Genomic DNA, 72089 nt, shown 5'->3' on the forward strand with positions numbered 1-72089 from the left:
ACTATATCTAGACTGCCATCAATACTACTAGACAGAAAGAAAAAAAAAGAAACTGCCTCTAAATAAATAATTCATGTGAAACAAAAAGACAAAAGGTAATTGAAATTGATGTTTAGTTGTCTGGGTGATGAAGTGTAACAAGTTCCTCTTCAGTGCTATCACCGAGAGGAACCTTAGCACTTTGTGGTTAACCAGCCATCCTGCGCACACGCTAGGCGCACTTAGCTCCCTCACGGAGTCTCTAAGGTATAGCGGGTGTCATCCAGGACACGGCTCTGTCTCCGATTGCATTATGGGTGACATTTGTGGTCTGGGAGCCTTGAAAAAGGCTTTTATTTTATATCTTTATAAGTTTAAACCATACTAGGAAGATCAATAGTACTGTTTTTGCAATAGCTGGTTCAAATCTTTACTGTTGAACACATGTAGGGTTTAGTTTTGGAGAATTTTTCAATAGTGGTTAATGTTCTATCCAATAGATACAATTTGTTTGCTTGACCGATGACAGCATTGTCAAGTTCTTGTAAGCAAAGTTGTTAGGTTTTGTAAGATTTGATATAAGCACATTTTGTAGCAGTACTTTTCTAATTGTGCTCTTGCCTAAGTATCTGTGAAAGATGTAAATATCTGTGATTGTTTCTGCAAGCAAAACATGCATAAATAATAACTGTGAGCAATAGAGGGATGATAACGTAGCTGCTGTTTCTTTAATAACCTGCAGGGCACAAACAAAAAAATATTTTTGTTCCTGGGTACAACTGCTTAGTTGAATTATGGGACATTTCTTCATTGTAAGGCAAAATTAAGAGTTGTGTGGTGTTTATTCCCAAGTGGTGAGTGCAAGAGCCTCTTGTGAGAGACAGTGAGAAGAGGGAGATGTGGACAGAGGGGCAGGGGTTTGGAGTCCTCAAACAATATCAAAAAAGGAAATAGCAAAGCTTTCATAAAATAAAAGCTGCTTTGAGACTGTTTTGAAAAACTTTACTGCCATCTCAATGGAATTCAAATAGTGTGGAAATAGAATTTTTAGGGGTTTTAATATTTCATGTAGAGTTTCCTCTGTACTTCATTGTGAAGTACAGACTATAGAACCATAGAAATAGTGAAAAACGTACATCTAGATTTAAAGTTTTCAAAGAAAAATATTTTGGCCTGTATCAGCAAAGGTGTGGCCAGCTGGAGCAGGGAGATGATCATGCCCCTATACTCGGCAGTGGTGAGGCTGCACCTCAAATGCTGTGTGCAGTTTTGGGCCCCTCACTACAAGAAGGACATTGAGGTGCTGGAGCGTGTCCAGAGAAGGGCCACGAAGCTGGTGAGGGGTCTGGAGAACAGGTCTGATGAGGAGCAGCTGAGGGACCTAAAGAAGAGGAGGCTGAGGGGAGACCTTATCGCTCTCTACAACTACCTGAAAGGAGGTTGCAGAGGGATGGGGATCGGTCTCTTCTCGCAAGTAACAAGCGACAGGACAAGAGGAAATGGCCTCAAGTTCCACCAGGGGAAGTTTGGATTGGACATTAGGAAAAATTTCTTTACTGAATGGGTTGTCAGACATTGGAACAGGCTGCCCAGGGAAGTGGTAGAGTCACCATCACTAGAGGTGTTCAAAAAATGTGTTGATGTGGCGCTTCAAGACATGGTTTAGTGGGCATGGTGTATTAGGTCAACGATTGGATCTTAGAGGTCTATTCCAACTTAATGATTCTATGAAATTAATTTTAGGTCAGATGAAAACTTGCATATGCATAAGTAAATAGCATTAGGGAACTTTATATTGATTTTTTTTTTTTCTGTAGGTCTACTGTTCCCTCCAATATATATGATTAAATGTATAATCAATTATATTTTTGCCAAGTGAATGTGTGTTTTACATGCATTCTTCCAGGCGATTTAGGCAATAGTTAACATTTCTTGTTCACTTCATTACAGGAAAAATGGGCTAAATCACTAATCTAAAAATGATAAGCGATATGTTGGAATGAAAGATGATTTTTAAACAGATATTTAATGAACTAGCAAGATTAGGTAGTAGCAACAACAGTTTTTGTTAACAGTGGTGCTTTCCCAGGGGTTGCAGTACCTGTTTAGGTCACTGAGTGAATATAGTAGTGCGTTAACGCACAGCACTGTTACCACATACCCATGGTAGCTCAGCTCATTCTGCCTCTGAATGACTTGTGCATGCAACAGTCTGACACTTGCCAGTTCAACAGGGATTGTGGTTTGCAACAAAATAAAGGATTAGACTTTGGTGGGAAAAACGTTTGATAAGAAAAAGCAAAGGATTGCTTTGAGTAGCAATAAATAATAAGATAAATGATGAAATGTAGTTTAGCATCATTTTTGTTTTGAGCAGGACACTAGTGGCCATCTTAGATGGCCAGCCTGGCCAGTATATGTCACTGGTGTACATGATACTACCTGTCTTGTATACCATATTCAACACAGGATAATGCCTTTTAGAAGGAATGCTACTGTTCTGAATTCTTCAAACTGTCAGCCACTGCTAGCTATCTCAAAGTAATTATCACAGTCCCACAGAGAGCACATGGGATCTGTGATGCAGCAGTAGAAATTGGGAGATAAGATGATGATGTGCACTTGATTCGATAAACTAACCTTATAGAATTTCTAAGAGAAGGGTCAAACAGCTGTTTCTTTATAGATTGTCATATTCTATCAAGTGCTGTAGCAATAACTTTTACAAATTTTTACCCTTCACTTCTCCTAGTACTGCTTACAGGAAATTCCAGAAAAACAGAACCCAACTGCTTCTCACTGGCTATACACTTATTATAAATCCTTATTGCACAGTGAGGTTTTGTAATAATAATTATTCACTGTGAGATATTTTCCTCATCTATTTCTCAGTTTTCTGCATTAGACTAAACTGTGACATTACATGTCGCAAGTGACTGGATTTGCTGATAATTTATCTTTGAAAGCAGAATAATGGGAGTCGCAAATGAACTGAACAATGACATAGTTAAAGGGAGGAACAAAGTATTTTATAGAATAATTTGAGATTAAAATTCTGGAACAGAAAGTGTTACACTGTAAATTAAAAAACTTATCAGGGTAGGATCTGATATTAAGTGAAGCAATTCAGCTTGCCCCCCCCTCCTTTTTTTTTATCATGGAGAACGTAATCTGAAACATGATTTGAAGACAGCTGTTAAGAAATTTCCCTTACATGACAGAATGTCCCATCTTCAACTCAGAACCACCCAAATGCATTTACTTACTGTAAATTTAATATAATAGAAAACAGTGATTAAAGGAAGGTAGTATGTGCTAATGCACGGTCATTAAGATTTATGAAAACTGAAGTAGCTGGCTTCAGATTAGACAGAAGTTCTATTTCATGAAATGTTTTTTACAGTTGTTTTTACTGTGGCAATTCACCTGATATATCAGAGCTCTGCAGTCTGTCTGAAGGGAGAAATGCACAGACAGAACAATAGTTTTGAGTTTCACCTAAATGATATTCAGGTTTGACAGTGTCCTTCTGTTATCAAACATTGTACAAGGAAGCTTAAAAAAACCCCTGAAGTTGCTGACTATTAATGACCCTCATTTCTGAGTTCCCATGTTAAATTCTCTTAAATTGTGTTAAACACACAAAACAAAACAAAAACCCGCCAAATAAAAGTAGCTCAGATATGTTTAAATTCCTCAGGAAACCTTTTCAATTTAGAGGTTTTACATTAGTATATCTTTATATGCCATAAAGATAGATGGGCCGTACTAATATATTCCTTACTTGTTAGTGTATTCTGTCATAGTGTATTGACCACCTGCTGTCTCAGGTCAGGCCGCCATTGGGGACTTCAGTAATCTTTATTGGTTGAGAGTGTTTGTATCCCCAAGAGGCTAGTTTTGAGGTCAGAATTTATAAGGAAAGACTGCTGAGGGAGGAGTAAAAATAATCATTTTTTCATCAAACCAAAACTCTAGTGAGTGTGAATAAATAGTGGCTGAACATTGTTCTACAGCTCATTAGGAGAAGGGGAAAATAGGTGAATGAAAGAATTTGAGAGTTCTGAACTGTAGACTGTCAATTTACTATTTCATCTACCTTTCAAATCTAGATGAAAGGAAATTAGATAATAACTGGGAATGGTTCTTTCTGTCCATCTTGGGAATTCCTGTCAATGCTGCAAAGAGTGCAGTCATTCAAATAAAACTGCATGTAATGGGTTTAATCTATTCTGTGTGAACCTCACTTTAAACAGATTCTCCTCTTCAAAATATTTAAATAATATTCAGGGTATTAATCTGTGTCCCTGATTAGGAAGAACCTTTTCTTTTCTGTGTAAATAGTCTTCATAACAGTGTTAGAGAAAACTATATGTTTCACTAAATACCTACTAAAATGTATTGCATCTCTAGTTACTTTCTCAGGGTTATACGTTATCTAATAATTCCTAAAAAAAGGTGAACAGCATCCTTTTTTTTTTCTTCTCTACCACTGTGTGAAGTTCAGTGTTAGATGTCACAAATGCTGATGATGACTAAGAAAACAGCAGAAAGTTTATAATGAAGTGTAAGTCTGAGGTGTCAAATGAGACTGAAGGAACAAAAAGTCATAGTTATTAGCAATTGGAGATGAACTACAAAAGAATAAATTAAAAAAATATATAATCATATTTGATAGGGGAAACAATTCGTATTACAGATTTATTGATGTAGAATCAATTTATTTAAAATAATTTTAGAATTAAAGGGCAAATTTGAAGTAAAACTGTAGTCTGAAGTATTTGAGAACTCAAAACATGAATCTCAAACATGACTCCGGATGGTTGGGAAATAAGTACACATCTAATGTGTACGTATGGAAAAAGGGTCTATTTTAATAAATTGTCAAAGAATGCAGCATGGTCATTGGAAGAAAAGGAAATTATGACGTGTTAAGAAAAACAAACATAGAAATTAAATGCCTTTGATTAAGTTTTCTTCTCAATTGTTTCACTATAGTTCTTAATGCCTTTTTTTTTTCAGACAACACAAAATTTGCAAATAAAACTGCCTTGTGAAATTAAGAACTTAAGTAAAATGCATCCTATATTGATGACGGAGATGTAAAAAGTGAAGGGCTTCCAGGCCAGACCCCCAACTGTAAAGATCTCTGTCCTTAAGATTCATGAATCTTCTGTACCACTGTTGCAGCTGTTTCACAACTGATTCCAACCTGTGCTCCCCAAAAGTAACAAATAGGAACTACTGCAAGGTAGCCTTGCTTGCTGCCTGGGCTGAAATGTGAGATTTGTTGCTGGAAGCACAGGCCCTGACATGTAAAGCAATTCCATTTTACACTGCAGGTAGCTAGCCGGTAACGGGGGGGTTGGGTCTCCTACAGCAAATTATTTCATGGCTTAAAATATGTAAAATCTTAGTCTCATCACTTCCACATCTCATACTCAAAACCTAAACCTACCCAAAGCAAGCCTACCACTTTTTTTTTTTTTTCACTGCATAAAGCAGTAACCAATCTTTAACTTGTTTCTAGTTCTAGATGAGCCCTTGTGTTGTGACTAGCAACAAAATGAAGAGAACTCTGGATCTAAAGGCACAGTATTTCCAAAAATGAAATCAGTATGGTATTCTGATAAAATCTCTGTTTATCCATCAGAATTACTGGTGGAAGAAATGCTGCTGTTCAGTGGTGAATTTAGTTTGTTAACCTTAGTCTTTGTCTCTTCTGTAATTGCAAGTACACTTGTTTGGGCTAGAACTGAGGAGGAGTTGCCAATTGCTTTTTGGCTGAACTTTCTGAAGTTACAAGTATTTTTGTAAAAGACTGTCCATTACATAGTAGAAGACATTGCAGTGGATGAGAAACTGAAGCATAATTCTATGGCTCTGGAGTAAGCTTTTAGTCAGTTTGGAGTCAAATCCCGATAAGTCTTTCAGATTACCTTGCTTGCTAGAAGTGAAACCAAAAAGAAATGCATGTAGTATTTTCATTTGCTGAAGTGCAAAACAAGCAAGAGTTGGCCTGTCTATTTAAAAAAATAATGATTATTTCCAAGAAATATGAAAATGTTGTGCAAACAGTATATTTTATTGTGTAATGTTATTGGCAGTAAATAAAAATACTGTATAATTATGCTAAGCTGAAAGGACAGCAGTAACAGATCTCTGATGAAAACATTAGTGGTGCAGATTGCCCAAATAGGTATTTGATTTTGCTAAAATAAAACTTCTGGTAAGACCTGCAGGTGATGAAAAGAATATTTGTTCTCAGGTTAAAAATAGTACTGGTGCGTATGTATCATGTATCCATGATAAGCTAGGAAGGGCTTTTACTCTGTAGTATGCTATGTCTGTTTGCGTTCACCATTTGTTTCTACAGGAATATAGGCTATGGTTCAAAATTCTTTTGAACAGATAACATTCTATAAAATATTTAAATGTTGATAAGCAGAACTTTGAAAAAGTAGGAAATAAATATTTTGTGAAATTTTGTTTTAAGATGAGCTTAGAGTTCTTTGTAGCTGGATTTTTCTTAAATGGATGATTGTCTCTATGATCTTTTCAAATGAATCGTAGCAGTTTGCATCTGGATACACCAGTTCTATAAGCTTTTGATTTTGTGAATATTCTCAGCCTATCCAAGCAGATACTGCCACTGCAGTATTTGGTTAAACACGTGATGCTTTAAAAGGAAAGATATTTTCTTTCTTCACCTGTAAAACGATGCCTGTTTCTGTTCAGATGCGTCATCTCAGTTATGCTATGCTTAGAGACAGTACAGGCAGTTTGAAGTTTATACTTACCAAATGCCCAATATTTTTCCTTTTTCATTAGCAAGAAAAAGTCAGGAGCACAAAATAAGGTCAGTCTGCATTTGACAAAAGGAAATGTATTACAGAACGTTGGTTTCATTGTTTGGCTCCTTTTGCTTGTCGAGTTCTGGTTTGCTGAGAGTTTGTAGAATGCTATTATCTATTAGCATTGTTATCACCAGTGATGATCTCTGCTTTCCTAAATATTTCCTAGGTCCTGGTATAATTTTGTTTGTGTTTCTGGAGAACCTTTGTAAAATGGTTCAAGCAAGCTAGCGGTCTCTCAAGAAGTTTATATTTGATGTTTCCAATTTTATTTTTTGCTATTCACATCTTACTTTTTAAAAGAACGAGATGCTGAGACGCAGTCTTGTATTATGCTGTCAAACTTCAATTTACTGTTGAATAAATGAGTACAGAATTGACTGCTGCGAATGTATTAAAATTAGCTGAGCTTTATCATGTAGAGATCTAAATTTGTAGGTCTAGAGATGGGGAGAAGCATCATATACACCTCACTATGTTTTGACATTCTTTCCAAGGCATCTGCTTTTACCTGTTCTTTATATAGGATGTTGGTTGGATTGATCTTATGGCTGATCTTGTATATAGTTATTATGTTTCTATATTTAAAAATATTTAAAATAGTGACCAAAAACCTACTGTCTTTCATAGTCTTCTCTTTGGCAATAACTATCAGTGTAAACCAAATGTGTATGTATTGCATACACATAAGCCCCTAGAAGAAATACATTATTACGGTACTCCAGTAACTGGAAGCCAACTTTGAGATATGAGAAGAAATCTCTGTTACTGATGTACAGTTGTTCTCTGAAATGTAGAAAGAAAGGAAATGATCTCCTTTGGCTCTACACAAAAAAGGATTAAATAAAGTAGGAATCTTCATTGTGGAAAAGAACTGACTATGTAAAGACTCACAGCATGTAATTGAGATGTGGAACACTTTTGCACAAGACATTAGAGATGCTGGAAGTTCCACAGCATGATGGTGGCTGGGAAAGTGCTAGATGCTGGCCGCTGTTCATACGCTGTTGATCATTGCTAGAGACAAAATAATGGTCTAGAAGGATCTTAGGGAATCACTAAAATAAATCTCATGTTTGTAAAATAGAATCACTAATGCAAAAAAATTGCTGTCCCCAAAATCATACACCACCAAAAAAAAAAGAGAAAAAGTCCCCAAAACCCAGCAGCAGAAAGGTTTTACACTCTTTTGGAGGTATTGCAAAATTAAGTAATATGTGGGCATTATGACCAGCTTGATTTATATATTCTAGGAAACATTGGACTGAAAGGTCACATAGACAAATGCGTTACTCTAAAAAAAAATCTGACCATTCAAAGCCTTAAGATACTGAAATACAAGAAATCTGAAGTACATTGTTGACTTTTACAGGTTTTACCCATCTGTGCCCCTAAGCCACTCCCTTCGCTATATCAATATAATCTTAGGAAAATCAATGTATCTGAAAACAACCCATTCGATTAATATTACAAATCCCCAAAGATATCACTGCTGTCTGCATTATTCTAATTTTCTCTAAATATAATGTTCACATGATTAACATTTTCAAGGTTGAGGTTTAATCTCATGTACACTCATTGGATACGTGGACGTGACCACCTGCAACGCGTTGTGGAGAGTAATGAGGAAGTTCTTGCTAAGAAGGATGTTGTTGAGAATATGATACTCTTGTGTATCAAGTATCAATGAGGCTAATGACATAGTCCAAAGAATTCACTCATGTAAGTGTTTCTTGTTCTTGCTGTGATCTTTAAAAGGCAGAATTAGTGTACTTTAGAAGAGACATTTTTCCCCACTGGGAAATGTTGATAGGTAGTCACAAGTAAACAAGTAAGGATTGCAGTAAAACACTGAAAAAAACCCTACTGACCAGACAAATATCACATATTTATCAACAAGCTGCTAAACAGTTGGAGACAGTTAAAGCTGTCAAGTTTTACTGCATCTATTTGCTCATTGAGCTAAATTCAGTGAAATCAATGTGATAAAGTTTCTGCCTTTAAAGAAGTAACATGATTCTACATTGCTGAGGTTTTTTTGAAATCATGTCCAGTTTTTCCAATGTTTTAGTTAGTGACAATAAATAATGATGATTTTGGTTATATTCATTAACATAAATACACAGTTACTCTACTGAAGCAATAATTTGTATAGATTTAAATGTACAATAAAATGAAAATTCAATAAAAATTCTGACAGCAGAAAAAAGTGACAAACATGCATACAAATCCAAGAAAATTCAAAGCCTACAGTAGTATCAAGTACCATGGAATTCTTGAAACGAATAAACAGTTCCATAAAATAATGAATTGTGATCAATGTGCAATGAGAAGTTAGACTTTTTTTTTTTTTTTTAACTGATTTTCAGTCTTTTCAACAATACTTATTTCTGGCTTGGAAACAGAAGTTGTATTATGAGCAACTGAAAGGTAACATCTGTCTTGTAAGCAGGTCCTGAACCTGGAGGCTGGTCTGTTACTTGGAGAAAATGATGCACTGCCACAAGAGAGAGTGGGAATTGTTTTATATTCACCCATTTTACTCCCACAATGGCAAATTGAGGTCTTCAGGTGGAAAAGCATGCAGAGCATTTCATAGCCCACAGCTAACAAGTACCTCTATTGTCACTTTAATAATTCCAGTAACATTTGTATATATGAATATGCATTTCAATTATTTTTGTGATCATATTTAAGAGCGAAGATACATTATTCTCAAGATTATTGTAAAGGTATTCAGCACTTTGGAACAATGGGAATGGATTAAATTGCCTATATGTTAAACAAGAATTATAAGATACTTTAGACAAATGTGAGTAATAAAATATGAAGTAGAACTATTCATTCCTACATGCTCTGAAAACTTAATTGTGAAGTCTACAAGTTATGACTTCTGTATTTTATTCCTCGCTTTGCTATCAAACTGATACATAGTGCCAATAGCTCTAGAGTCTAATTCAGGAAAATGCCTAAAAGCATTTCTGCATTTAATGACACACTAAAGCGCAGTGTTGTGCTGAAGTAAAATCAAAACTTCTTTTATGCCTGTTATACGGGATTTTCCTATGCATGTTTGGTAAGAAAGGTACCTTGAAAACATATAGTCTGAAATTCAGCAAAAAAATGGAGTTTTGCCTCTCTAAAACTTATTCAAGTTCCTTAAGAAAATGGATGTCTACTACCACTCAGCACCAAAGTCTATTTCTAATGGTCATCCTAGTAATTACACAACATGAAAACTAATGGAAAAACATTGACGTCTGGATAAAAGTAATTAAAAAACATTTGTCTAACTTCGGCTCCTCCATCTAGTAACTTCCTTACTTCATCTGGGAGCTGAATAATGTGTTATAGCCAAGAAGTGCTTAAATAATCCGATATAGAAAAGGTTGCAATAAGGCACATGGAAACTTCATGGAGTTTCAGTGCAACAGGCTAAAAACCATGTGATCCTTCCTGCTTCCCAGCTGAGGTCAGTGGCTTACCAAAACAGTATAATGTGTTCACAGGTGAACATCTGGTGCTGCCCTTGGAACAGTTACCAGCTAAATGTCTGCTGGCCAGCAATGAATTATATGGCCCACTGATTATATGACAAAATAGGAGGTAATGTCCTGTCTGGGAGGAACATCTCTCTCTGAAAGTACATACTCTTGGCTGTAGTGAGGTAGGTAAGTCAAAGTGGAGAATATTTCTCCACTTAAAGATACTGAAATAGAAAGGCAGAGTTTGGAGGAGAGTCATTGGGCTCAGGCAAGACTCAAGAGAAAAAGAAAGTGTGGTGAGCATATTCCTTGTGAAGATGCTTATTTTTGTCATCCAGCATGGGGGGCAGATTCCTTTTTCAAGCTCAAACTCCTTTATTGGCTGTCAGTATCTCAGGAATGGAAACAGCTGAAATATAATTCATCCTACAAATTAAATAATTATTCCTTTTCTTGTAGCTTAAGACTTTTGTATACTGAGGGTTCAGCTTTGGTGCCCAGTGAATGTATGAGTTATGTCCCTTTGTAAACAAGGTTTGTCAAGATAGCCTATCTAAGTAATAGACAATATACAGCACAGAAGAGTGTACTGTTTTTATTGTGTTCAGAGTATTCTTGAGTGTACTATTTGGTGTAACTCTTTCCATTCTGCTCACCATTGAGATGACCCCGCATCTCCATAACACCTCCAAAATCTTCGGTTACATAAAATATTCCAGCCCTTAAAAACAGTGATCCCTGTTTAAGTTAAAGAGAAGAGAAACTAAGCTTTCATTAATTTATAGATCCTCTGGAATGACAGTAAATTGTTTGGGCAAGAAATGTAGGTAGTCAAATCGTGATACATAGAAAAACAAACCCGTTCTGCAGCTGAGCTACTTCGACCTGGGGAAGGTTCCTTTTAAGTTCAGACCTAGTCATTGTGAGATCTTTAGCATACAAGCCAATTCCAGCCAGGTGGTGAGAGAACCTGCCTTAGCAGTTCTTATTTACTTGCTTAAAGCTTCTCATAGAAACACATAATTATATAGTTTAACTTTTCATGGTTGCGCTGAAATTCTTGGCCTAAATCTTAGGCCTAAAGACAAAGAAGAAAGAAATCTCACCTGTATTATTTTAAAACTAGTCTTATGATAAAAATATTTGCGGTTTTGGAAAGCTTTGGGGAAGCTGACTTGTCACTTTTGGCTGTCACATCTTGGAAACCTCTAAATACACACTTGTGACTTTCATTGTTGTGAATGGTCTGCACATCTCACCAATATAGCAATGAAACATGTATTTACAGCTTAGTGCAGTATGTCTAATAAGAGAAAAAAAATCTTAATATCATAGGGATTTATTCAGGAGTTTTCTTACAAGGACCTGGGTTTTTCAGTAAAAGGTCCAGCTGTCTGGTCACTTATGCTTAAGCCTAATTGATGTATTGACCTAGCAGCCAAGTATCTTAGACATGTCCTAATTACAAAGTAGATGATGGAGGCATCATCAGTTACTTGTAATAGACTTTGTGTAATAGACTCCAAGCTTCGTTTATCAAAATGTAGCATATATCAGACTATAATAAGGATAATTTTCAAAATGAATTGTCTGTGTATAAGACTATAGAGTACACACAGGCCAACTTACTAAAAACTGAAGAAAATATTCATTTATTTATCTGGGGAGCAATAAGTAACCTGCTATCTAGTAACTACATTGATATGGTAGTGTGACCCCAAAAGAATTCTTGCCTTCCTTCGTCTGAAGAAGGAAATTATGAAGTTAATTAAAAAAATCCTAATAATGAATTCCAGCACCATTTTTCTTGTGTTCTCATAACTAAGCGCCCCCAATGCTGATTTTTGTAATACAGAAAATCTGTCAATAACTGCAAAACATTAGCAGAATTGAGTGCAGACAGTTATAGGCAAACGAATTTCAAACTGCCTTGTATTTGTGAGACAGATCATGACAAAAGAACCGTGTGTGCATTTCTTTTTCTACTTGCTTATGTATCCTTTCACTGGGAGTCAAAAAATACTGTAGTTCATGCTGTATTAGCAGTTGCAGATTAGTTCTTGTATATTTTCTCTCCTTTCACCGCTTTTTAAAATGAATGACTTTACATTATTTGAATAAAGAATACAAAGAACTTTGCAATTTAAGCAAAACAGACAAGAAAATTTATGAATACCTGGTAATCAAAAAGTCATTTTGATGTGAAATGGTAATGGCTACTTCTTTGGAATGCTACTAGATCGGCTGTCTTTAACAGTGTACTTAGAGGTTTTAGAAATTAAATTATTTAAAATTAGTAATGATATTTAATTAACTGTATTGCAGGCATGAAAATCAGGCAGCACGTTATTTCTCAAAAAACCCCAAAATTTTCAGCTATTCAGTGTCTTAATGTTCACATAATGTGCTAAACCCCTGTTACCTTCATTTTATTATCTTGTAGAAACATTGAATTGGAACATCCAGTCATAATCATTTTTCAGTCAAATTGATTGAATTTTCAGCTTGGAAATTTGTACTATGAAAGTAATCACATCACAAGAAAGAAAGAAAAAAAAATAGGGCATTTGAATTAAAGGGAAATTATCATACAACTAGAACACATTCCTATCTCTTGCATGCAGCCTTTCAGGGAAAGTTGCACACATAGCATTTTTGTATTCACTTGAATGTTTTAAGTTTTAATGAATTATAAATGAACTTATAGCTCCTATTGCCTTACACAGCACTCTGAAAAATGTTTCTAATTACAGTGACCTGTGGTAGTTCTCATGAATTTGTCATTCTGAGTACTCTCTTGAAATTAGAAAAGTGACAGGGTTCGAATAAATATTAGTAATTCATAATAAAAAGTTTTTGTTGACATAATGACATAAAATAATCTTTTATAAGAGAATAATTTATTTCTGATAAAAGCACAGGAAGATCTTCCTACTTTTCTGAAAATCAAATCTCCAAAATTATGACATTACACAGCAGGGAGCTAATAATAGAAACGCTTAGGTCCAATCAGACTTTGCCTGTAGGAGCCCCTAGGAGGAGTGCATAGAAAAAGAGTGATGTCAAAAGAAACTACATCCCTCATTCTCTGTGATGCTTTCTCTCCAGAGCTGGCATGAAGGAGAGCTCCTCTCTACAGCCCCAGTTAAATCAAGGGTGAGATCCCAACAGCCTGGTCCCCCAGTAAAATGTGATGACAAGAAAAAGTCAATGATGAAAGTGCAAAGCAATTTATATCTATCCAGATGTGGTAAGAAGAGTAGCTTTACTCCCAGAGAGGTTTCAAAACTTTACTTTTTGCTAGCTATTTTTGTAACATAAAAAATAGACATAATTATAAGCCATTTTGTTGTACTGTCTCACTGTGGAGCATCCTAAGTTGTGTGCACTATATTTCTGGAGGCTTCTGGGCACGTGCTCTGAAAAATAGATGCTAACTTTTCACAGGTTCCCATCAAAACATTTACAGTTTTTCTCCAGCAACAAGTTATGTTAAGGCTCTAAACATCATATACACATATAACGTGAAAGCTTATTAAAAAAAAAAAAAAGTAATAATTTAAAGGTAGCCAGGTAAAAAGAAAAAAGAAACCCCCCAAAATGAAAAAAAAAAAACCCAGCACAACAGCCCAAGCCCTCTCCCCAAATCCTCAACTGTAACTAGTTCTCTGTAAAGTGTAAAAGGGAAGGGCAAATCTAGCAAAATTTTAAATTTGCAAAAATCTTTCTTTCAAACATTTATCTGAGAATACATTTTAAGGGGAAAAATCCTCCACAGCAGAGGGAAGATTCATAATGAAGTTTTGCAGTTGTTTGTTCTTCCATTCATTGTATACCTGTGATGGTGGATCCTTTTCAGCTCTTTCTTGTTGGTAAATCATCACTAGAAGCAGAGCTTCTGTTTAGGAACAAAGATGCTTACTTTGGGGTCTTTTTAATATATGTACAGTGAACTGCTCTGATTTGCTAAGCATTCTGGTTTAGGGTTGAGCTCAAACAAATTTTGATTTTTCCCAGTGAATTATACAGGAAGTTTGAAGGCTAATCAAGAATATTTTTCTTCATTCTGATAAAACAGAGGCTTTGTACTTCTGTTTCTGCTTAGTAAGAGCTCTTTAACATTATTGCAAATTGTGAGCACCACATTTTATCCTGAGTATTTGGAATTAATATAGGGAAAAGTATAAGAACTGTCAGTGAAAACATGACTTCTGAGGACAGATTTGGAGAACTAAGTTTTGAGGAGCAGGAAAGCATGGTAACAGTCACGGATAACCTGAGAGTTTATCATAAGATCTATTGTAACATTATTTTTGACAATGTTATTTATATCATGAGTTCATTATACTGGCCTGAGAACTGACTTCTCAAGCAATGAGGAAAACCACCAAGACCCAGCATATTTACAGCCCTTTTTTGAGGGTCGAGAGATGCAAAGAACACGAAGTACCAACCCGGGGAAAAAAAATAGCCAAACTGCTGTTACAAAGGATAAGAGCTGAGGGAAATGCCCAAGAGGTGGGAGAAGAGTGGAAAGAGCGGTACGCTCTTGCATGTCCTTGACTGGCTCCTATTGCCTTAAGAGCCCCTGCTGCCAGCCTCCTTAGCAGTAAGTGGCTCCTCCAGGGCTGGGCTGAGTAGGAGTAACCTCCAGACATGACATTGCATATTGTATGGTTGTCTTTTCTTACCTGATGCTTCTTTTATTTTACTTTCTAGACTATTTTTAAATGCTTTTAATCCAGTAGAAAGCCTTTGATTATCACCTTGCTCAGAAGTGTGAGACTGAAAAATGGACTAATATAAACTCCATAGATTTATAAATCTAGTACAAAAGTAACCATTTAAACTGTGTGGCACACAGTTTAAAAAAGCATGAAAGTAATGGTGTCTGTTTGGAAGAAAACCCAATCCAATTCCCTTGTTTATGTGCTAGTCCTAAGCAAATTTAATTTTCTGTCTGCAACTCACCTTTTCATTTAAAGAGTAATAACACTACTGTGGTAAGGGACTTTGAGCTCTAGGCGGTCACCTGTAGCTTCTCATAATTGCACACTATTCACTGCAGTCTATACCTTGACTGGGTAGAAGCTGCCATACCTTCCCTGAAGTCAGAGGATTTATACTCATGCGTGTTACTACTTGAAGTTTCTGTCTATCAAAAATCAAACGACGCTGGTAAGAGCTGATAAGCATTGCATTCATTCAATGTAGTCTCACCCAACTACTGAATTTTAAGATAATGAAGAGGATATGAACAAGGCATCTGTGAAACTTCAGTAGGAGATCAAGGCACTCTATGGTAGAATAATATCAACCCTTTATGTTAATTTATGTTTTTTAAAAAAAACCACCGGTTTCTAGATTATCATTCACATTTAATTTTAAGTATGCTTTATTATTTAATATTACTTTAACTTAAAAGAATCATCTGAAGGTAGTCCAAAACAAAATTAAATGGAAGTGTTGCAGACGTTTTGTATTATCAATGCATAATTCATCTGTATCCAAATGTATAGTGCCATTCCTCCTGCTTTCCCGTCGTCATCTTCTCTGGTTAGACAGAAAAAAAATCTGAGGATGAAATGTACTGGTGCTCCAAGTATTCCCCACTGCATGCTTGCTGAGCTGTCTCATAAGATGACTGTCTAAAGGGAGGGTGAGATCTTCAATTAAGACAACACTATGAAAAGCTATCATGAAGGGTAAAGTTAAACTTTAAAACTGAATTTAAAATAGTAGTCAAGTCCTCATACTGAAAAGTTAAGCCATTCATAAATTTCACTCACGAAGATAAATGTATTAGCATGTTATTTGAAGCTGCTTTGGTTTATCCCATTGAAGGAATCAGAATAAGTGTAAAACAGCGTGAACTACCTGAGGAAGCTTGACTGCTATGCTTTGAAGCGGATTAGGTCTTTTCTTCAGGACATCATTTCCTGGTTGCAACAAAACTTACTGGCATTCTCAAAATTCTCCTTCTGCCATATTTATTATTGTTTTTCATTTTAGCAGCTCTTCTGTTAATTAAGTTGTACCTGTATGGCCAAACAAAACGGGCTAGGAACCAGTCATGGGCTTTAAGGCTAAGTAGCATGGAGATACCTACACCCAGCTGGCCTGCAGCCACCTTCTTTTACTGAATATTTCTCTTTGCTCTCATTAGAATATGCTAAAGCAGAGACAGGGGCTGTGCTAGCAGTTTAGCAGTGCCACTAATAAGAGGCCCAGAACCTGGACTTTTTTACTGGCCTTCTTTTATTTAGCTGTGCCCTTGTGGACTTAGTTACCCTTTACCTCCAGATTAGCTCATGTTGCTACCAATAATCACTTGAAAACTTTTCAGCTGTGTCCATGTTTCCTTTCCACTAAATACAACTCCCATTCTTGAAAAGATCTCTGCCCAGAGCAGGACTATTTCTCAGAAAGGCATATCTTTTTTACTAGGGTCAAAAAATAGTAGAATGGATTTTTTTCACAGTCGGTTTGAGAGTCTGGAGTTTTTTTTCATTTTTATTGTTTAGTGTATGCTAACTTCTCATCATTAAACAGGTTGATAAAATTCAGAAATGGGGAGGTAAGATTTTGTCTCAATAGTTTAGATTAATAGGATGTTTATCTGTCTGTTTTCCACTTCAGGTTCTTACTGTAAGAATATTTTATATCTACAGACCTTAAAAGGTCCTTGGGGTTATTATATTTTTCCAGAACAGAAGCCTAATAGTATTATTCCGTCCATCAGTGCTGCCAAAATATACAAATTCAAAATCTTCCTACTTGTCTCCTGTGACAGTGCCAGCTCAGGGTGATAAGAATCAGACTAGAAATGAGCCCTACTGTCATCAGTATTTGAAGCAAGATTGTCATCAGTATTTGATTTTTTGTCACTCTATACTGTCCCATTTCCCACACCAAAATACCAGGACTATTAAGTGTGTATTAATTATGTGGGAAATGCGTAATGCCATGTTGCCTTTCCATGACATACCTTTACTTCAAACTGTGTAAAAATTATGGTACATTTCGATATGGTGGGACGGTACGTCTGTTGCACCAAAGAGCTGTAGGCTTCTCTCTACTAACTCAGCACTGTCTGCATAAACACGGAAATCCTTGCCATGTGGGAACATGCTGGGAGATCTCACCTTGAAGATGTTTCCACTATATAAATCATGTGCAGCTTGGCTTGTGTTTCAGTTCAGCCATCTAGAGAATAACATCGTTTTATTTTTCAGTCTTCCACTTCAAGAAATGCAATGACAAAGAGATCAAGTGCACGTGACTCTTAGCTTCCTCATGTTCCTTCCTCTCAAATCCCAAAAGCCTTTTTTCTTGCTTTCAGAACACAAAGGAAATAGCTTTATTTTACTTAATCCCCTGTGTACATAAAGTAGCCAAGAGTAATTCACCTGAAAAATTATGCATGGGCTATTTGTGTTAGAAAAGAAAGCTACAGAGATAGAAGGGGTATCTTGCTTAACTTCCTGCCGAGGCCAGCTTTTAGACTACAACTTTGTGGTTGCAGGTGAAAATAATACTCTGTTCTGAAAAGTGTTTTGCTTGTGCAGTAATGACGATTGCTTTTTACAGGTCCAACCTGAGGACAAGTTGACATCTGTAACTCAGAACAGAAATCAGTTTTGCAGATTATTATCACGATTAATAAATTATAACCTTCCTTTTATCGTCCTACCTCCTTGCACTTCAGATGAAGTGTGCAGAAATCACCCTTGGCAAACTTAAGCCACTGGTGTATGCTACATAGATCTGAAGCAAGCCACCTTTTGCTAGGAGCCTTTTAGAAATAAATTAGGAAGTAAAATAGAAATAAAATGCTCTTCTGAGAAAAGCATCTCTCATCTAGAAATATAAATAAGAATCAGATCCCTGATATGCACTCCGTGTCATGGATTTGCCACTAAACAGATGGTGAACAAGCTTTTCCTAGCAGGAGACACTTTCTTGGAGCCTTGTAATAAAAATAAAATATTTCTTAACAAAATAATAATAAAAAGACAGAAGCATTCTTTCTCTTTAATAATGAAAAAGAATTATTTTCAAAAAATATTTGAAGAAACCTCTCGCTTAATCTGTGTTCTGTTGCACAGTGTAACTAACTAGTGTGTTTTCTATTTCTTTTTGCTTTACGGCAGGATGTCTGCTACTGTATATTGGTTATTCCTGTTTCTTCACTAATAAATTGCATTTCTATACATTCTACATCCTTATCAGAAGATGTATGTGTGTGTAGGGTGGAATTATTTTTTTTTTTCCCCTACTGGATCTTCTAGAACCACCAGTCTCTGTACCACATAAACCACTGTGTTTGCAAATGTGTTTGCTGAGAGGGGAAGAGGAGGTGTGGGCTTACAGTGCTTTGGGAGAAGACAGGGATACTTTGAGAAATGTCTGTACAAGATCAAGATATTAGAGGTCTCCAGCTGTTTGATATTGTTTCCCTGCTCAAAATTGCTGATCCTACAGCTGAATTAGCAGTAACAAATTATGTGAGGACTCCCCATCTACTTCAATGAAAAGTGAGGCAGCCTAATCCACCAACAAATATTATTTAAGGCTTTCTGTCTCTGTGTGTCCAGGAACAGGAAATACCACTTGTTGCTCTTCCAACAGGAGAATTAAAGATGAGTAAAAGAAAAGCAGGTATTTTATTTTAAGAGAGCTTGTTTTGTTTCCTTTTACCCCATTTCAGAGGGGCTGAATGCATAACTAATTTTAAGTAACCAAATTATGAATTTCCAGGCCACTGACATATAATTGGTTTGCTTTCTGAACATTGTACTATCAAGGATTAACATGCGTGACTGGAAATATATTTTCATTCTCTGAAGAGTAATCAATGATCCTCATCTTTTTCCTGAAATCAGAAAACCTGTGTGAATTCCAAACACAGTGCATGGAAGTGCTGGTCAGCATTTGCATTCTGTGAACTTGATAAATAAACATAAATCAGTAAGAATGTGTAAAATCAATTAACTAAACAAACCATGCATAGCACTCTGCAGATGTAATTCTAAGTGCTGCAAATGCAGTCATCTGCATCTCCAGTTATGTTTACCAAGATAAGGGAAGTTATTTATATGTTTTAACATGCAAGGTATTTGCCAAAGAGTAAATTTAAGTTTCTGTTGAAATTAATGAGAGAATTCTGGTTCATAATCACTCATGTATGTTTTGATTAGTGGGAAGTCCAACATTTCCTCGTACTAACATCTACAGTAATGCATAGTTCAAACTTTCAAATGCAATTAGAGAAATTTAATTACGGAAACAAGACAACATTAATTGAATTTTCTGTATGTGTTATCTGGTTTCCATAAATGGAAACAGTAAAACTATCTGTTCAAGGAGCATTTTAAATTTTTGCATGCATTCAGTAGCAATATTTATTCAAAACCTATACAAATGGAGGGAAAGGAAAGTTAAAAAATAGGAAGGCTTGCAAAGCAGTAAATACTTCATTGTGGTTTTCTGATTTGCTGAAAAGAACAGGCATGAGACGTTGATTTCAAAGCATGATGCCCTCTTACTGCATCTGGTGGCATTCTTTGTACTTGATTCACCCTTGTCCTGCATCTTAAATGAAAATTGGTGGTGTAACTGCATGTAAATGGTACTTTAAGTCTGTTTAATGCCAAGGTTAAACAAACAACTAGTTAAACACAGATTGCAGATACTCTGTTCACCTGGAGTCGAGGACCTGAGGAGACGATCATCTTTTGATTTGGCACTGGAATTGCTAGTGATTGTGACCAATGCTTCTGTTGACCTGAGAGGGGAAAAAGCAACATGTTTGTCTCATCAGGCTTCAGATCCTGGTGACGTTCTTTTGTTCGATCCCGCCTTTGTGAGCTGGTGATTAACTGCTGTGAGAAAGCAGCCGTTGTCTGTGTGTGTGCCTTCCATCCGTACCTGCCACAGAAATTACTCCGCGGCTGGGGCAGGCCCTAGGCTAACCACGCTTCAGGGCAACGGTGCCATCAGACCGCAGCTGAGGTTGCCCACCAGGTTGCTGCAGTGTACCACAGTGGTGACCGACAGCCGAGAAGAGACACGTGCTCCCGGGCTGCCTCACGGCTCATCGTCTGTCGCAGGGGAACCAGAGAGAAGCTGCAGTCCTGTGCAGCACCTGGGGAACCCAGCTGAGGAAGCCCACCTAGCCTGCCCTCAGGAGGTCTGAGCCTCATGGCACTATACAGAAACAAAGTAATAGTTGTTTAGGCTGGTTAAACTTCCTTTTTTGAAGATTCTTGTCTGTAGCTCATGGTAGTGTTACAAAAGGAATGACTTCTCAAAGTCTAGAGGGTGTGGTTTCACTGAACCCTCTATGCACACCCAGGCTGTACTTTAGGTTAGCTCTGTCAGGGATAAAGCCGAGGACATGTGGAGATTCAAAGACCTTTGGGCATTTCACAAAGGAGGTTACTGTGAACAAGACAAAGACGTTAAATGGCTATCTTTATAATTTTAAGGTTTTCCTTCCCTTAAAAAATTCCTAACTCCTTCTCAGAAAATAGTCATTACAATAGGACTTCTAGGATCTTTCATGTTTTTCTTGTTTGACTGTTTACTGTCTACCAGAGACGTGGACACAAGTAGATGCTATAGAGCGTATCTTTGTTTTTTAAGTATTAAAAGTATGCAAGGGTGTAGTGGCAGGGAGAACTCTATTCCTTAGATGATTCAGTGTATTTTAGGAACTGTTCATTACCAACGTCATTTTCAGCCAGTATTTTCAAATATTTTAGTATAATTCTTTCAAAAGTGGTCTAATTATGTTTACATCAAAAGTTTGTGCAGGTTGAGATGTCAGAAATTATTTGAATATACTTCTTAAGACTGCTTTCAAAATCAGATCTCTAACAGCTAATAGTCTTCTTATGTTGGTGAAGCAGGGTACAGATGATGTGAACCCTGTCTGAATAACTGTAAAACAGTGAGAATGACCATTTAATTCGCAAGGGGACACAGCACATTTCTGAACTAATAGCAGTATAAATATTCAAACTTCCAGCAGCAGAACAGAAATATACATGTCAATGTAATCTTAATTTCCCTAGACATAAGGGTTTAAAATTATTTAGAGCCTCGAGAAAAATCAATTTTGAGAATTACCTTAGAATCCTTCTTGCATGTGTTCAAACCAATATTACTTTGATTGAAATTTTTGTTTATTTTTATAGGCACACTGAAAAAATCTTTGTTTCTATAAATGCTATGTTTTACAGGCCACGGAGATAGGCCGTGCAAGAGAAGTCTTAATATGTACAGTACAAGTAACTTAACATAAAATGTTTCAACACAGGGGCATAAAAATAAAGGCTTGACTTAAAAAATTTTTTTTAAAGTCACAAGCTTAACTTGTAAGAGTAGTTACGGCTAATAGATTTTAAGATTAGAAAGGTACATCTCTATCATCTACTCACAATCCCCACTATTGATCTGGTTAAAATTTCTTGTCCATATAGATGGCAGTCTTCAAGTACGCACTTGTGTGGGATTTTTTTGTGTTATGACTAGATAATATATGATGCCCATAACAGAGTGATACTGCAAGAGAATAGGGTAGGCAAAGGTATAAGAAAATCTTCATTCACTGATTTTTGTTAGATTTGGGATTTTTTTAAATACTAAATCTGCAGTAAGCTAAGGCCTAGCACTAGCGTTATGATCTCTTTGCTGTTTTGACTTGCAGTTTGGAAATCCAAGTAAAGGAGCATCTTAATTAGCGTAGTAGCCTGTACTTAAACACAGTAATTATCATTGTTGTTGTCAGCCTTCATTACAGCCCTTGTGACAGTGCAGGCAAGGCCTGTGGAACAAAGAGTAATGTCCCAGTCTTCTTGACAATTGAATGTCTCGTGCATTAGAAATAAAGGACCTTTCAATACCTGGTAAGGAACCAGTGTTGGGGAAAGTCTACAAGAAAAATACATCAGTTTTTTTTTTTCCTAGGGAAAGGTGTGTTAAGTGTTTACATCTCCTTTTGTATTGCTTATGGTTTGTTCATACACCTCTCTGAAGGAAGCTAGCAAAGTGTGCCACGCGTACTTTATCAAGAAATGTTTTAAAAACAGGTTTCTAATATATGTAGGACATTTCACTGGGCTTTGGGGGGAGTTGATTTAAGAGAGGGGTTGTGGCTTGTCTGGAAAGGGGGGTGTTTCACATAATGACATTTCTCTTTAAAGTATTATGATTTTTTACTTGAGTCACTAGGCACTTTTCCTTAATATGAAAGGGATTTCTAATACGATAAAAAGAATGTCTTGACTTGGAACATTCTGCACAAAGATATTTAGACAAGGGAAGGGGGCTGCACAACAGAAAATAAAACGTGCTTTAAAAGAAAATTAAGTCAGTCAGTCAACAGAGCACAAGTGAAACAGCAAACAGATTATATATATGAAAGAATTGTGCCTTTTTTTTTTTTTTTTTTTTTTTATGGGCGCCTTTTTAAAGGATTGACTCGTGTTCTTGTGGACTAGTTTACTATTGCTTTGAATAATTTTAATCATATGCATGGATGAAAAGCATGCATGAACCACAACTTTCCTGGTTTGGTTGATGTGAAGTCTCCAGTAGTTATGCTTGTTGGAGGTTATTTTAAACATTTTCTTGAACTGTTTATTTTTTTTGTATCAGACATCCTGCTGTTCTGTATCAGGCACCACTTCTCATTTCAGATAAATAACTGCATGACAGAATGCAGTATAAGGCTCATCCAATTTGACCAGGCATTGCAGTTCTTTCCTCTCATCTGTTGCTACGTATCTAAAGCTCAGAATGCTAGTAGCATTAATCAGCCATAGTGTTAGATCATTTATTAATAAATAGCTACGTATTGGTAAATAATTACTTCAGTAAGAAAGAGTTGAATCAATGAAGATTTTTTCATGTATTTATTTAAAAAAAATAATCTTAATTGTTTCATAAATGGAAACTTTCTAGAGCAATCTTGCTTACTTGATTACCATATATAAATGGTTTAGGTGGCTATTTCAAAAGCACTGTAAATGCCAAGTGTATTACCCTTAATCTATGGAGTTAATCCACATAATTCTGGCATCTCATTAAAGTCTTGATCTTGAAAAGACCCCAGTCAGACAGGTTGCTTGTGTCTCTCAAATCTGAGCAAGCTGTTTAACCAAATATGGGTTTAATTTGCTGATTCACACCGAGATGAGCAAGCCTATGGATCCAAAGACTGTAGGCCCCTGATGTAACACTAAACCACTCCTTATGCTCACTGTTATTATGCATGGGGCATGAGAGTTGTAAAGCGGTTTGTACCCTCTTTCTGCGTAACTCTGTAGGTATGACTGAAAAGGTTTGTAACAAATTGAGTCTTTTCCTTCTCACATTAGATCAGGAGAAAGTTCATGTGGAATCTCTTATGTATTAAAATTGCTCTTTTGTGATCAGTCATACTATTCAGGAAAAATCTGACTGTGCGGAATCTATCAGAGGTGTTAAGGTAGGTGTGACTAAGCACTATTAACCCCTGATTCCTTCAACTTGCTGTATGTGACAGATCTGTATTATTTCTGGAACTCATGCAAGCATCTTATATGCGTGCTGAGGGCAATTGACGTCCTCATATTAAAGGAAGAACACAATCTGCTGGTTGCATCTTGCCCTCTCCTTAAGAGGTCTGAAACAGTCATTCCCTAGTTACTCAGTAGTCCCACTGATGCCAGCTAGAATTACTATTCTTTGTCTCACATATGTATCACGTGATTACAGTACACAGCAAATGATCACAATTTGCTGGCAGTAACAATGTAGTCAGTCCAGATACCCTTTATGAATGTGCTGCATCTTACAAACAGTGAATATCCTTGTATCACTTTCTCTCCATTAATATCCTCTGTAAAAAAATCATCTCTTGCCCTGTTTCAAATCATAATTATTAGGAAATAATTGGCCTGAATAATGCATGAACTTATGAGCTATGAATGGTAAAAGACACAGGATGCATAGTTACAGTTTTCCAGAAATATGTTTAACCTAAGGCTTATATAGAAATGATGTTTCTTGTTTTGTTTTGATTCTGGCATCAAAAATTCATTTACTATTGAGCTTTGTTTGACATTCCTTCAGGTTCAAATTTCTTGGGATTCTGAATATAATCACAGCAGATATATGTACATCTCTTATTGCCTGGCTGAGCACAGAAGACTTAGAAGCAACCCTAGAGGAAAAAATCCACTCCCTTGATGCATTCTTTAAAATCATTAATGCTTTCTGGCTGCAGCATCGAAGCGGGTCGTGCTAGCAGAGCAATGTAATTAACCTTCTTTATAAATTAAATGTGCAAATGTGTTATGTAGTGCACAGAATTTGGATAGAATTATTTCTACTTCAGTGTAGGTTTAGATGGGAAAAAATAATTTTCTAACAGCTGCTCTGTGGCTTGGGAATTTGAAACAGCTTTTATTCTCCTTAAACCAGCTATCAAGTACCTGGGGCTAAGAATGGCTAAATGTGAAATGTAGTCATATATTATTATATACAGGATCAATATTTCAAAAGGCCATCTAAGCTCTTTGAGAAAAGAAGGATTTGCCATTTTTTCTGTAAACCACAAAAGAAGCATAGCTGGAAATACTTATTTTTTTCGTCACTTAGAGTTTAGCTTCAGTCTAATGCAAAGATGGCAAAAGAATAAATAAATTATTCAAGTAGCCATCATTAATTGGGAAGGCCCTTTAGCACTTGTGGAAGGGGAAAAAATCTTCTATAATCCATAAAGGTAAAATATGCCATAAAAATAAATTAAAATTAATAGCTTATATGAAAGGTGAGAGTTTGCTAACCATTTGTGCATAAATTCATGAAAAGCGTTCCTTTTTCTTCCTTTTCTTAAGGACAAGGATGAGCATACTCCATATCTTTTGGAGAGAAAAGAGGTATTCCCTTTATTAAAGAAGTGTGGTTGTTCCTTTGTCTTATCTATTTAAAGCACAGAAACACGATGGAAAGGCAACTAAGGTACAACATGACGAGAAAGAGTAAGGCACAGTGCCAGTGCTAGATGCCATTAGACTGCTCTTGTACCAGGAGGCTGCTCCGTGTCCTGAAGGCATGCTAAAACTCCTAAAGCAATGAACTCAGGAAAGATCCCCACAGCTTCTGTAGGTGGTTTTATCTGAAGGGATACACAGGACCCAAAAGATGGGGAGGAGCTCCTGGGAAACGGAAGCTCATTTATGACATGCCAAAAACGACTCCAAAATAACGATATGCTTGTTGTCACTTACGTTGTCCTGAGGTGGGGCCTGGCCAGGCTCCCGTAGGGGTCCATTGGTACTTCAGCGTGTAAGTTGCATGGAAGGTTTCTTGCTTGCTGTTGGGGAAGCAAAAGGAGAGCGGGAAGTGCGACAACATAAATAGTTGTATGAGAAACTTAATCAGCAACAGCTAACCAAGTAGGAAAGGCTTGTAGCTGTCAGTGTGAAACTTCATATGGCAGCATTTTGACTGAATTCTATAGAAATCAACTATATGACATGAAAAATTATTAATTATTGTTTCATAGAAACATAGAATGGTTTGTGTTGAAAAGGATCTTAAAGATCATCTAGTCCAACCTCCCTGTTTCTATTATAATGAGAGAGAAACACCATTTTCTTGAAAAATCCATCCACCAGGCTTGTTTAATTTAATATATTAAATGGAAATTGTTGTGGGCTTTTATGAAAGAAACAAGTAAAGTGCACACTTAAAGGGAAATCATATAAATACTTCCATCATTGAATGTAGAGGTAAAAATTTCCCCTAAAAGGGTCACGTAGTAATATGTGGGGCAGTGTGTGTGTTGCTTTTTAGAAGTCAATGATTTTTCTCATCTATGCTTGTATACATTTTACAAAGTAATTATCTATGTTGTGGGACATGGAATTTACTGTTTCTTGAGTTTATGACAAAGACCAGAAAACATATGCAGCTTGCCAAATCAGAGCATGAATCGAAAGTTAAGTTATGAATTGAAAGTTGATTGGTACTGACAGCAAGTTTAGGAATAAATACTCAGGTTTGTTGTTTTTACACAATGACAGTCTTAGCTTTTTGTAAAAGATTAAATTAACTAAAAAACAATTCCAAAGAGGACCAATTAGCTTGCTGTATATTTAAAATAAATCCTAATACTACACTAATCTGTACTGCTGTATTATTTCTTATGGAATTTGTCTTAGTAGTTTCTGAAATGAAGAAATAAGGAAAAAATAGAAAACCTCAGTTCTCTTGACCTTGTGAATCAGCAAATCAATATCTTGGAATGAATCATTTTGTAAGAATCCAACATAAAATACTACTCTCAAAATGGAAAAGTTATCCTATTTCATGTTACAAACACCTAATTCATAACTGATGTGGAGGCACAACTTTTATCTGTATGTCCTCTATGTAGTCATTCATGGCAGGGTGTGGGGTTGGTATTTACATGCCTGAATTTTTCTCCAGCATACGTATGACAAATAAGATGTAATGAAGTGTTTTCAGTGTAAAATATTCTCCTCCCCATCTGCTTAGGCAAACTTCTTTCCCTAGAACTTCAGTTTCTAGGTTTAATGCTTTAGTTAGAATGTGTTCACTGTGGATTCAAATATAAGAATCTTGGCTAGTTTTTATAGAAAGCCTGGACAACGCGGATAGTGTCTGATCATCCGTACAGGAGAATTAAAAGGGGTCAAGTATGATGGTATGCATTGGCTACAGAAACTGGCTTGCTTAAATATTGACTTACTATCCCAATAATTTTTTCATTACATGGTGAACAGCATTGCGAAGTGAAGAATGATGTTTTGGTCACTGTATGTATGTGCAAGCAGGATGTTATCACTGCTGAATGTTACAGGCAAAAAACAGATCAAGAAAAATCAAGGGACTGCATGCTTATTGCTTTTATCCTTGGAGGGAAGCAAGTCAGACCTGATAAAGTATATTTGGCTTCTGAGAAGGGCTGTTTACACAGGCAGAACACCTGTGTCTAGTTGCATCTGCTATCTGACACATAAACCTGTATTTGTCTGTGTGCATTTATACTACTTTGATACTGTTGGGCTAGCTACAGTATCTTTAACAGCACTTCATTGTGCTGTCAGGGTAGGAAATACAACCAAACTAACCACGATTAAGATGTGTCAGTTTTGAATGATAAATGTTGTAGGAATTACAAATTATTACCCCCCGAGGTATTCATCTACCATCTCAGCATGATTTCAGGGAGCTCTGAGCCTCTGTTTTTGCTGTCTTTTGGATCAGCTAGTCTATATCAATTCAAAAGGTCTGTATCAACTGTGATCCCATGATACCTTTTGTAAATAGGATCACTAACCCCAATATGCTGCCCAAATAACAAGTTCTAGTAAGTGTCAGTCAAGCCAAATTCCCCCTGTATTCCAATGTCAGTTATAACATTTTTCAGTTCCTCCTCTGCTGTTTTCATCTTAAACCTCATGAAAGTGAAAGCATTCGGGACTCTAACAAGTCAAACCTTATTCCAAGCATATTTTTCTCTGCTTTTCCCTGTTCTTCCAAGAGGTGTTGCAGAAGCTAACTTGAAGCTCACTGCAGGCTGATTTGCTGTATGCCTAGACTGAGATTTCAAAGTCATTAAGTTACTTAGCCCTCTTATCCGTCACAATTAGACACCCAAATGTCTTCACGTCTAGACATATTGATGGAAGATAGAGTCGCTATTGTCTCATGGAAGATTATATTTAATAATTAGGATTAAGATATTGGCATGCATACTAGAAATCACTATAGCCAAAGAACTCCTTTATTATCTGAACCAGCAGTATGTGCATAGGCAACTCATCAGTAGCTCTGTTTGCTTCATAAACTGCTTCCTTTTCTTAAAATGAGGCATGTAGGACACAGCAGCTAATAACAAATGTCACTCTCACAGCAGAGCAGCAGAAATCCGTTCCAGTTCTGACAGTAAAGGTGGAAAGGAGCTGAAAACAATAGCTTACTGAGGCTAAATGGAAAATTAGCAGGTCCAGTTCTGAATATTGAGCATACCTGGATGCTGTAATACCAGTTCTGCATTTATACATTAGTACGTGTATTAACATAAGGGCGTCTCTCTCCTTCCCAGAGTCTCGGATGCATTACTTTCTTTCTACTTTCCCGTCTGTACAGCTTTGCATCATAGATCTGTATAAAATCACACAGTTTAAGGCCCAAGATCCAGATCAGTTCTTACTCACTTGGAAAGCCTGTGGTCTGAGACCATTTAGAAATCTGTCACAGGAAAAACAGCCTTCTTTGAAAAGCAACAGCTGAGACTTACGTTTCTGAGCTCCTCTGGAGGCAGAAATTCTGTGAGGGAGTTGACAAGAAAAAGGAATGGGGCAGTTTAGATGTTGCAGGGCTTCCATCGCTCCACAGGCTCTTTAGAACAGACCAAAGACTGCAGGCAAGGAGAAGAGCAGGCTGAGAAAAATGGCCCATGATATAAGTAGATAAAGAGCCACTAGTAAAGAACAGACGTCAACATACTGTGAGAATGAGCAGGACTCCTTGTTGCACAGTGTAAGGTAAGAAATGATCCTGTGCGTGTGTGACATGAAGCAGGCCGTGGGGTGATTAAAATGGTAATCAGAACTTGTAAGCAGGCGTGTAGATCTCTTTAGAAAAGGAAATCAGTTTACAGTGAGTTTGTAGAATTTTCAGTCTTCTTAATGTTAGTTAAAAATGGGTTTCAAATATAGCAAGTTTTATTGTAAATATCTGGTAGGATTTTTCTGGAGCGTTCTACTCCTCCCTGAGTTAAATATATATTAAATTTTCAGTGTTGGCTGCCGCTGTATGGCATAATAGCTGCTTTGAAAGGTATAATTAATTGCCATATGTACATTATGAACCGACAAGATGTACACAGAATTTTCTTTTCTTTTTTTTTTTTTTTTTTTTTTTAAGCAAACAAACAAACAAACCCACAACAAAGGTTTCTGGTGTTGGTGGGATTTAACCTTTCCAGCCAGGTCTTTAGTACAATATAACCAAGTGTTTCTGCATGTATTGTGGCTCATGCTGTAATTCATTCCTGCGTGAAGGACTTTCAGCAATCGTAGTTCTTCATGACTTGCTTCTCCTTCATTCTTATCAGGATGACACGTTCTTATTTTGTTTTGCCTGGGTTCTGTCTTTGATAGTGATGCGATTCTAAATTAGTCTTTGACCTGGTCTAGAAGGACGTCTTTCCGAGTTCTTCAGTTTTTATTTAATGCACGCTGAATGAAATACTGAACTATAATAGTGGTAGTATAATGGTATATTACGGGCTTTTCTTAAACCTTACACAGTTACATTTTATATCTGTACTTTCTCTGTAAATGGAAGCTGAATTCCAGCAGAATATGTTGTATCAAACTTCACCTTTGCTCTTTCAACATTCCTTTTTATTATCCATTTTAATCTCCAACCTTCATGTTCTTGGTTTGATTACCACAAATATCAAAACCACTTTTAAAATTCTGCCATGTCTGTAATGGAAATGGCATTCTTGAATAAATATTCATAAAATGTTTGTTGCTTAAAACAGTCTGAAGTGTCAAAAAATGGACTACATAAAGGGGTTTATTTTGAGAAGAATCCAGGCCATCCAGTGATTCGGATATTAACAGCTCCAACAGTAAACAAGCAGTACCATGTTTCTTGTCTTTGTAAAATTGCAAAACTCGTTAGATTAAAAACTGGTGTTATCTGTGAAACTCTTAAATGTTTACTAAAACACAGCCTTTATGGATATTGCACATCTGTGTTAAAAAAAAAGAAAACAAACACTAGTATCATTATGCCAGAATAGGTAACTGGGAAACAAAAATACCAAGCAGTGCTCTGTTTTTAGCTATGCGCTTATTCACAGCTACCACGTTTAGCAATCTATAAAAGATTTAAATCATAGTGATGCCCTAAACACTTTTGTTATACTCTGTCATGTTTTCCTAGAAAAAGCTGTTTTATCCCTCTCATATATCACCCCCTAAATTTCAATGAAAACCATCTATAACAAAAGATCTTCAAGCATAATAGAGGCAAAATAAAATTTAATAGAAGTGTGTATTACAAACACAAATAATGAAAAAGTTATGATCTTTGTTTATGTTTGGGCACCTTAAAATAATCTGTGTTTTATATATAAAACTTTTTAAAATATTGCAATGGGCATTTAGGGGGAAAACATCTTGCTATCATCAGCTGTTCTTTAAAGAAAAAATATTCCTCTAGACGCATGATTTGTGTCAATGAGTACCTTGAAATCGGCAGGAGGTGGGTGTATTTATTAGAATAACAATGAAACTCCTGATTTTCTTCTGTGCTTTGAAAAACTGGCAAGCAATATGGTAATAGGGAGTACAAAGTTCTTACTTTGTGCTTGTTTGCAGCTATAACTCTTTTGTGAGATATAATGAGGCAGAATAAAAAGAAAAACAACTGCTGATACTTTAATAACCTGTCCTGCAGGACAGCTGGAATTTCAGAGCTTTAGGTCTGTATATTATGCAAAGTGTAAAATTTATGAAGAATTTGCTTTTCTGCCCTATTCTTTTATTTCTGAGGTGGGTTTTTTTTTTGTTTGGTTGGTTTTGGGGTGTGGTTTGTTTTTTTTTTTCTTATATTATCTTCCTATACCTTTTCAATCGGGCACAGTCCATGTGAAAGACTGGAAATTATCCTCCCTCCCTTAAATAGAATATTATATAGTATGCTGTTGTGCTAGTCATAAAGTCCTTTGCTTAACTTGCCATCTACAGAGGTTTGTGTAGCTTTTGAAGTTCTCTTAGATGTTGAAATGCTTCACGTATCCTGCATACTTAAGCTAAAAGCGTGAGATTTCCACTTCCATCTCAGCATTTATTGTCATTTCATACTTGCAGGTTAAATAGCTCCACAATCTACCAGGCAAGCTCAAGCTGCAGATATGTCAGTCAAAACCAAGAAAATAAAAACTGTAATAGAAAAGGTTTGTTTAACTATATTGGCATTCCTTTGATACTCTTCAGGACCTTTAATATGTGGCCAAATTAGGATCAACAGAAGTGGCGCTTGAGTACATTCTGCATTTTCTCTGTTAGTGTGACATGGATGTCATGTGAACTCAAAATAATGAAATTATTTTGTATTCTTGTATTTCTGTAAGAAGTAAAATCAGTCTAATGAAAAAATAAAAGGCAGAGGAGTCATTACAAACAACTTATTTGGGGTTGTCCTTTGAAACAAGAATTTGGAAAGCAGACTGGCACAGAGCACAAATACATTAGTCCTAATGTGATTTTTGAGGTAGACTTTCCGTTGTTTGTAAAGAGATGCCTTGTTTGATAGCATGAGTAAAGACACAGTATTGCTTTTGGCAGACAGTTTGCTTCTATAAAGCCCATCAGTACAAATAGCCACAAGGACCAGTGCTGTAGAGAGCCAAATGGGAGGGGGGGGGGGGGGGGAAAAGGAAGTAGAACAGAGAAGAAAATGTGTCATTGCTTACCTGGGGTTGCCAAGTAAGATTGACCTGGACACATCCTTTTACAGCACAACTCCCAACAACCAAGCTCCACAGTTTCCCCCTCAGTTCACCACAGCTCTCAGAGCGCCGTGTTGCAGGGAAGATCTAATGTTATCATTTCCACCATCTGCTATAGTAAACCCAGTTCGATAAATCTTAAGGGCTTCGTTCTGGTTTTGATGTAAAGCACCAATCCAGGGAATTCACAATGCACTAGTGAGTCTTTAGAATGTTGAATCAAGTTTTAGTGAAGAAAGGAAAGTTTTGAAAAAATGTGAAACAAAAAAGAATGAAAACTTTTAATTTCAGTTGACTTTTGTGTTGTATGTATTACCTCATTTTGCATCTGCATAGCGAGGTAGTTATTAGGTTGTTATAGCGCAATACATTAATGAATGAGATCATATTAAAGATGCAAAAATTAAAGGTACAAAGAAAGATCCCATGCAGGTTCCATCTGCAAGGGAAGAACAGTGTAAGTAGGACCTGTATAACTAGAAGTGAGGGGAAAGCTCCAGTAAAAGTTTACATCTGACAAAATATGAACATCACAAATGAAGAAAGGAAAAACTAAATAATGAGATAATTGTAGTCAAATGTATGAAAAATTACAAAAGAAGTTGAGAGAGTAGCCTAGTTTGGGTACTTGGATGTACAGAGTTGGCAGATTTCCTCATGTGATTTCTTTCTCTACTATTGTATCTCCTGTTTGAACTTCTGCGTATCCTTGGGCTTTCAAAGGTTGAGTTTATTCAATGAAATAAATAATATGGTGCGCTTCTAACTAGGACCATTGCAAGGATGTAAGCATATATTTACAGCAGTAAAGAGAGAGATATTAAAGGGGCAAAGTAGGAGAAGTTTCAGGAGCTTTATAACAAAATTGGCATGTGCTAGTTGCAGTCCTGAGGTTATCTTGCCTTTTCAAATTCAAGTAGAGACAGCAACTGTAAGAAAATTTGAGAATAAGTTCATTCTTACACACAGATGACATTGTTTTCCTGTAGTAAATATGAACTTACTAAACAAGGTAATTTAAAAATTAATATGAGATGATGTAGCAGATATAATCTTTAATAGAATAAAAAGAGATTAAATTCTTTGCTGAGAGCTATTTTTCATTTTGTAAACAATACATTAGATCTTGCATCATTTAAGAAAAAGTACATTGTAAAGTAATGCTGTAAATATTGTGTGGTGTTATTCTGATCCAGTGTGACAATGTAGATGCTATAAAAAGGAACAAGAAAAATTGCCTTTTTAAACACTATTAATCTGCCTGCTTTTGAAATTTTTAATATTTAAAGGCATATAAAGTCATTTTCTCATCCTTTAAACAACTTTCTAGCTTTGAATATTTGTTTTTGGTTTTTTTTTTTCCACATTTGCACTTCTATTTTACTATTATTTTAGGTTGTCCACTGATTTTGCAGCTACTTCTGCAATAATAGAAAAGAGATTTAAAAAAAAAAAAAAAAAAAAATCCTTCATCTGAATCCGAGATTGTTTCTTTAGGTGATATTTCATTCCTTCTGCTCTCATGAACATCCATCGAGACAGATTATAAAAAATGCCTTGCTACAGTAGTAAGACTTTTTATAATTAAGGTAATTCTATTCTTAACGAGAAGAGAAAGACTCTGTTTAATACATCTAATATTTTTGGTCAAAGATCAGGCTTAAAATATCTATCAGCTTTTAACCTCTCTCTGATGTTAAAAATCTCTATTAAATTCTGCAACATAATCAAGCTTATTGTACGAAATCACAGACATTCAACAGATACAAACGTTGATATTCCATTGTCAGTTTATAAATGCTGAGACTCTCTGGTCATCTATTAAGAATGTACTTGTAAGTGTGCGGCTCACACTCACTTTTGTCTCTAACCAGGTACTTACATATCTGGGCATGGTCTCATTTACAGTACAAGTATCTTTTTTAATACTTTGCTGTGGGGCACGTAGATATATGAGGTGATATGAACATTTTTGCATTAAATTTTTCTTCTATTCTTCGCCACATAAGTCTGTGTGCATGTGCACACACATCACATGTATCTTTTCTCACAAGGAATTAGACAACATATTGTTGTTTTGAAGTTGTACTTGTGATTTATAATCAATCGAGAAAGAGTAGTCCAGTAGTCCATGTTAAACCATGGATGTTAGATCATTACATCAACAACAGTTTTTCTATTTTTAACAGCAGATACTCGAGCAGGCTTGAACATTTTTTCATTTCCTTTTTTCCCTGAGTTAATGAAATATTTTGCCCACAGTCTACTAATTTAACAAAAAAAACCCTAGCTATAGAATAATTTCATACACATATCTTTTTAGAGACTACCAAGACTTTTATAATAAATTCAACATAATGTATAAATCACTTTCACATGAAAGATTTCCAGAATTTTATTCTTACGCCCAAAAATATTTTGTGCCCTCTAATAGCTGTTTTGGTTTTTTTTGTGCTTTTTAACATAAAATTGTATTGTAGATTGACAGAAAACCTCTAATCAATTTTGTATGTAACCAGCCATTCTTTTTATTGTGTTGTGTATACTATAAAGCTGAATTTAACTGATAGTCAAGACTAGCATCAGGTGATAATGATGTCTGCTCATCCTTAGTTATTACTTTACTTTCAGAGACAAAGGAGAAATGGATGCTTGGATTTCTGGTATTGACTCGTTTAATTGGAAAATTGGAAAAGTACCTTAGAGTTCACAAGTTTTCTGTACATAAAATAGCTTTAAAATGTCATCATAAAATGCCAAATGATCCTGAACCTCTTCTTGTTTCTATGACAACCTGACTGCGATATAGTAGTAGGCTAGAGAACCTCTGAAGCTACCACCAACTTTATTAAATATTTTGTTTTAAGCAGGGAGGATGACACACAGGCATTCCCGGACCATTGTTTTAGTCTTTAGTTTTAAATATGCTGCTTTGTGGCATCTTGGCTATTTCACTATCAAACATCAAGAAACAGAAAATAGAAAATTATTAAGACTCAGCTCGTCATACTCTGTGCATAGAAAAAGTAGTATTTTTGACTGTTTTTAACTAACAGGAAATCAGTTGCCAAGACATTGTACGTTGTGCATCTCACATCAGCAAAATACTTATCTAGAGGCTACAGCTACTTTTAATGAAACTTCATTTTGTGAGGAATATGTACTGATTCTTCAAAGAGAGCAATTATCTGCAGACAAATTTGGCAATAACAGGCTTTTTACTTGTTTTAGTAAGGCTTTACTCTGAAACATTTTTATTTTCTGTCTTTTTTTTTTTATCCTGCTTTTATGAACACTCTACCTCAGTCAAAGAAGTTAATATTACTGTGCAAGAGGGAATCTGCAGTCTTTAAGAAGAGGCAGTGGAAGAAAAGAGATACTGGGAAGTCACATAGCTGCCAGGCCTCTGATGAGATAGCATTTTTTCTGTCAGAAGCGTAGTTTGAAGACTCAGGACAGGTGAATGACAGCATAGCACCATGTCAGCTAAACATTTGTTCTTTACATTAAATGTTGCAAAATGGAAAAAAGAGTGAACTGATGGATAGTTCCATCAGAATTTACTGTCACTTCCACTCATTTTGAATTGGGCTCCAACAGTAAATCATCCCCATTACATTTTTTCCCCCCACTCTGTCAGTGCAGAAGTGAACAGACTGAGGAGTGTTCGTGATTCAGTCCATCTATCGATGCATTTTTGAGGCATAGTAGTAATACTAATAATATACTCCAACTTAAATGCAGAGGGAGAATCAGATGCACAGTAGGTGAAAAATGAGAAACTTTATTGCGTTTACAGCTGAATTTTTCAAGGACAAAAGACCTGAAAAGTAGCATTTTTTTCCCAAATTATAAGAACCTCAAAAGCCTAGCTTCTTTACCAGGAACAGAAGAATATATATTCACACTAGCTCATTACAAGCTGGACCTCATTTCAGTAATATGAAAATAAAATGCTCAAAAAATACTGGAGATTTCTGTTACTAGTTCAGCAGGTCTGGTTCTGATGGATGGCAGTTCTATTTTAGAAGGCAGATTAAGGCTTAGCCCTAAACAGGATACTTGTACGTATCCTAAATAATTAAAATGTACCAAAGTTTGCTGTTAGGAATATCATATGGATGATGCAGGGCTATAATCTGATATACAGGCTACTCTAATCACAAAAAGTTTTAAACAAGCCATTTTAAAAAGCAGTTGGTATTATGTGTAGTTTCATGACCCATATTCATTTCCTTGAATGCAGCTACTCAACATAATTTTTGTTGTTCGATGTTAAAATACACCTGCAGTTACATTGGCAAAGGGTGCAAGTAAATGTTCCTATTAGTAAGGGTGTCAGTCACTGTTTTCAGTCTCTCAATGCATTGAGAAAGGGTGGTTTTAACTATGACAATGGATTGCAAAGGGTACCTAATTCACTCTCTAACTCGCACTGAATTATGGGAGCAGAGACAAGGAAATAATGTTTTGGTAAGACAATAAATGTAGGCAGTGGCAGAAGTTAAATATTTAGAGCTCTGGCCTAGTCCCAAACAGCATCTCCACGTTACTAATGGCTAGCTAATTCAGTGGTTTGTCTGTACTGCCAAAGAATGACAACTGAAGGGAAAATTAAAATTAAAAAATGAACAAGCTCATCCACTTATGTAAAGATGATTTTGCCAAAGAGAAATGTTTTCCTAATTTATTAGAAATAAGAGTCAAAGTGTCTGATGGAGATGGAATCCCCATACTATCTGTGTAATATCAAGAAAACAGGATTAAATAGTTCAGACCATGGATTTTGAAATCTAACAGTCCTTCAGATTAGTCAGAAATTTATACAATCAGAGGCCCAAATTTCTACAGGATAGTTTCGTTTTCATTCTCCAGACCAGTCCTACCCTCTGTCTTTAACTTCACAAATGTATCAGGGAGCTCTTAAGAGCTGAAGAAAACTGGAGCAGTGCTATTGTTCCAGACAGAGCGTTCATTGCTGACTGGTAGCAGCTTTACAGGGTTTGAGATGCTCTTCCCAAAGGAGGATACAGCAGCTTTGTTCCTTCGGGGTACAGCCTAAGCATATTTGTGTGTTGTTTTTACTTATTGTCAGTAAAACAAAGGTGTCAAAGCAGTGCACAGTTCAGTAAAAAATTCTCTGTTTTCAGGGAGTGATTTTGTCTCTGGAATTAATTAATCAGAGATTGCTTAAGTAGGAAATTTTCTTCCTTCCCAAAGTGCTGATCTTTTATTAAAGAAATGCTGGCAGCTATCTCTTCTAGAAACAGAAACTCAGATGTTAAGGAAAATAACTTGATTTGCCTTAAATAGTGCCATCTTTTGAAACATACCACAACAATATAAACTGACATCGTGATTGTTGATAATTCAGAGTGGCATCAGGGAAGAACAAGTGCAAGTCTGCAGTAAAAATGTCAACCAAAATGTTAATATTAAATGATGAAAGCAAAGTTACTCAGCTGTTGATCCTGCAAAAGCTATAAGCTTCATAATATGCACAGTGAGGTATGCATACACAAACATTGGAGGTTTTGGGCTTGCCAGGTGTAAATCAAGGCAGTCAGCATTGGGTATTGCCAGGTTATAGGTATAATTCACCATATAGTGAACCATATTAATTGTCAAAATGAAAGTTCTCTGAGATAATAATACTAATAAAAGATTTTCCATTGCATTTTCAAATATAACATGCAGATCGCTACTTTTTCTCAAACACGTAGATAAAGTCAAAGATAGGAGGCAAAAAAAAAAAAAAACAAAACAAACATACCATTCCTCTAATTTTTCTCAATGTTCCAAAGAGTTCAGGTCAATTCAAGTCCTCTTTCTCAGGAACAGAGCAAACGTCTCTTGCCAAACTGAATTTAGATTCATCATATTAAACAAGATTAGGTATATAAGAAGAAATTTTCTCGTGACTTCAAACGTAGTAAGCAACCCATATAGTCAAGCTTACCACAGCCTAGAACACTTCATGATGATAAAACTAGGAAAAAAAGAAGACAAGGAAAGAAGTAATACAAGAATTAGTCCAGGAACTAGTAATGGAAATTGACATGCATGCATAAAATTGTTCAAGGATCAATTTGGATTTGTAGAAATGGGGATACATCTTTTGGAGAATAACATTTTTCCTTATTTCTTTAACAATCCTGTTGCTCTGGAGTGAGCTGTCTCTCAGGACTTTGCTTTCTGGCTCTGCTGACATCAAAGATAATGCCAAATGATTAAGTTGCATGAACACTGAAAGGGGAGAGCAGTGTGTAGGATATTCAGCATGGTAGGGAAATGTGAATTTTGGAAATATTTTAAGTGAATCTTGGCTTACTGAAGTCAATGGCAGAGTTTTCAGTGGTTTCAGCTAAAGTACAATTTTGCCTTTGACTTTTCTACAGCCTTAACTGAAAAAAAAAAAAACAACCCACCCAAAATCCATTATCCTTTTTTTTGTCTCTTAAACAAACCAGCAGAATGCCTTCCCGTGTTTTCTCAAGAGGCAGAATGGAAAATTCAATTGTACTTGAAAAGTGGGTTTTTTTTCTGTGGAAGGAGAAAGAAGGGATAAATATTTTCCAAGAACAGTGGGGAGCAATGGACGTCCCCATACTACATAAAATGTGGGGGCTTTTTGTTTTGTTTGTGGCTTTGGGTTTTGGTTTGGTTTTTTTTGTTGTTGGTGGTGGTTTGTTTTTTTTTTTCTTTTTTCTATTGGCTTTTTATTAAGGTACTCTTTTCAGCAGGATCAGAGAAGAGGAGCAAGATAGAACTCCTTTATTCACAGATTAAAAACACAGCTGCAAAACCCTGATAGTTTTAAATTGGCATTTAAAATATCAGACACATAAGAATTAAATTCTGTGGTTATGCTGAAATTCATGGAAAGGACTTTCTTTAATTGTCTGAGATGATGAAATAGGGATTGCTGAAAGTGACAATAGATTATATTTTCCTCCAGATATAAACATGGCTCATTTCTGCCTATTTGGCTTTTGTTCAATCTCTATTGCAGAAGAACTCTGTCATTTTAGAAACACTGAAGTGCTTGTTGAATTAATCTGAACCATCTGAATGTTGTTTTGTTGGACCAGGGTTCTAAGCATGCAAGTACCATCTTTGAGGACGAGGCAGTGTAGTCTTTTGAGCTTATTCCTGCTAAATTTATTGACAGTTCATTTCAAGAAAAACAATGTTTTTGTGTGATAGGGACATAAGTCATCTCATGTCATGTGGAAACTGCTATTGGGTGGCCTTTACTTTCAGTTATTTATTTGTTGTCTACTTGTTCTGAATTTGTTACAGGGCCCTAAAGACAGGGGAATATATAAAGAGGAGTTTTAGAGCTCTCAGCAGAGTAAGCAAAGTTATTATAACAGATAGTATAAGTGGGTTGTATTGTAATAGTTATAACTGCCCTATTAGCCATCACTGTTCCTCACATCCCGAGTCCGTCCTTGGTGGCAGCTACAGCAGCAGGGCCAGGTGTGCATGAGGCTGTGCGGATGAGATCAGCTGCTTGGACATCACCTTTCTTGAACAGCGGGTGTGCGTTGCCACTGGGAGAAGACATCATCAAAGTGTGTAGCAGGGCCATAGTTGTCCTTTATTGAGACAGTTTTCCTGCCTGATTTTTCTGTTCCAAAAGCCTGTTCCTACCATAATGATTGCATGTTGTTCCAAGAACTGCTAACACCACGCATTGGCAAACATTAAGTGTAATATTAGTATGTGAATATTTTTAGTAATGCATTTTTAAAGCCATCCTTCAAACTTTTATATTCTTAGGAACACATCGTTCTGTAAGGTACGTGTGTGTTTAGTGATATCTAAGGTGACTTTATGGTTTTGGGAGTTTGATTCATTGTTTTTGTCATGTGGGAGCACACAAGAGTGAGTGAACCTAGTCATGCATGTTTTCATCAGCCACAAAGCTCAGCTAAAGAATGCAATTGCGGTAGCATTGGCATAAGTCTACTAAAGTGGAGGTAGGTAGCATGGTTAATAGCAGTAGTAAAGGTGTTACTGATCAAGCCTCAGGCTGGTGGCTTGGCATGCTTGGTTTTGCCTAGGTTGTATGGGATGTATCTAGTTGGCTTTATTGTTACCAGTGCTAGCTAAACGAATGCTAGCATGAGTGTGACTGCTTGCCCTGTATTTGTTCTATGATTATAGCTCGAGATACAGAAACTCGTTTAGAGTTCTAGAAAGGCAAAACTCAAACATGCAATAAAGTAAAAGATGAAAATTGAAACCTACAAAAAGCAAAGATACACAGAAGCTATTTTGCAAGTTAGTTACAAGAAGCAATACCTGTTGTTACAGACCAACAAATGTCTTATTTTAGCTTTTTTCCACCTATTCATTTGGCATTTACTCTAGTTTCACTTTCACTTGCTACACTGGCGATGTCTGGGCTCAGTGTTCCAAGGCTGCCTTTTCACTTCGTTTTCTCAAATGAGCCAATTGTAAGTCTTCTTTTCACGGCTTTTAAACTTTTCTTAATGAGAGGAAAAAAAAAAAAAAAAAAAAAAAAAAAGAAAGAAATCCTTAAAAAAATCTGAGCAGGCTGTGTTGAGTAACATAGTGGTACAAAAATGTTTACAAAAATCTGTGTGTTATAAAATGAGCATTCTTGAGCTCCTGTTCAAACCACAGCAATTTTATGTTGTGAACATACATCATGGAGAGGCAGTTAGAATAAAAAAATACTGCATGAAGTATTTAACAGAACGCTTGGGCAAAGATCTTGCAGACACTTACAGGATGCCTAGATTTAAGGAAGTGAATGATCCAATTGGTTTCAAAATGTGATGAAACTGTACCTGCAGAGCCTGATATAAGTGCTTTTGAAGTCAATATAAGTGAAAAAAAGGCCAAGAAGGGGCAATCCAGCTTTCAGAGAAGCCACAGAATCTAGCATTTAACCTTTCCAAGTTTTTATTAGCATGTGAAAATAAATTATAAAGTTGGTGGATTTTCCTACAGGCAGCTACCAACAAACCCTGTCTCTAGGTCTGGTCTAAAGTCATCAACATTGTCCCTATTTCACTTAGATCTGGTAAGGAACTTGCTTCTTAATGGACACGTGTCTAATAGTTAATAACTTTTTACCTATGACTGCTGTTTATACATATACCTATGTGTACCATATATTATTTTAAAGTATACATTACCTAAATATTTATACTCTTCTCTAGATAGTACATGTGTTTTACCAGCAGCGTTGTACTATCTGGCCTTTGCTGAATCTCCAGAGGATTTTGTAATATTCCCAGCTGTCAGATTTTTAGGCTAGCTAGTATTTTACAGTGTATAATCACCATTTAACACATACTTTAAAACAACAGTTAAAGCTTTGAGGTTTTGCTTTTCAGATAAACAGCAGCTGTATTTTTAATTAACATGAGCCATTATCTCCTGAATTGCAGGGAAAAGCACCTATATTACATGGCATATAACTAGACTGCAAGGTGAATTTAAATGGTACCCTCTCTAAAGAAATACCTTTGATGTCACACATTTGACATGATATAATCATATAAGATATCTGACACCAGGGCAAGTCTTAATTCTAAAATGTAAACCTACAAAGTTTAGGGTGAAACTCTCCTGCTAGTCTTTATTCCAAAGAAAGCACAGCAAAATAAAATAAGACATGTGAATTACTTTCTTTTTTAATACCACACATAATTCATATTTGAGAAAGATTGCTGAATAACATAATTGAATTGGAGAGCTCTAGAGGATTCTTAAAAGAAACGCATAAGAGCATCCACAGTTACATTAGATTTATAACACTTGCATAAACCTGCACACTCAAGATCATGCACTGCTTGAAATTAAGAATACCTTTCTCATTTGCTGGTTATTTCATAGCTGATAGTTCAGAAGTAAAAGTATGTTTTGTTTTCAAGAGTTGGCTTTTCAAATGTCCTAAAGTGATTGGTTTGCTAATATATCTACTACAAACCTTCCTATTATTCAGCCAAAAATAAGTTTACAGGAATGACTAAGATGTAGGGGAGCTCTGAAACTGAAGGCTGTGAAGCTAAACCCCCCTTATCTTGGATCTGAATACAACAGTTGGTGAAATTCTGATTCTTTGACATAAATTGCAGAATTCTTTTATTTCAGTAGGATGAGGAGATTTAAATGAACTCTTGTGTTCATCATAATTTTATGATGAACTCGTAATTTTGCAAACCGTTTCAATTCTTCCATCTTTATTATAATATTTGTATTACAAATAATATAAGTACTAAAAAACCCAAACTCCTGACCCTGTAACTGAGACTAAAGGCTGTAGCGAATTATGTTAGGATTGGAAGTGTGATACCACGACAAAAACCACCAAGATACTGATGTACTGGGTGTGTTGTGTATGGAGCTATAGCTTTATGAAACTCTAGTAATTTTGTAAGAATTGTCTACTTCATTGATTTAAAACAGGTGAGAATGTAGTTTGCCCATCAAAATGGGGATCCAGCTAGCCTGTTGTCCTCAGTGAGAAACCCATGATACCTTGCTTTTTAAAACAGGTGAACAACAGTATGAAATCTTATAAAACAAATGGTTTAAGGAAAATTTTCTATGTATGAATGTTTTCATATAACACCATTTCTTAAATTATGTTCCATATATTAGCATTCTATAAACACGCAGCTTTTTATAAACAGCCTTAGCTTGTAGAACCAAAATCTAAACACTCGGCTCAACACACTTTCTCCTACAATTAAGCCATTATGAGTTGAACTTCTGCATTTATTGTTGCATTTTCAGTTCAAAGGTGATTATTTCTTTGGTAATTGAGTTTCACTGGTTTTGCATAATTTGCATTAATTACAGTAATTAATGATAATATTACTCTGAAAAGCATATCTTCTCTGTCACATACCCAAAAGCTGAGCTAGTGACAGTTCATTGCGAGTATTGGAGAGGACAGATAATATAATATGAATAGCTTATAAAAACTGCTCTTAAGTTTGTCAGTGATAAATTTTAATGGGGATAAATAATTGGAGCTATTATTGCAGCAATAAGGGCTTTACAATTCCATTTGCTTCTCCTTTCCACATTGAAAAACAGTTTAAATTTTTCATAAACCATAATACTTTGGCTGCCCAAGATCTCTATTGAATACTGATAGACAGAACTAGGATTGGAGAGATATAATGTGTTTTCCATATATTTTTTCTCCATAGTGTGTTCACGGAAGCTTAAGAAAGTAGTAGGTAATACAGATATAATCATGGCTTACCCAGCATTTTGTCAGATTAGCATGTAGCAAAAAAGGTGACATGTATGCATTGACATGTCTTCATCCTTATTTACATGTACCAAGCCTACCATACCTAAGTATTTCCAAAGTAATAAACCCTCTGACAGTACAGTCTTATCACAACACTCTTGTAAGCAGTCAGATGGAAGTTATTTCTTAAAATCCAGCAAATCTTCTGAACATATCCACATAGCAGAGTTGCCACTTCAAAATAATCATATTCACCCCTAAACAGATATTTCTGCTTTTTACTGTCTAAGGCATCTTTTAATCCCCTCCATTTGCAGTTCCATAACATGAAAAGAGAGAGACTGATTTGAATATTTGGGTGTTGATGGTTTGTACTAGGATCCTGAGAGGGCAGAGGAATGTTGAAAAAAATGTCAGAATTGAACATATGTAGATAATGTCCAGAGGAGGCCATGAAAATCATCAGAGGGCTGGAGCACCTCCCCTATGAGGACAGGCTTGAGAGAGTTGGAGTTGTTCAGCCTGGAGAAGAGAAAGCTCTGGGGGGACCTTATAGCGGCCTTCCAGTACCTGAAAGGGGCCTATAAGAAGGCCAGGAAAGAACTCTTCACAAGGGTTCGTAGCAATAGGACAAGGGGTAATGGTTTTAAGCTAGAAAAGTGTAGATTTAAGTTAGACATTAGTAAGAAGTTCTTTAGTATGAGGGTGGTAGATCACTGGAACAGATTGCCCAGAGAGGTAGTGGAAGCCCCATCCCTGGAGACATTCAAGGTCAGGCTTGATGGGGCTCTGAGCAACCTGACCTAGATAGAGATGTCCCTGCTCACTGCAGGGGGGTTGGACTAGATGGCCTTTGGGGATCCCTTCCATCTCAGTACATTCTATGATTCTATAATGAAGAAAAACGTAAAGTAAATGAAGTGACTGAGGAGATAGTGAAAGAGTAGCTGGTCCAAGTGACTAATAGTAATTAAAGGAGACAGGTAGTGAGGTACATCAGAGGCTTGTAGACAAATAGTCAAGATTTTAAGCAAGTAATGAAAGTTGTATTGAAGTCATCCATACTGTCCAGAGCCTTATTTTCTTTTTTAAATTCAGTTAGTATTTTTCGACTATGTTTCTGGGGAGCAGGTTATACTGCCCATGGATCCAGAGAGGATATGAGATGCCATTAACTCAAAGAATTCTTTTCTAAGTCTTTTCCACAGCTTCTCTAAAATTTGCTAAGCTGCTACATGATAGACTGCACCAGGAGAATTTAGGTCTCTTGATTATATTTTTCTGTTATTCTGTTATAAAGTCATGATAGTGTCTTGTTAGCTGTGTTTCGTTTTCTTGATTTTTCCTATGGATTCCTTCTTCTACTTTAAACATTTAAAATAAACACACTATCTTGGACATATTTTATGTGATTGTTTTATTCCTTTCAGGAGAAAAACTGTTGTGTGTAAAACTGTTGTGAAGATGGGTCTGGCAGCTAGAGCCAAGCATGATGGGAGCAGGTGCTCTACAAGCTTTTCCATACAGCTCTGCCAACAGAGCTCGCTTTGGTCCAGCCAAGCTCTTGTCATCTCATTACTGACTGTCTCCTGGGCAGGCTGACAATTGGGCCGGATTTCTTTTATGTTGATAAAGAGCAAATTGGACTGGATTGCAACTATTTAACTCATTTAACTTCTGAAATACATTCATCTGGACTTTCAAAGGGTATTGTCATGGCCCTGAGGGCAGCAGTAGGCCTTAAATGCCCTGACCAGCCCCACCTGGCCCCCGCTTCCATACACCCTGCCTTTCATCTAGGGTATCCATTTGAGCTCGGGTCTGGGGCCCTGGTCCTTCCCTACTCTGTGTCACAAGTGTGCCTGTCTCTGTCTTCTCTGTGGACTGCAGACCTAAATGGTAACCATGTCTCTAGCCCTGCCTCCTCCTGCTTCTGACTGGCCCCCGAACAGTCCTGCTCTATCCCCTCGCTGTGTCTGGGACAGCCTGCCATGCTCAGGCTCTGTGGGACGGTGCACAGCCTGTGCTGCACTCACCCTTGGCTCCTGCTTATCCTCCTTCATGGAGCTGCCCAGCTTCTGATACTCCTTGAGAGGTGTGTCTTTACAGAGTCTCCAAAATTTTGCTGTAGTATACAGAAAGCTCAGAAATGCTAGAGAATTTATACAGTCATAATTGTGATCTAGAAAAGTAGAAGAAACTTTCTACAGATAGATAATTGCAGCATTTAATTTAATTTGTAATCCCTTAGGTAATTTTGAATACATAAGCTTAAGTGACCAACTCAGCATCACAAAAGAGCCCTGTGGCTCAAGGCAGAAATTCAACCCTAATCCCTTTGTTCCCCATCTGCTCAATTTGTGAAGCGGGTTCTTATGAGAAAACAGGCAATTAGAAGTTGTTAGTGTTGATTTTATAGATGGTACTGAGAACTCATGCAATATCTGTCTAGTTCAAGTTGTCTGTATTCACGTCTGTTGAAAAAGCAGGTATTGTAATGTAGAAAGGAGAAACATTTCTGTCGTAGTTGGTCATATGTTTCAGTGCCTTTAATGTAAAATAAACTCTCGTAGTCTTTTCTCCTCAAAACTTTGAGAAATCTAAAAAAAGCAACTGTTAGAAGAAAAATATCCTAAGTATTTACCATTAAGATAAGACTGCATTTGTGTTTTGGCTGCAAAAGGACACAGGCTCTAGCTGATATACATTCACACTCTCCTCTTCCTCCAGCAGTACTTGCTTCCTGCAGCATGGTTCCTTTAAACTTTGTCTATTTTGTGCTTGGCTATTAATTATACCCTCAAGAAATTAAAAACCTTGGATTCTAAATATGCAGGTTTGGCTCAGTCTTGCAGAAGTTCACGTGCTCAAGAAAGTACATTAGGGCGGTACTTCACAGCTAATAGTTCTGGCATTTCTAGATAATGTCTACTTAGTCTCACCTTTCAATATGCTTGGTCCTTGCAACAAAAAGAAAATGATGAAATAAAACTAATCTCTGTCTTTACATGGCCTCCCTACGTTCCTTCTCTCAACATCACGGGAGAGACTGTGCTTCATATACTGAATTCACTTTCATTCTCTGTAAAGTTGTGAGTTATTTAACAAAACGCAACTGAAAAATCTCAAATGGCAGCAGTTTCACACCTGCTACCCCAGACCAAAGTTTGTTAATTAGCACGAAAACAATGTTTCCAAACTCAAGTGTTCAGAAGAGCATTGTGCAGTCTCTAGCAGGTGTTCATCACAGGAGGTGCCTTAATGATATTTCTTAACTAGATTATTTTAAACCATTATATTTTGAAATCTCTTACCTTTATTAATTTTGTTTCTGACAGTACAGTCTACTGTAGTGCATATGAACCAGTGCCAAAATAGATGTAAATCTCTCAATTCTTTTTGTCTTAATTTCCTCTTGAAGATTTCATTTTTAATCAAAACTATCCTTTGTAAAGCTCATCTACCTTCCATTTCTTTCCCCAGAGGCCTCATCTGAGGTCCACTGAACTCAAGAGGAGCTGTTTCCCTGAATTGTAAAGGCTTTGAATCAGCTTTCAAATGCTTTTAATGTGGAAAAATAAATAAACATCAATACATTTTTTTTTTCTCTCTCTCTCTCTCTCTCTTTTTTTTAAACAACCCTGCAGTTGCTTTGAATAATGTGCATTTGCTGAGATCACACAGTGCCTTGTTGAATTCAGCTGTATGTTGAGTAATTGAAGACAATTATTTCTGTCAGGTCAGAAAATAACCTTCAATGGATCTCTGCTGTTCTATGTTGAACTGCTGAAAGTTAAATAGAGTAATTTTGGTATTTTAGCAGCATTTTACTGTAAACAAGAGCAAAACTGTTTTCAATAGAGGGTTTTTTGTTTTGTTTTTTTTAAAAAGAACCCTTGGGGTTGCTTAAAAACATGCACTTTTAACAGCTTAAAAACCAGTACAATCGCTGGTGCAGCATGGTGGATCTGCAGTTGTCTTTTGTGCCACAAATGGTTAACTTGGAGCATAAAGGAAGCCCCACATTTAAAAGTATGAATAAATGAGATACGGTGCATTTGCAAATACTATTATCCCAACTTGATGTCAGAAAAATCCAGTTCATACCCGGTTTGTAACATTCTTGCATGGTCCCAACAACTAGGATATGGCTGGCTTGGGCAGTCATTCCTTCTACCATTTTTATTCGAATAATTTTTTCAGGTCTAGTTCCATTATGTGGGAATGTAGTGCCCTACATGTTCAAGAGGATTCTACAGCACACACAAAAAAATCGGGAGGAGACACAGAAAAAGCAGTGAGAAGCCATTCAGAGCAAAACTTGCCAAGTTTAGTGTAAGATGTGAATAGTTTGCCTTCCTCTTATGTCCAAAAGAGTATAATTACTAGTTCAGTTAGAAGTCTGCTGCCACTTAATTGGCTGCTCACAAAGTAATGGTTAGTGTCATGTACTGCTACTTACCTGACACCTGCGTCTCTTGCTGGAAGAAAACGGAAGAATAAATTTGAAACATCTAGAGAGACTTCTAAAGTCATAGTAACAAGCAATGCACTTTTTAAGATCTCTGCTGAGTTCACTGTCGTGCTTGAAAAGGAAGAAGAATACTGCATGCATTTACAACATTATTTGATCTGCGTTTCAAGGGCAGAACTGTCATCTGTTATTTATGCTGAGATCAAATGTTCAGTGTGGCTGGTAACAGTAGTAGGCAGAGACCATTTCAGTGTTAGGAGCCATTTTTCTTCTTTTTTTTTTTTTTTTCACTATTGAGTTTTGGAAAAAGAGAGTAGGGATGGAGGGTTAAGAAGATGATGACTTATATCAACTGATTAACATGGATTGAAACATAAAGCTTCTTTGTTTAACTAAAATAAAATTATTTTGCTAGCCTCATTGAGAGAGGGGAGAGTCTTGAAAATGCCAATGGCTGCCTATAGACACCCTGCTGTTAGCCCTTCTGCAAAACATAATATGCACACTATTAGCATTATCCACAATGAAGTGTAAGTGGAATAATTTAAAAATATTGATTATTCCCTCTATCAAATGAGGTCTTGCTCTGCTTCATTCTCTTGTTTTGAGCTCCTTCATAGGGTTAGAGGACTCTTCTATAGCAAGTATTAAACTTTAAATTGGAAGACACTTTATTGAGTAATTATTAACAGATTGTTATGAGAATTCATTGATTTGAGGATTCCACATCCATTTCCATGTCTATTTCAGGAATTTTCGATTGAGTTGGGAAAGGAATACCTGGTTCATATAAGCTGATATATACATTTGTACCTTAATGCCATTTATGTGTGAGAAATATTGACCAGCCTCCTGTCTCTTTATTTTCTCTACTATTTTACATAACATATCTGTGAAGCATTGTTAGAAGAGACCAGAGCAGAACGGCCTTGTTTCTAGCCTGCTGTCAAGATTTGGGTTTTGCTGTTGTGAGAGGTTACTGAACCTGGATTATGGGGTTGTTTTTTTTTTTTTTTTAAAGAAATTGATTTTCATTAGGAGATCTTACAGACCAAAACCATTGCTAAAGATAAATCTTTTCTCTGTAAAGATAAGCTGATTGCCTCTGAGGTTTAGGAAGCAAATCCTTCTGTTTTAATGTGGAATTAATGAAAGAGCAGTGCTGGCTTTCTCATGTGAGGCTTGTCTTTTGCTTTCGTGGGGCTGGTGGTGCTTCCTGGATGGTGTCCATGTAGACATGAAACAAATGCTGTTGCATGCTGCTTTATCTGGTGGTAACTTCAGGATTGGAGAAGCATGTCTTCCTGGTTCTCTGTCCTTCCCTTTCATGTATGCAGAAAGATCTAATGAGTATTTTGGGGTCTGCTTGACAAAATCCAATAGATGTCACATTCTGGGATGAAACTGTAGGATGTATAGAACACTTACAATATGTCTTACAGCTATTTGATTTGAATTCAGAATTTTAGGGGTCCATAAGAGGGAATGAGAAATACTTTGCAGAGACAGTTCTGCATCTTGTGATCCTTTATGTGTGCAGGCCAGATTTGAAGTTGATTGATTGAGCAATAGAGACCAAGAGGAAAAGCTGACCTAGTTACAGAAGAACAAAGAAGAAATTCAAGAAAAGTTTCATGATGCGTCTGGCTCTAATGCTTACATTTAAGGATGTGACTTGCCTGAAGCAATTAACAGGCTAGAATCTAGAATGATACTGCCAGCCGGACATAGGTGGTTATTTGTAACTCTGAAAATTAGGCAATCGGAAGGTCTTATGAGTAAGCATAATGATGTAAATTACTTCTTCCAGAGTAGGTACATGAAACTTGGCAAATCAGAAAGAGGGAAGATCAAAACAAATAAGCAAATAAACCCTGCTGCTTGTCAGAGATGCGAAAAAAATAAAATGCATTTTATCCTTCCCCAGCTTAATCCTCAATACTCTTGTCAAATACCATTTTCACCATCATTTGTCGCTTTTGTCATATCCGAAGCCTATCTGCTTTTCACATTCTTCAGTATAATATTCTCTTCAGCATAATATTACTTTCAGCATTATTTTGATTTTGTGAGGAAGGCCAAGAACTTCTGTGTGTGAATAACTTCAGGCATGTAGAAAAAAAGCTTTTCATGTTAGAAAAAGCTGTAAGAGGATATACCAGGTGTGGAACAGACTATTGATTTCTTTAAAGTCTTCCACTGAAATGAACATCTCTTGATGCAACATAGTCAAGTGTAATCATACCGGCTCTTGGGGACAGCTGCCTTACTTTAAATAATCCTTTTGCTTGCTGTGACTCACAGGTGACCCTGGCTTGGGGTAGGGATGGCTTGTGAGTGCAAGTTACTTCTGTTTTGTTTTGAGCTATATGTGTATTTTTCTGTGGAAATTGAAGATAGAAGCTGATGATCTGGGCTATTGTGTAGGAATCAGAATTTAATGGAGAGAAATGCAAAACAATGAATTCTTATAAAAATCATAAAAAGAAGGAAGTGCTAGAACAGAATGACTACATAAAGCCTTGAGAACACTAAGCAGCAAAAAGCCTTAAGGTGTCAGAAGGAACAGGATATTGGCATGAATCCCAGATGCATAAAAACAAAATTAAAGGAATTACAAGGTACCGGTTAGATCTCAGCAAGAGCATTTCATGCACTAATAGCCATGTGAGAAAAACGGTAATTGCTCATGGTAGGGTGAAAAACTATCTAACCAGTATGCTTTTTTTTTGGCTCAAAGACTTAAATTATGAGCAGGATACAAGTTAAGCTTTTTCTTGGATATAGTGGAGGATGGGGAAAGCCTTGGAATTTGTCCGCTTAACTGGAGTTTTAAAAAGATCAGTGAGGTTCCAATAAAACTCATCCAAGCAAGCTCTTTATATTTGTAAGAAATGAGTAAGATGACAAGATACAAAACTACACACAGACACGCATAATAAATAAATAAATAAATATTTCCTTCACTAATAAAGAAGCAAAAGTGATGTGGAATTGGTTAACCTTAGTATGTCAAAGTTGCACCTGTATGCTGTGGAACTCTGCTCCCTTACCAAGGGCCTCAAATGTTGGCAGTGGGATGTTGAAGTATGCTTGAGAATCTGGGTTTCTGTTCTTCAGTTCCATAGGAATTAATTATCTATAATAAAACCTACATTTTCAGGTGGGTGACATTTAAAGACATACATTTCCACCAACTGCAGTGAGAGTATCCAATCTGGGTTTAAGTCAGCTAGTGAAATACAGCAACATTTAATTCTGGATGAGAGAGCTTAATGCCTCCTATTGGGATATCTGCTCAGAATCTGAATGAAGGCAGGTCTGCACAGAGGGATGTGTTACAGGGACTCCAGTGCATGCAGTAAATGAACCTGTGGATTAAGCTAGTCCTGGAGTTTACTTGAAGTGTAGTCTTCACAGTGAACTCAAATATGTTAACTTTCTTGGCTTTTTTTTTAAAAAAAAAAGCCTGAGATGTGGGACCATGTGGGCTACCTCTAAGTACTAAAAGCATGAAAGCCCAGGGATCAATTCCTAGTTCTCAAGCCTAGTAGCACAATACTGGGTCATGTCTTCATTGTTCTGTGTTGGTTTCTTCTAGGCTGTGTACACGGCGTGTAGCACTTGGCTTTTTAGCGTCCTTGGGATCTAGACTATCCTGAGGCAGTTTCTTTTATTGTGTGTTTGAGATTTGGAAATGAGGACTGTGCTGCAGCACAAAGTGTCTTTAGGGCATGATCCCAAGGTTGTGTTAAATGCTGTGGGGTATGTTATGAGGGCATCTAAGCATGTGTTGGAAGAACCTTACACTGGTCAACAAGGGGAATTGCAAAGTTCTCCACCTGGGGAGGAAATAACCCCTTGTTACTAGTACATTTTGGGGGCTGACCACCTGGAAAGCACCTTTGCAGAGGAGGATGTGGAGGTCCTGATGGACAAGTTGAAAACGAGCTAGCAACGGGTCCTTGCGGAAAAAAGGCTAACTGTCCTGGACTGCATTAGGAGGACTGCAGCCAGCACGTTGAGGGAGGTGTTCCTTCTTTTCTACTCAGTGCTGGTGGACCACACCTGCAGTACTTTTTCTGGTTCTGGGCTTGACAGTCCAAGAGAGATGGAGCTGCTGGAGAGAGTCCAGATACAAAGAAAGTCAAAGAGATTTACCTGGGGTGATATGACCAATGAGGCCACGTGTGGCTTATGCCAATCATCAACATTAAAAGCAATGAATAATGAAAACAGCCCTTCGAGAAAAATATGTCCATGAACATCTAACACTGTGCAAGGCTGCACCCAATGTGGAACTGCTATGTCTAAAAACCAGGCCGCCGGCCAGGACGCTCATGCCTCAACCATCTGGAGTGGTTTCCTGCTCTCCTGAGTTCCTAGTACTGGTTACACTGTGACTGGAGCCCTTTATCACTACCACCTCCTGTTCTGATCGTGCTTAGTAAATAATCATAGATTTTTGTCAGTGGGTGGTGTGGTTCTGTCCTTGCAGCTACCTCAGCCCCAGATTCTCGCATGACAGATACCATGCTGACAGAAATGCAACTCAAGACTAAACATTGTCATACTGTGTATACAATGTTGATACTGAAGTCACTGGGAAATTCACTTGCATAGGATGAGAAAATAATTTCCTGCCTAACTCTATGGAGTCTGTTCACATTTAGTTTTAAGAGTAAAATATGACTATAGCAATTAAATTATCCTTAAAGCATTTTAGAAACATGCCGTTGTGTCTAGCAGAGCACTATGACTTTCTTCTTTTATTCTACAATTTTTTTTTATTTTGAATTTCTTTTTTTTAGGACATGACCAAGAGCTTTAAAAACACAGTATAGCAAGAGCAAGTCTGTTATCTGTAGTATGAATATATTTAAGCTTTCTGTCTTGTAGCACTTCTCTGTCCCTAAGTGTGTCATGGGCACACATTACAGAGTAGATTGGAATCAACAGATCTCCGTTGATTCCAGGAAGTCATCTTTATCCTACATGTTGTGCTTATAGCAGCAAGTGCTTTTTTGTAAAGAACATTCACATTCTAAGAGAAGAAAAGGGATGGAAAGTAGTTCTAGGTACTTTTTCAGTTGCCAAAGTGACCAGTTAACAGATAGATGACAAGGTTAAATGCCATTAATTTAGAACTTGTTGAATAGTTTATAACAAACAATATTCATTAAGCATTATTCCCATTTTCTATTTACAAATCTTACATATGTAAGTCTTTTCAGTTTCCTCTAGAGTACTCACATTTCTTTTAAGACTAATTTCTAACAAATCTCTTTTCCTCTTTATTTGTAAACTGCTTGCTGTAACAGCTAGTCATGTTCATTGCTGGTATCACGGGATATTGATTTTGCTTCTGGAGTGGTTTTTTTCAATAATAGAAAAATTATTAATCTGTGATAACTTTTATTAGAAGTTCACTCCTTAAATGAATGATTGAAAATAACAACAACAAGAAAATCGATAGCATTTTGGATATCCACTGTTACTGTCAGCATTGCTAAGTTCTGCAGTATTAAGAACATGGACAATATGAAATTATCTGTGCCTGTAAACACTGGCAAGATCTGCTAATGTCTTCAGATCACCTTCAGGTTTACTCAAAGTTAACTTGAAACAAATAAAATCAGAAGATAAAAGCAATCATTACAGTTGACCTTTGTGTAATTTCATTTCACGATAACTTTTTATTCCTTCAGTTCTAACTATGCAATTAATAGTAAAAGAGATAAAGAGCAGTCAGTTTCCTGGCAATAACCCAGGGCTCAGAATCCGAGGCAAATTAGATAATGAACAAAGTCCCAAAAGCAGGCCCACAGTGGAAATGGGATTTAAGAACTAATAACAGACATTCATGAAAATATGCACAGGAACTGGAGGTAAAAACCAGCAGTCTCAAATAAAGGAACTGACACTATTAGAAGACATAAATGATTACTTAAGACCATCTTCAGGGAAACAAAGTCTGCAGTCTGTTTTTGAAACATTCACATTTATTGTAACTTCAGATGTTCAACACATGTAGTTTTGTATTATAGTTTTTAAAATCACAATCAAACATCAAAAAGGAGTATTTTTGTAACAAATCACAGTTAATGTGGTTTTCTGTAAAATCAATAGTTAGATATTCTCAAGGTCTGTGACTTGCAGCTACAAGCCCTATGCATTTGATGATTTTCTTACATGGGGTAAGCAGAGATAAATACAATTGTTTGGAGGGAGTCCTAGGAAATAATGACCCCAATTTTAAAGTTATACAATATGGCAATGGAAGAATGTTGGGAAAACAGCAATATATTGACTGCCTGTTGGGGTTTTTTCTGTGTGTGTTTGGCATTTTGGGGGGTGGTGGTGATAGATTTTTCAGTATGTATTCCCTTCTGTGTGCTTTCCGGGGTTACAGTGCAAGGAATAGCTGGTAACAACCAAAGGTATGTGCCTTATTAAGTAAAAATAAACTGACAGAAGACAAGGTATGTAGCAAAACGTGTTTATATGGCCGTAACAAAATAATCTTAATGATCAAGTTCTTAGCACAGATGAAACAGAACAACTGTATTATCTTCAATGAAAATTGAAGCTTAACTGTTTGGCTTGATTCTTGTAACTCTAAAACGTGACCATATGCATGTAAGTTTGATTTTTAGCAAAGTTTCAGAAAAGTTCTAATGTACAAAAAGCTTAATTTTTGTTTACATAACTATCAATTATTCTGTTTATTACAGCAAACTTAACAGGATCAGAACAGCATTTGTTTGAAGATAAATATGATATCTGGTCCAATAAATTACCTAGGCAAGCTGGTTTAAGTCTAATGAATTCTGCTTTTTTGCCAGCAGAGGAAGTATCAGTGAGAAGTACAGTTTTGTCACAATTATGTGACATGGCACGGCTCTAAGATAAATTTCAAACACACCACCAGGGACGAGACCGATCATTTCATTTAGACTCAGTTCAGAGTAAGTCATGTTATCAGATTTCTAACAAAAGATAGGATGGGAGATTTCTTTTGAGCACCTGACACTTGAAGGTCAGCTGTTGTCCTGTTTTTATGTCTATGAAATATTTTGCAGTATGTCGCCATAATCCCAAGTGAAGAAAAGTTGTGCCTGGGCCTAAACCTGGGTCCCTTTTTCTACTGTGAAAAAGGGTCAAGGTAGAAGGGAGAAAGACACTTTATGCTGTCTTAAGACCTGGAAATAAAGTTTTACTTGGTCTTTGCTCTTTATCCACCACTCACTGACATCTGCACTGTCTAGAATACCACGTTAATGCTTGCATTTACTGTCTGAGACAAATGGCATGCACCATGGGGATCTCACAGAACTTAATCAGCAATCAAGATGTACACCAAATATGTGGAAAGCAATTACATTATAATAATGCAATATAATAAATTAAGGTCATATTGACTACAATGAATTTGAATAATTTAATACCACTGAAAACCAGTATCACACACCTATTGAAACATTCATTACGATAAATTCTTTAGGCGATGTAACAAGCTTATCATTCAGTATGAATATTAATAGTCTCTATTTCCCAGACATCTAGGCAATGAATAGAACTGACGATTTTGTCTGTAATACAGAAATAATGTTCTCAATGGCAGTGAAGTTTTTGTTGCTGGGAAGATATAGAAAACAGATTTATACTGGCAATTATGAACTGCAGTAAGGTATAGTGTACAGGACAATTTCTCTCTAAGTTAGTATTGTTAGCAAAAATAAATTCAATAGTTTTTGGAGGAGTGTCAATATTTTTTATATAGCCTGTTTCTGTTGTTTTGCTTTAAAAGTAAATAAATAAAGCAAGCCCCACAGTTGTCTCTAAGACAAAAACAAGCAAGAACAAATGGTGATAGTATGGTCAATGACCTAAACAGAGGTTTGTATTCAGTTGAGGTCTTTGATAAAAGTTTTGTCTTTCTAAGTGTCGTACTATGTTTGGGCCTCAGGCCCTTACCTGTAAAAAGGGAATGGTACGATTTATTTCTTGTGATTTTTTCGGATATGGGCCGCTTTGGACAGAGCTTGTCTTTGTGCAGTACAGGGTGGGCCAGTGCTGGCTGTTACACTCTAATAAAAAATGAAGTATGCTTTCTTCAAATTTCTTTGAACTTAGATACAAGTAAAGAAAATTTTTTTTCCATATATTATAGAAAGGATAAGCCACATCATATTTCCTGGACTGACCCCGTTGTAGCATGACACCTGTAAAGTTACTGAAACAGAGTAGTACTGAATCATTTTTGTGTTGTGCTCTCGAGAGTTTCTGCTGATATGTGGACAACAGTAGATATTGCCTTCAATAAACACTTTAGAAAGTTTATCAGGATATTTAGTTCCTTGATTTCTTGGTGACTCTTAATGGCTTTATAATTGCAGATATTCTAATGGTCAAAGGGTTGCCCTTTGTCATCCAAGGAGTAGATAAATGTTGAAAAATGGTTCTACTCCACCTGGAGTTAAAGGAAAAAACCGCTATAGTTTCAAACCTAGGCAGACTTTGATCCTTGGGCATTTGGGTGATTTAAAAGGTTTGCTAGATATGGCTTAGTGAGGCATAACATCAGAAGAATACATTTTGTATATAAATTTCACTTCTGGTATTGACTTATGGAAACTAGAAAAACAAAATGCAGTTCAAGATGTGAATCTTGGTTACTTTTTACAGCTGCATGACATGCAGTGCGGAGTATCAGAACGGTTGTAAGCTACGAGTTCCATACATATCCCAAGAAGTACAAGTGAGCACAGCTCATGTTTCTGAAATCTGTAGAGAATTGTGAAAACTGAGAGTATACGAAAGGAATATTACTTCCAAATATATGATGTCTCTGAATTATTCTGTTACATTTTTCTAGTTGCTTTTCTTTTTTATATGTTTGTCTCACTGCCTTAGCACTTACATAGTTTGTAGTTGGACTACTCAGAAATTAATCTTTACATTAATTTTAAGCACACCTGATGCTTATAATTTGTTATTACTCTTGTGCCTTTTTATTGTTCAGATTGCAAATGTATTGCAAAGAGTGTAGCAGTCTAAATATATGAGAATATTTCAAAAAGTAAATTAATGCATAGAAAAATTAGCTGACTTGACACATTTGAACCCTAATCTTCTGGACTCCAGCCTACACTTAACCACAGCACTCTCATCCTCACAGTTTTTCAAGGTAATACCATCAGATGATTGCGATATGTTCAGACAATGCAGGTATGAACCAGGTATGAAATGGGGGCCTCACAATCCCAAAGTATAAGTGTGCCTCTGGTGTGAGTCCTCTGTAACATTCAGAGGCATCTTGGGGAAGGCTTGTCGCCCTTCAGACTCCATTCTGAACTATGATATGAAGTATTTCCCACAGATATTTGAATTCTTAAATTTATTGCGTTTAAAAAGTATCACAGTGTTTAAATTTATATTGGAAATTTACTATAATACCACTGCAATAACTAGGAGTTAAAAGCATATTAAAAAAACAATTAAAAATTTGTTATCGTCTGATCTTATAAAATTTTGAGATCTATATCAATGCTGACAGTCTGAGAGCACTGTAGCACTAGTGTCTGAGTAAAACTTACTGTAAGATTGGAGGGAAACTGTCAGATAGCACTGTCATCTATCACTTACTATAATAGCTGTAGTAGAGAATCTTCCCAAAATCTAGGACAGTTATTTTTTTTATCTGCCATTGTTTGACAAAAGTCACATGAAGATACACATGAATTTTAACTCTGTTGCATTAGAAGCATTCTTTTACCACTTTCAGATTCTCCTGTTTAACAAGACATGATGAATGACATGTATTGCTGTGTCAGACTTGTTTCTTGGGTGTCTATGTACCTATTGTGTTACAATATTTAAAACAGATGTTCATTTGGATGCCATTTGCAATTATTGGCATTTAAGTTATTTTCATTGCCTTGTGCATTTCATCGTGCTAGATACAAACCTCAAATGCCTAGCAATTGTAGAGTGGCAAACGTGAACAGCAAACAAGTTGCGGAGTTTTGTGGGCTAGGAGTGCACAACAAATAACAACCACTATCTTTGTAGCCTAAAGTTGGAATAAAGTTTGTGTAAACAAACTTAAAGTCATTTGGTCGATGTCACACAGTTATTAAGTACAAATGAAGTGAGCTGGGGAATTCTGTAGCTGTGTGTCATTCACTGTCTAACATGCAACATTTAGTGATTAAACATGACTTGAACTTTTTTTGCCAAATCCTCAAACACAAATTTTGTTAAATCCAGAAAGGCATTTTATGGTTGGACTGAGTGATCTTTCATGTCTTTTCCAACCTAAATGATTCTATGGTTTTGGCACAAGCCAGTATCCTTAACCCAGTGATTAAAGGAACTCAAGCAAGATATGATGAAGAGGAGAACTGAAGCAGAGATCAGTATTGTGCCCTGAGTATGGGTCTGTTCTGAGGTTGATCAGTCACAGCTTTAACAGAGAACAATATTTAGGATCTTGATATTTTTATTTTCTTAGTCACTCTAAGATTGTGATTTTTTTTTAGTGTACCTTAGGATAAAATTGAATGGGTGTATTTATTAATAACATTCCCCTTTTATGAGTTAGAAAATAATTTTGCAATTTCTGGTGGTTTAAGTTCACAGACCAGAACATTTCCCAAATATTCTTGAATATCTGAGCACATCTTTTTTATTAAATATTCACTTAGTTTTAGGAATCTGCTCAGTGCTTTAAAATATACTGTATTTAAAATAACGTATGTCATCACAGGTGATAACATGGGTATCACAGGTGATAGCAGCATGTGATCATGGTGGCTGAAGTAGTAGAATTGTTGTCTTAAAAGGGGCAGCAATCTCAGAAAGGGAATGAACTTGTTACTCTTCATGCAAGAGGCTCATGTTTTAATTTTAGCTGACTAAGTCTGTTTAAAGGTCACTTAAAGCTCTTGTGTAAACATACTGCCTTATGCTGTGGTGACATACTTATGCAAATATAACTGAGCTGAATGAAGACTTAATTTTGCTGTATTATAGGAGTCATAAATAGTAATAAAGTGAACATATTGTGGTTTGTTTTTCTGGAATATGTCTTGGAATTTTCACACAAAAATAATGAAGATGTCCCAAAAAAGGCAATTTCATGTTGAAAATTAGTTCAGTAAAACAAGATCTCCTCAAGCACAAATAAAGTTAAATAAAATTAAATCTGAATGGAACTTGATTAACACTTGTCAGATAGGGAAAAGAAAAAAAAATAGAGAAAAATTTCTTCATTTGCAGTAAGTACTAAACATATGGACAATGAGACAATTCCGGTAAATTAGCAGCCTGGTTAATTCATTAAGAAGTCATCTCTTGGGTAATTGCTGAAACTGAAAATGTTGACAGCCTATTATTGAAATCTCCATAGGATGCTAATGCAGAGTTGAGGGATTTTTCTGTGAAGCTGAATGACTCCCTAGAGTCAGAGAAAAGAAGAATGTTGGCTGCCACCCTGTAGTTTGCTGAGAAAGTGTTCTTTATCATTAAATTATAAGAATATAAAGAAGTAGTTTAATTTATAAAAGGCTATGTTGACATCAGCCTGAGATCTAAGTTTCTGAGCAATGGTATGCTGGAAATCTATAAAGCTTTCTCTTTGAAAAGTTAAATTGGATTCTGTGTCTACTGCCAGGAATAATCACATGTATTTTCAGTTGGTTTTTTTGTGTGTTTTTTTTTTTTTAATATGTCTGTGTGGTAACTACATGATAACAAATGCTGCAGTTGTGCAAAATGGGCCTCTCTGCAAAGGAAGGCTCAGTAATGTGAAATCCAACTATACTCTTAATATAGCTAATTCGGTTTCTTATTGTTACCATCTGTATTAAGTAGCACCTAGCAGCCAAAGCCGCTGTGGTAGGTACTGTACAACTGCAAAAATACTGCAGGGTTTTTTTTAATAGTGTTATTGATGTCTATCATTGCTACATGTTTCATTTTTTTGCTCATTTAGCATGATTCTTTATATTGTTGCTATATATCTTTTGGATTGCAACCCTGACAGTAAACTTCAATGTAGGAGCCAACTCCTTAATTGAAGTCCATTTAAATTTAGAATTGAAGTCCAATTTAAATTTCCAAATCCAAAGTTTGAAAATTAATATAATTTTCTATAAATAATACAGTTCTATCTGATAGTGTAATCTTCCATAGTATTAATCTTTAATGATCAACTGTTTCCACATTTCTCTTAACTTTAGATCTACCCAGAAAAAATAACAGTTGCAAACAGTATCCAGTGTCACACCCTCCCCCCCCTTTTTTTTAACAATTATTAAATGTCTTCAATGTCTATGAAGAAGCTTTGTGGATTAAAAAAGAAAATTATTAAACAACACTTATCATCAGTTTAAATAGAAATTTCTTGAGTACCTGAATTTACAGGATGATCAGGTTTGGGACACACTGAAAAACAGATTAAGACTTAGTGCTAGTGTTTTTTTTCTTCTGAAGTTACCTAGCCCACTGGAAAGTAATCTCCCCAAGAGATCAATATGTCCCTCAGTGTGCTAATTGAGTTAGCCTTCCAAACATAAACAGAAGGAAATAAAAAGCACAGACAGCTTGCAAATCCAGCTAGGCCGTAAATAAATCAACATGTCCATTAAGATCCACTGACTTTCCGTCCATTTACATTTATAGGTAAGTACAGATTACAAACAGGATATTGTAAAACAGGTGCCACTGACTATGCGCCACACTACCCTACAGAAAGCTATTTTTGCGTACTACTTCCTGAGACTTCATTTTCGGTGTTCTTGCCATGAAACAAATACCATTGTAACTTAGATGATGTTTGACAAAAGTAGCATCTTAACAGGAAGAGTACTATTGGTAAATTGGACTTAGAATTCAGAGTATGAACTTCATAAGATTGTATATCCTTGTTTATCTGTGTAAGCGTGATTGCCCAAGCCTTTTCCATCTGTAATTAGCTCATGGTTCGAAAACCTGTTTTCATGAAAGAAACTTACTGATCTAACTCTGCAGGAACTATTTCACAACTTCAGTGATAACATTTTGAGAAAAAGTGTGGCCTGTCAAGGCCACATGGTTCTTCCCTATTCTGTGAGTTCTCTCCTATTCAACAAATACACACAGCAAGGCCTTCCTCTTATAGTGGCACACTGAGGACATGACACGCCATCTAGTCAGAACTGGTGCCCTTTATGCTTGTCACATTGGGTCCAAAAGCCACATGTGTGTAATGTGACTAACAAAAACACGTACTGCTCTCAGAAGGCCTTGGATTGGTAAAGGAAAAAAAGTCTTAAGTAAACAGTTCTGAGCCTCAGCCCTTGACCACATGTAAGTATGTCTGGTGCCTCTGTGCCCTGAGTCATTCTGAACTATATACAAGAGGCAGGGATTTGTCCCCTGACCTGACACAGCTGACATACAGCATTCCCAAAGCTAGCATCAGTTCTAATGCCTGATGTAGGAACTGAGTCTTGTCGAATAACCTGAAGTAGGATGTGGTCCCTTCCTTTTTAGTGAAAGGAGACTATCCTAGCTGAATGGATAGTGATTAAATATTACATTCCATGAAATAACCAGTGAAGTGATTTCAAATGGCTTAATTCGAATGGTGATTATTTAATTCCTAGGAAAATGAGTAATGAATCGGCTGTCTTTATACGCTCAATTACCATCCAAAATTCAGAATAAGATCTTGTTTGTTATTTCCTCACCTCCTTGCTATTTGCATTTAGCAAAGCAGTGAAATACCAGTTGTAATTTGAAAAGAGTGACCTATACCCAAGTTGCATATGCCCTCACAGATGTTACTGCACTGAATCTACACTGATGTAAGGAAGAAAGAAAACAGAGTGGAAAGAGGCACACATCTGAACTGAGTGGCATACATGAATGATGCAGTGATTTCCCAGTAAAATAACAACAGAAGTAATAACATTATCTAGTAATTATTGCTGACATGCTACTAACAAAATACAATTCTTGTATTTTGTCTTATAGCTAATTATATTCTAATCCAGTATCTTCTGCATCACTACGTGGAATTCACCACAGGAGTAACTTTCATGCACTGCATGTACGGATTTTGGACTTGATTGCAGGATGTTGCTTTCTGGTTTGGGATTTAGTGATTTAAGTATAAATAATATTTCTTCCAAATAGTACAATATCTTAATTTTTATGGGGAAAAAGCATTAAGAATTAACTACTGTGATACAACATTAAAAGGATCAAATCTCTCCTGGATATAGATCTTACTGAAATATGCTGAGCTTGAAAAACTGAATAGAGAGAAAAAGTACTACTACTTCCTTGAAACTCAAATAAGATTTTCACTGTATGCCTTGTGTTAGAAACCTTGAACCTGTATCACACTTCTACTGAAAAAGCTTTTACAATAGCTATGTATATGTTACTGGCTGTGCTATGAGTAGAAACACTATAGCTATCCATAAGCTACTATCAGACGATTCATTGCTGCATGCATATAAAAATCTTTGAATGAGAAAAGCAGCACAGCTTTTAAATGGGAGGCAATGTAATGCTTGCTTAACTGCACTCTGTGGATTATCCGTTACAGAATGTCCTGCAGTGCAAGAGTGTCAATCAGTACTTAAATGGGGACATGAATTAGCTCAGAATAGCTACTCATTTTCAGTTGATTATTGTTCCAAATGTTTTATCTTTAGATAAATTAATGAAGTACTATGGTCATCCTTTCTTTGGTTCTAAGGCATGAATGATATCTGACAGGTGACTGATCTTACAAATTTTCTTCATTGATCATGGCGTACTGTTTTGTATTCCACCAGATCATTTCACCTTTTCTTGAAGGACATGATGACGTATCACGGCAGGTCATTGTAAATAATAATTGCACATTAAATGCTTTACACTGGACAGCGTCAGCTTGAATACCTTACTGGATCACTGTCATCTCACCATGAACTGTGAGAGAAAGGAGATACGTTTTCTAGAAAGTACACCTTAAGTGATATATTTTCTTGGATTTCTACTGTTATGCCTGAAGATCTCTTCTAAAGGGACATTTTGACCTTTCCACTTGAGAGGGGAAAAAAGTGTTGCAGTTACATATTTAGATCTGTGTGGATCAAGTATGTAATTTCCCTAACTGGTCACTTGGCCAAAAGCAACATGAAATTTTTGTAATGCAGACATAAGTTTAGAATAAAGCATAACATAGTGTCATTGTAATGTAGGGAAAGAATATAAGCAGATCTTGCTTTTTAAAAGTAACTCTGGTACACTAGTGTCATGGTTTGAGGCTGGGCCAGCCACTAACAAATAACAGACACTCTCTATTATTTTCATGCTTGTGACCCTTTTCACCCCCAGCACCCCAACATGCAGTACAAGATTTAGCAGTGACCTTGGTCGCTGTAAGAACAAGTATAAGCAAGGGCCTCTCTGCACACCATTCCTTGGTACGAGCTATAAACATCAGGCCTTGTCACCGCTAGAAGCAGTCACTGTCTGGAAAAACATGCTGTTGGTTTCAGAAAATGCTGTTAGTTAGAGGAGACTTAACTGAAAAGTTAAAGCACTAAAACAGAATTAGTTCTGATTTAGGCCAAACCAGGACAACTAGTTAGGGAACATGCATTAGTTACACAGAATTTTACGTTCCCTTATTTAACTAAGAAAAAGAAAAAAACAACACAAAATTCCTCAGAGCTTGCTTTGCTCTAGGCAGCTGTATGTGGGGTGTGCTCAGGTTAGCTACCTGTCCATTATGTTTTGGATGATATCCTGCATTCTAAAGGGATTTTGAGAAAAAGTGTGGCCTGTCAAGGCCACATGGTTCTTCCCTGGTTTGTGTTTTTTCTCCAGTCTAGGAGCAGCTCACTCTGATCATTACTAAGAACTGGTAGTTCTCTTTACATATACTAGTAAATGGATTTCCTGTATCAGTGTGAAGAGAACACAAACATTTTCTTTCTACTTTTTTCTATAAATATGTTCATGAATGAATATAGATGGTGACAGATACAAACTAATATAACAAAAGAACCTGTCAGGGAAAATAAAAATATTATCTAAACACTAAACAGTGAGTAAAGATTTCTTGGCCAAATTTTGTACTTTGATCCTTCCAAACTTCCTGCGTTAATTAGTGTACTGGTATAAAATAGTCTTCCCAGGTATCTTGCAGATTCCAATCAAGAATACACATCCATTTCTCAGTAAAATGTATCTTATTTTTATAGACCTTTTCTCCTGAGGTTATTTCTACCAGCTAGCCCATTGTATGTACATAGGGTAGAAGATGTGGGTAACGTTACTTAGACCAAAACAACGCACACAAATTTCAACTAGAATTTCGCACGTCCAGTCAAACAGGAACATTAATCCATTAAATTCTCTCCTGAGTAAAGAACTTAAGCAATTACGTATTTCCCTTAACACAGTCTCACTGTGAGATAATCTTTGTCTTCTCTGGAACTGAATATGGAAATACAGTAAATGCTTTGCACTGACTTAGTAGGTGAGTTGATCAAAAATAATTGGCTACATGAGTCACTTCAGTGTTTTTTGGTTGTAGAATACACAGTGAATTCTGTGCCTTTTTCATAACACTATGCTCCAAAGGCTGAGCTTTAATTTTCTTCTAGCCCATTTGGCTCTAGAATAAATGTTTCTAGGCTGAAAAGGACTAGAAGTCTCTTTTTCAGAAGTTCTTTGATATGTTTTAGAGCATCTCTTATGGATAGATACAGTTTTAAACTCACTTTGGAAGGCACAATGCTGTGCTAGTTACTTTAGCATAATAGTGTGCTAATATGACTACTATTTGTGGATTAGAACTCACTCTTGTCTGATCAGCTTGGATGAGAGGTGGTAAAGTTCTGATCCATTCACTTCCATTCATGTCCTTACTCAAAACATGGTTGCACAAATTTATTCAGTGAAAAATGGCTAGTTTAGTAATAAGCGTAACTGAAAATAAGGCTTCCTTTCAAGCAAAATTTCAGTGTTCTGCTATTTATTTTTATTAGAACAAAAATGAAACTTTGGCAGCCTTCTTGGGCATAAGGCACACAGGGTAATTAAGAATACTGTGTAGACAGTAGGGACATTGCTGATTCAGGTTTGTGCTCTAGTTGAGTCAGCTCAGGACCTTGCCTCCGGATCTTGGGTATAAAGATGTACTAGCTAACAAGTCTTGTCTCCCATTGTCCTGGTTTCACTGGGATAGTCAGGCCATGGTGTGCAGGCCATTGGCAGTTTCAAGCCAGCCAGGTGCTTAAGCTAGGAGGGGCAAAAGCCCGGGCAGGTGACCCGAGGTGACTAACAGGTGTATCCCATACTGTAAACCTCACACTCATTAAAAAAGGGAAAGTTGGCTGAGGGGGGGGGGGGGGGGGGGGGTGTGTTCCTCCTTTTGAGGGTTGCTGTCCCTGGAGGGGCTTGCTCATCACTCTGCTCATGAGGACCACTCTCCCCTTTATTGTGACCTCTGTACATTCAGTGGGCTGAGTATAACTTTGTATACTTTATATTGGCATTAGTACTAGTATTAGTTTTGCTGTTTCATTAAATCTGTTTTCATTTCAGCCCATGGGTCTCCTCTCCTTTTCCTGATTTCCCTTCTTGTCTGGGGAGGGGCCATCAGGTGATAAAGCATCTGCTATAGTTTAGCACTGGATATGAACTAAATGTAGACACCAACAAAGTGACTTTTTCTGACTGAACAGAAAGCTTTAGGTGACCAGATCTAGTGAGTCCAAGAGCAGAAAGGTTTTTTTAAGTTACTGCTTTAGCCCCAACAGCAGCTTTGTCTCCCTGGCTAGTTTAAAATTGAGAACAACATGTTTTTCTCCGTCAATCCTGAGCTCACAGAGAAAGAGGTCTGACCTACATTTATCCCAGTAATGTTGAAATGGCCTTTTTTTCACTGAAGTTATCGGCTCACAGAGGAATAAAATGACTGTTCTTTTGAGGCAGCTTACTTTTAAATTCTGAAAGCTTCTCTTTCTCTCTTCTGCCTTTTATTACCATTTTCTGCATTTTAAAGGGCAAAGCCTCATTTAGGAACGGTTAGACAAGAGAGTGAACTTTCTGTCACAATGCAAGTAGTCAAATTCACCTTTTTCCTTTCTTTTTTTCTTTCATTTCTAAACTGGAGACAAAGGCCGTTTATCAAGGGTATGGAAGACCAAGTCTGACTATTAATGTGGCTTTCAATCGCTAAGACTATATTCAGATATCATTTTAATCTAGTTTCACACCTAGGTGGAACTTAATGTTTTGAAGTCAAACTTGGAATGTTAGTTATTTACTAAATAATGCTGGTTTGCTCTTCAGCATATTCACATTGTGTTCTAAATAGTCTTGCCCAAACATGGGTTTAAGGAAGCTGTTAAAGACTCCTGCATGTAATGCACGGATACATGTGATGCAGATTAACTGGCTGTTACCACCTAGAGGGCTTCATTATTTGAATTTTTGCCTTTAGATTTCAGCCTGTTGAAAGTGCTTGTGTGAAGATGCACTTGTTTCGTATTTCTGTAATTTGTATTGAAGCATACATTTTCCACTCCCAAGTGCCCCCAGATCAAAATTGACAGGAAACCTAGGTTACAAATAGTGGTGCTTTAAAGAGGTTCTGGAATGTAGAGGTGGAACAATTCTGGTTTATTGATGTTCATGCCAGATAGTACTTACTGGATGAAGTAGGCCTGTGCAAGCTTGGTTGATTGCCAGTACACAGAAGATGAATTGTAAGTTTGAGAAATGCAGAATCCAAATCTGCATGTGGAATTACTTATTTTAGCTTGTGTTTATTCCTTTAAAGTTACCTAAGGAAAGCGAAGTATGAGTCTTTTCTAGTTTTAATGCAATGTTCACGTCCATAATGTTAAAGTTTACTTAAATATAAAGATTTGGTGTGAATCCATCTGTCATTCCATACATTCTTCAACTTAGGGACTCTAGCCTCCAAAGAGGAAAGACTTAGAGAGTACTCTGTGGTTTGAAATGGTCAGAGCAGCATGATCTGTTAGATAAGTGATGGCCCAAGAGAATATGAGAAGGAAACTTGTGAAATTAGGAAAAGGTTAGGAATGGGAAATCGGATAGGCAAAGCTTGAGAAAGGGTTGGATAGGTGACTGATGAATTTCCATTATTGGGTGTCAGTGGAGACTCTACAGGCTGAATGTACACTTGTGGGTTGGGGTTTTGTCTCATGGGGTTTTGGTAGCAGAAGAGGAGGATACAGAGGTGGCTCCTGTAAGAAGCTTCTAGAAGCCCCGCCGGCTTGCATTTGGACCCGCTTTTGGCCAAGGCCAGGCCAATCAGCACCTCTGCAAATAAACATGTTTAAGAGTGGAAAAACCTGTTGGGCAAGCTCTTTGTTTGTGAGCGGATGAGAGGAGGGGGATGTGAAGGAAACGGTCATATGGACACCCAGGTCAGTGAGAAGGAGAGGGGGAGCTATCCTGGAGCAAAGGTTCCCCTGCGGCCTGTGGTGACGTGGTAGGCTGACCCCTGCAACCCTTGGAGATCAGTGCTGGCCAGATGCCCACCCATGGAGGACCCCAGACCGGAGCAGGTGGCTGTGCCCGGAGGAGGCCCTGACTCTGAGGCAGCCTGCGCTGGAGCATCCATCGCTGGGAGGGCTGCAGCCCGTGGGAGAGACCCGCGCTGGGGCAGTTCATGGGGAGCTGCAGCATGTGGGAAGGACTCAGACTGGAGAAGTTCATGGAGGACTGTCTCCTGTGGGAGGAAACACACACTGGAGCATGGGAGGGCTGCAAGGACCCCTCTCCCTGAGGAGGAAGGAGCAGCAGAGACACCTTGTGACGAAGGTCTCCGGAGGTGGCAGAGCTGAACTCGGGAAGAAAGGAGGGATTGGGGGGAAAGGTGTTTTTAAGACCTAGTTGTATTTCACTTTATCCTTGGTGTTGGTGGTTGTTTATTAAACTGATGTTATCTCCAAGTTGCGTCTGTCTTTTGCCCGTGACCATAACTGGTGAGTGAGCCCTCCCTGTCCTTTGTATCAACCCTTAAGCCTTGTGGTTGTATTTTCTCCTCCCCATCCCTCGGCGACAGGGTAGAGGTGAGCGAGCAGCTGCATGGTGCTTTGTTCCCAGATGGGTTGGCTCAAACCATGACAACTTGTAAAAGCCGTACTTGTTCTTGTTACATGGACCTGCTCTTACCTTTTTTTTGTGAAAAAGAAGGCATACCTAACTTCTTTACAGTCACAGGAATTAAATGAAATTTAGGAAGTTGAAGGAATGACTTGACTTCCAAACAAAAAAAGTACTGTGCTATAGAGAAGAAACGATCTTATATTAGAGGAGTATATATTAATAAAATATTAATGAAATTATTAATTACTAATTTTTTATTTATTTTTTTTTTTTAACCAAGGATAACTAAGTTGCTAGATGACAGTGAACAAATATACTGCCCTGCTTGAACAGGATAGATACACTTCAGTGGAAAGTCAATTCGTAGACATCTAGCCCAATATCAGAAAGATGCACAGCACTTTCATGTAGGTCAAGAAACCAAATGAAATTTGGATCCAGTAGGATGGGATTTCAAACTTGTGTGGTTTTAGTTTGCAGGACAGGTGCACTTCTTGGACAAAACCAAGGAAATAGTCATTTGAACAGCCCTGCATTTCAGTCACTGGCAAAGAGGATGTTCGACACTCAGTTCTGGAAGAAGATTGCATGTTGGTTTGCGGATAATGTGGATGCCAGAAACACTAGCCCTTATGCTACATTGCTGAAAGTGCTAATTGACTGTAAGTATGATATCCTTCCTGGGATGTAGTGCTAGCTGCTGTTACTTGTACCTCAGGGAGGTTTGTCAGAAAGTCTTTTTGACACAACCACCTGCTGGGAGTCTGTTTAGAACACTGGAAGTGTCACCTACTTTCAGTCAAGTCCAGCTTTGAGGATAAACAAAATACATGGCAGGAACAGTAAGGTACTGTCAGACAGCATTAGAACTGCAGTACATTAGCTTTTGCATGGAAATCTTGATGTAATTTCTATTCAAACAATTGATTCATTTCCTCTGGGAAATTTTATATCCAAAATGTCTTTCACAGACCTTTGCACAAAAGTTGAAGTTATATTATATGTTGTAAAAGCAGCCAGTATATTTGCAATTATTTCAAACAGAAAACATTTGGAGAGCCTGCTAAAATACAGCTTTTGGTCCTTTGGGATTTAATTTGCTTAGAAACAAAACATTCCCTTGAAGATAAATAGCAAGAGGCATTGAGTCTACTAACTGGAACAACACTTCCAAATTAATTGAGAAAAGATTTCTTAAAACCACCATAACACCAATTAAATGTGTCCTGATTGGAAAGTTTGGTGCTGAAGAATTATAGTTACAGCACACTGAAAACTTATTAAATTAACTTTTAATTAAGCTATTTTATATCAAACTACTTTCTATCAAAGACAAATGTAGCATTACTTCAAAGAGTTCGTGCTGAACTTGAAGATCATTAACATTTAAACAAAGATGTGCCGTGTGGTTGGCAGGAACTGGAATACTCTCAGACATGGGGGTCTTCTGATTGCAGCTTCAGAATGTGGAGTCCATTATAGTTTGGAAGGAAGAAAAAAAGAAATCTTCAAAGAACACAGACATTGTCAAATTGATGTATTCTGCTTTAATTCATTGGGTAATCCAGTCCTAAGTAATTATAAAATACTTAAAATGTTAAAAATGCAGGCGTGGGTGGAGGGGCAGTTGGGGTTGATTATTGCTGACCATGTTGGCAAATAGACCATGAAAGTATAAAATCTGAACATTTTAGACACAATTTCTTGATCTTGGTGAAATCGAGAGTGGGTGAACCAGTTGAAATGAAGAAGGGGAAAGACATGTTCTTTGAGAACAGACCATTGTCTGTGAGACAGTTCTATGCACTGGCTTCTGTACTTCTGAATTGCAGGACACTCTTAGATACTAGTGCAATGATCAATGCAAAAACGGTGTTCATGCAGTTGAGGGCTGAGCCTTGACACTTTCCTGAATTCAGAGGATTTTAGTCTGTGATTAGAAGATACAAAGTGCTTGACTTTTCAAACAGGGAAATACCGAGTGTATCTTAGAATCCCATTAAATACCTTTAAATCCTCATGAAACATACATTAACAGGATACGCCAGGACAATTTCTAAGTGAGGGAAGGTTCTATGTAAAGAGAAAGAAATAATCATATACCTTGAAAAGCATCTAAATATGACTTGTGGACATTCAACGTGTGTACCAGATGCTGAAAAGAATTGGAAGTGCAGTACAAATGCCATAGACAAACCAGTTTCCTCAGCTTTCTCAGTTCTGATTTCAAGATGCCTCATGCAAGTTGATAAGGATGGACTTCTCTAGTTTTGTTATAAAATGGTCATTTTCTCCCAGGAGATGTTAAGCTGGAATGACGGTGGTTACCTGCAGTGGTTGAAGTTATATGTTAGGGATTTCATTCTGCTTCTACTCAAGAGCATGGTAGAAAATGCTAACCTGTCTTCCTACACAAGTATGATATACATACATATGTATATGTCTGGTGGTGTTTTGCTTTTACGTAACAGATGGCTTGTATAGTCGTATTGACACGCACAGACACACCCCCGTGCAGGGGTCATGCAAGTGGTATTTTCATCATCCAGAATATTGAAACACAAGTTGGTAAACAAACCAAAACATTCCTGGTTTTCTAAACAGAAGATACTTCCTAATAACTTAGAGTGACTGTACTTTCATAAGATTTTAATGATAAAATATTTTCATACTAATAGCAGTAGGAAAAACAGTACTAAAAGTAGATATGTTTTCCCACAGAATACGTATAGAAGAAGAGAAAGTACTTAAAAGAACATCGCAGTCCAGACCCGTGCAAAGTTGGATGTAGGAATCTCAGGTGATATTCCTACCATGAATAACCTAGCTCCTCATAAGGTAGACTAGAAGAAGAAATATTCAATCCTTATTTAGTCAAACATGATTTAGCCGCTCATAGTAAATGTAGTGCAATCAAATGAACATAGTTTAGTGTATCAGTTTTATTTTGACCATCTGCCAGTTGTCCTGCCAGATTTTCCAGGAGTGAAAAGGTGGTTTAATCAATTAAAAAAAAAATAAAAAAATAAAAACAAGTCTTGACTGACTGTTATTTCTCATTCATTTAACAAATTGGCCAAAGAGGTTAAAGCTGTATTTCAGTTCTTTGTATCTAGAGATTTTGCTAAATACAGCCACAGTCACATAACTGTGAGCCTGGCTTCTCAAAATGGGGTACGATGGTATTTATGATCATGCACACTTAATATCCAGTTCTTCAGAGTAATCTATGTTCACAAGTAGGGAGGTGAGGAGAAACAATGTATTAATTTAATTTTCAGAAATAACTATATTATTTTAGAAATTGATCCTATAATGTTATGGATTTTAATAAAACATTTCAATATACATCTATCATAACAGGATCAATTTCCTGGTATGAAACTGCTTTCCAATTTTTCTGTAGCAAAAATGATAAAACTGGAATTAATTATTCTAAAGAAACCTAAAATGATTTTTTTTTATTCTAAGTATTGTTTTAAGAACAACTTTTCTTTTTGTCTGTCTTTTGCTCCCATACTCATAAATTTTTGGAGCATATAATTTCCTGCTATAGTAAAGAAATAGAAAAATAAACTGTAAGAAGATGCAGAAGCAGATGATGTGACTAACAGAATTTAACTTTTGGCAAGTAATATGGCAGACCTGTGATTGAGGATAAGATGGCAGCTGTGGGCTCCCAAAATAAAAGTGAGATAGACCTAAAAAATCAAGTAACAGTTTAAGGTACAGACTTATATTAAGTCACTTTTTTTTCACTGGTGCATGGCTTTGCATTTACAGGTCTTAGCGAGAGTCTGCAGGGACAGAAGTGCCGACACACAAAGATTAAAACCAATTTTCCTGGTATTTCTGAACAGTCTGAAAATTGAAAGAATCAGAGATCTTATGAGACTGGCTGGTTTCAGGAAGTACAGGCAATTCAGATAAGCTTTGAGTAAGCATCAAAAATTTTGCTGCTCACTGCTTATGTTCTGTTTCAAATTCTGAAATTTTAAAAAATTTATCTGTCACAACAAAAAGGGAAAGGAGGCAAGGTGCTATCACAGTAAAAAATTTGTACAACCATCAATAATAAGAGGTTTCTCAGTGCTCTTAGACATTTCCTGGCACCTGCACCCTGAGGCTAACAACTGCAAGTAGAGAGGCTTGGTCTGCATTAATTTAACAAAAGTATCTAAAAAAATATGAGGTCTTATCTCCCTAAGTGTTGGTCATTGAGATGAAAAGGTAAGATTTCAATTAACTGGCGGTGGAATATTGGTCCATTGTGTTTCCTTCCTTGTTTTTGATTGCTGCTTGTTTTCAGGATGATTAAACATATTTAGTAATTGTTATCTGAGTATTAAGCAGTTAT

Source organism: Leptosomus discolor, chromosome 3 (assembly GCF_034619465.1).
Source record: "Leptosomus discolor isolate bLepDis1 chromosome 3, bLepDis1.hap2, whole genome shotgun sequence".
In the NCBI taxonomy this organism is placed as follows: Eukaryota; Metazoa; Chordata; class Aves; order Leptosomiformes; family Leptosomidae; genus Leptosomus; species Leptosomus discolor.